Here is a 72,089-nt window from a genome sequence, read left to right on the forward strand (position 1 = left end):
AGTGAACTGAAAATGAACTACGCCGACACGCCGTGCACACAACGTTGATACGCCGTCTCTCTCTTGGACAGCGTAGTAACGGCGTATGGACGTCCGCTCACGCCGCCGGTGCTTTTGTGGAAATGTAAGAGATTTCCTCAGTGATAGAATGAATAAGTTATCTTTAATGGATTTAACAGATGGAATGAATTATTACAACTAGGCCTATAGTCTTTAGTGGATTTATTTGATACAATTAAGCGATGGAATGAATAATTACAACTTGTCTTTAGTAAATAAGTCAAATGTAAATAAACATTTATATAAATAACTAATTTGTAAACCTGACAAATTGCTCTGTTTGTCCTTGGTTAATTTGGGGTTGGTTGTTCATCTGGTCTGGCTCTTTAGTCCACTGGTAAGGTATGTGCCTTGTTGATATGAGGTCCGGGGTTCGCCTCCCAGCCAAGGTTACACTTTGAACCAGTGTTTCTTTCTACCGTAGCTAGTTTTTCCATCACTGAGTGGAATCAAACCAAGGAGGATCTCTCACACTTAAAGACTTGAAGAGACGGGAGACCACTGTTATTAATTAACTCAATAGAACTTTTAATGATTTGCAAGTTCAAGCTGGTTTAAAGTTAAATGTTGTTATCTAAAATGCCTAACAACACCAACGACAGAAACATCTAGCTGCCCTCTGAACACTAGCCACTTTACACAGCGAGTGAGCTGTACATAAGAAATGCATACATTCATTATTTGATCCCTGCGATTAAATCCAACGTGTCATCATAGCTCTGATCCGTAGCTCTAATGCGTTTAGAGCTATGGACCAGAGCTAGTGTCATCATAGACATTATTAGTCACAAGGGGGCGCTCTGTACCATAACGATCTGACGACGAACTGGAAGAAAATGTATTCGTGCGTGGTCCTTCTGCTTGAGCTGAGCAGGAGGCGAGTTTTCTTTCCTAGGATGGCTGGGGAGGTCAGAAGCAGAGAAAGGTGAAAAGGAGGAGGCAGCAGCCATGGCGTCACCCTCAGCGGTGACAATCTACTCTCTGAGTCTGGAGGTGATGGAAGGAACCCATCATCATCATCAGCCACACTCAACGATGGATAAAGTTCCATCATGTGTCTCCAAAGTAAGCTGAATTATAAAATGTGTGAATGGAGTTTCTAGGTGAAAGTGATTTTTTGACATGTCATAATCTGCATTGACCCCTATTGTAAATGTCTCAAATTTGAAAGCATTATATTTCTAAACCTATGAAACATTTCAAAGATTCATTTTCAGGCAAACATGTCGAGTTGGAATGGGGTTTCTAGGTGTAAGAATGTAGGACTAGTAGCATGCCAAAATTTGTGCTATTGCGGCTTTGACTGCAATTCCTGTACCGTTAACAAACTTATGAATAAAGTATTATTCAATCATTCTAGTTGACCAATAGGTTCCCTTGTTCTCACTGTAAGGTTCCCATTCAATAGAAAGTGAATTCAGCTCTTGTAAAACAAAACGACAACATAGCCAAATGAGACATTTATTAAAAGCACGGGGAACATTGTCACATCCTCAAAAGGAACATAAATACAAAAAAATATATATGTACATATCATCATGGCATGCCAGTGACAAAAAGGGGTTGGATACCAGTTAGTCCGGAAGCATGTTCTTCTGGGAGGAGAAAGGAGGGGGGGGGTAACAGGTGTTTTCATAGCAGGGACCTGTTCTTTATCATTAACCTAGAACAAGGCCTAAACCTTTACTGTCCGCGACCCCCCAAAATAATCATATTTGAACTGTTGAGTGAGAAAACAATGTTGCACATTAAGCTAATGATCTGGGGACCCCCCCAAAAAAATAAGTTGGGGAAGCCCCTGGGAGTCCTGACCACCAGTTTGGGAACCACTGACTTAGAAGAACCTTCCATAAACTGAAAATGTCCAGAACCTGTGAAGTTCTGTGATGATTTTCTTTTTACATTAAAACCACAGGCCGGGGGGTGGTATCAACTCTTGTAAATTGAGAAAGAAAATAACTAAATCAAAATAATTCTGAAAGTACAGTGGGTTCCCAGAACTCAAGGTTAGTAATAGTATAGTATGTATCATCACCTCCAGCCGTCGCGTGTGTAAAAACACATCCTCAACCCGTGAAATATGTTTCACAGCACGCCAGGGTTCACTCAGTTTGTGTAGTTCAAAACAGCCATAAGAGAAATACAGACAGTATATGATGATCACCATGTACTTGTTCACGTAGTATTGCTTCGGCTGACCTTTGAGGTACAAAAAGGAGGTGTGCGCTATTATTTAATTTTACAGTGAGCCCCAAAGAGAGGACAGTACAGATATGTACAGTGAAATGATTATACTTATGTTTCAAACTCACTTTGACCCCAAAACATTTCATTTTAGTGTGCACCTCTCTTTGGTGAACTTGGCTGCACTGTAAGGGACTCGGAAATGAATAGAAATGTATACTATTAGGCACTAATTGCATTTATGATAACACTCTAATCTTTACAAAATTATTCTCAAAAATATGCAAAGGATATGGTACAGTTAAGAAAAGCTCATCAATGAAATATGATAAAAGTGCTTAAAATCATTATAATTTGAGCTCAATATCATTACAATAACTTTCTCCTTCAAAATATTCAAGATCAAAGGCTGGCTTCTATCCCCAAGGGCTAAATTAACTATAATTTATTAATCAGTGGTAATGTTTTTTGTTTTGTTTTTACCACAAAATTGGCCTGAATAGGGATGCCAGGGTTAATGTGACAAACAATTCAATTGTTAAATTATATGAAACATAAAATACATTTGCATTTCCCCAAAAGAAAATGCATGTATTTAACTCAGTCTGACCAGATGTAGTGATAAAACATATCCCTCACTGGCGATAAAAAAACAATAATGACCAGCAGAGGGGGATATCAAAATCAAAGACATGGATTTCCCCCCCCCGATACGTCTAGTAACCGAACCGTGATTCTGGTCATCAGATTGATGATAATACTAGCAATGTACGGATTCCGCTCGTCTACTGTTGGCCGTCCTTAATACTGTTTATACAAATGACACCAGTGTTCCACGTCAATCCTTCATGGTTAAAGGGATAGTTCAGATTTTTTGAACTTAAGTTGTATGAAATACTTGTATCAATACTTGTATCTTGATTGCCCGAGTCCTGTGGTGGGAGTTCTGCTCTGGTTTTGGTGAAATATCAAGTAGTTCCGGTCATTTTGTGGGGGGCACTGGGGGCCACGCAGTAAAAGTAAATTAATCCACAAAACTAACGTAATGGTGGGAGTTCTGCTCTGGTTTTGGTCAATATCAAGTAGTTCCGGTCATTTTGTGGGGGGCACTGGGGCCACGCAGTAAAAGTAAATGAATCCACAAAACGAACGTAATCTGTATTGTTGACCTATTTCTAAAATATTAGTGCAACGTCCGTTCTTTTTTTACCCCTCTATCACACAGAACTATGTTTTTTGTGTCCATATCACTACGCCCAAAAAAGGGTTCCATGTGATAGAGGGGTCAAAGTTGAACGAAAGTCGCGCTAATATTTTAGAAATAGGTCAACAATACAAATTACGTTCTTTTTGTGGATTCATTTACTTTTACTGCGTGGCCCCAGTGCCCCCCACAAAATGACCGGAACTACTTAATATTGACCAAAACCAGAGCAGAACTCCCACCATGGGACTCGGGCAATCAATTAATACAGTTGCAACCACTATATTAATGGCAAGTATTTCATACAACTTTCAGTTCAAAAAATCTGAACTATCCCTTTAATACTCATCATGCACGTATCAACCACAAGACATGATGTGACACTTGGGGAATTACAATCTGAGAGTCTGACAAAATGTTGATTAAGGCATTCGACACGGTAAACATCTTGTCTTTTTATCTTAACGTCCCAAAATTATAAAGTCAAACCGTAGCTCTTTTGCCCCACATGTCCTGGCTCAAATTCGGCTTGATTTCTTATTTTATGTACAGACATTTAAAACATAATACGATGAGCGACAGCTGGCAGGGCACCACCTATTGCACACAGGATTGACCTCTTCATCAAGAACCGACACATTCTCGCCCCCGAACTCGTCACACACTCGCGCTTTGGCCAGGACCCCATTGCATCACCAGTGAACCCACCGGGTACAACTTTAACATCACTTTTCAACATTCGGGATAATCTGTGTCAGACGGCGCTTCGTGCTGACCATGTTTTTTTAATTTTTTTTATGTGAAAATAATGATCCGTCCACATTCATACGGGACACAAACGGGGTACCGTTCGCGCCCGCACCGGACGTGAAAGAGGTCTTGACCAAGCGTCTATATATATATGACGACTTACGAGCGAGAAGAACAGGTCACAAAAACATAGTGAGTTCAAACCCTTCACCTCGAAATAGCTACTAATATTTCCCACGTATTCCCATTTCTTTGACACAGAGTTTCAAGTCCTAGCTGGAATCTTCCCCGGGGTGCTCGGGATCAGGGCTGTCCGGGTCGTCGGAGGGCAGATGGACGCGCTGCTCGTCCATGCGCTTGGCCTGCACCCTCTGGATGAGGCTGAAGAAGTCCTCGTCGGGCACCGTGGGCGCGTGAGGACCGGCCTCTGGCGGGGAGCAGCGCTGGTCGTCAATCCGCGAGGACTGTGAGGACAGATGGTAAATGGTAAATGGTGCATTTATATAGCGCCTTTATCCAAGGCGCTTTACAGAGATTGTGCATTACATTCACCCATTCATACACCGATGGCAGCGGAAACCATGCAAGGCACCAACAAGCACATCGGGAGCAATTAGGGGATCAGTGTCTTGCTCAAGGACACTTCGACAGTAACTCTGGGGGAGCCCGGGTTCGAACTGGCAACCTTACGGTTACCATCCAGACACTCTACCCCTGAGCCGCCGCCACCCCATGAGCAGAGAGTGACCGAGTGAGAGAGGTCAAAAAGGCAAACAAATCAGGACTCTGAAAATGGATAAACTGGTCCTCTTATAGAGTCATCTGAGGCACTACTTGAGGACGCAAACACATAGCGACTGTACCTGGTTTTTTGTAGCACCGGGGGAATTATCATTATCATTATGTATTTTTTTTTGTACACTGTGATCTTGTTGTACTCGGGGCATCCTTGCAAAAGAGAGCATGCGCTCAATGGTCTTCCCTGATTAAATAAAAGGTCAATAAAACATGCAGTCAGACATTGTAAAAGTAGTTCAAAGGCTCACAATTCTAGAACTATTAAATTAAATTAATTAAGTTAATTTTTGAATTGTCGAGATGTGGCGCAGGTCTGCTACTACTGCTATATATTTATTGTATTTTAAAAGCGTTTGGAAAAAACGAATGTTGGGATATGTGCCGAAAATAGGGGATGCCAGGTTGAAAGTATAGTTAAGCAAGCTTTTCAGAGAACATTGGTGATTTACCGTCAGAAGAAAAAAAAACACCTTTTTATGAACACTGTTTTCCGTCCATTCCGTCTGAACTACAGACATCTGTTGGATACCTGGACTACCTTTACAATTTACATTATGGATACAATGTTCACAAGAAATTATGGAAGAGCCGGAACGTAACGCATGTTTGTCTTCAATTGCAATTAAAAGGTTTTAATTGCATTTGAGTCTTTTCTTTCAACCCCCTTTTCACCCCAATTCGGTCGTTATACAACCCGTTGAGCGCCTGTTATTTCTGAAGTGTGTTCCCACCTGGCACTTAATGAGCATATTGAAGAAATCGTCGCTGGGTTCCTGGGGGTCACCTTCGCCCACCAGGCTCCCTAGGTTGTTGTGGGTGATCCGCAGGCCTGGCAGGTTGCCAACATTAACCCGTTGGTCGTCAAGGCGTCGACCCTGGGTGCTGGCGATCAAATCAAACAGCTCCTCTGTCTGGGGCGACGTGGTGAGTGCAGGATCTGAGAGACGCATGGCATGGGGAGTCCATTTGAGTCAATCTTTGCACAGACAAGACTGAAAGACCGGGAAGCATTTCTTCCCTCCCTATTCCCTAGTCACCACTTATCCTTTAAAAAAAAAACATTTAAACCATGCACCTTATCCCTGGTGAAAAGTAACTGGGCCCATTTACTCAAGTGCTGTGCTTCCATTTCTTGATGCTTTACACTTTATACTCCACTACACCTCCGAGGCAAAACGTTTTTTTTTACTCCACTACATTCGTTTGACAGCTTTAGTTGTGCAAATTTAGATGACAAATAATTAATCAAATTATCAATTAAATCAAAACATTTTTCTAAAATAAAATCTATTTTCAAATGGCCAAAGTATAAAATAGAGCTTAAGTGGTTCATGATCAATAATTCAAATCCCAAATTTTTACTTTTTGATTTTGATGCCATTAGCATCATTTTGAATCCAGGACTTGTAAAAAAGTATTTTTAAACTGTGGTAATGCTACTTTGACTTAAGTCGTAAATCTTCCACCGCTGCATACGATGGCAGATACAGTACAAGTGATTACAATGTGATCACAGTGTCGAGGTCAAACTCAATGTGATCACAGTGTCGAGGTCAAACTCAATGTGATCACAGTGTCGAGGTCAAACTCAAACGACAGAAGCGGAAAAAAATTGTCCTGAGGTTCAGTTGTTCCTAAACGTCTCTACTAAATGTCAGAAACAAAGATAACACTGTTTCTTATCATTCTGCTTCAAGGCAATAGTTTACCAGTATGGACTATTTCCTTACTGATTATTTAATTGATAACCTTTTCGATTCTTCGCATAATCTAGAAGCAATTATTAATGGATTGATATGATTATTGATTAACCATTAAAGCCCTATTTTATACTTTGTTTTACAACTGTTAACACATTGGATCCCTAGAACAGGTATACTCGTCCTATACATTCATTACGCTGGGTACTCATGACGAGCAGGCTCGTCTTAAGGCGTTTGATATCGCTATAAGATTGCCTCGCTGCGTTTCATTTTTGGAACCGCTCTGGTTGCTATGCACAGTTGCCAGGGCCCCGCCCGCACTGTTGTTGTTTCTCCATAGCCATTAGCTTCTGTTTCAGTCGCGGCCTTTGCACACTCTTTTCTCGGAAACACCACCACTTTTGTCCACCAGATGGCACTCAGTGAACAGTGGTCGCACAAAAAGAGCGAAAAAATGTATATAAAACCTACCTATCATGTCATGTAGTGATGGAATGGAGTCAGCAGCACCGTCTCCGTTTTGGGTCTCATCTAGATTGCAGCGCTGGTCATCCATGCGGCTGCTCTGGAACTTGCTGAGGAGATCAAAGAAGCAGTCTTCATCTGAGGGGTCACGACCCAGTTTCTGAAAAACAAAACAGAATACATGTAGTGGTGGAAAAAAGTACTCAATTGTTTTGCTTAAGTGAAAGTATCAATACGGCAATATGGTACGTAAAAGTCCAAATACTTGAGTAAAAGTACAAAAGTATTGGCATCAAAATGTACTTAAAGTACCAAAAGTAATCAAAGTGCAGAATGCCAGTGCCCATACCCGAGGTGGGGTTGGCGAAAGGGCCTTTCTGTGTGGATTTTCTCCCCGTGTCCCCTAGGGTAGGTACCCTCACAAAAAACATGCAGTAATCCTGGTCTCTATAAACGACCTCCCCCTGCCCAGCCGGGGTGCCTGATGGAGGGGAAAGGAACTGGTTGGAATAACGTGTTCCTTCCACGTGCTACGTCCAATCGGGGAAACTCCCCCCCCCCCCCCCCCCTGTCAGGTGAAAGGAATCGCCTTGACGCTCATGCATTGAAGGAAGCATGAGGTCAGTCCGCTGCTCTCCCCAGGTTGGCAGAGGAAGAGTAGAGCCCAGGATTAGATTAGATAAATTTGACAGTTGACACTTGGTGAAAAAATGGGTTACGTGAGCTTGTAGATTGACTATTTTCACTAGTTTGACATCACACTTCTCTTTTTGGTCTCGAGCCAAAAAGTTTGAGAACCCCTGATCTATGGCATACTGTATGTACAGCGGGGGTGCCCAGACTTTTTTTTACTTGAGAGCTACTTTCAAAATGACCAGCTCAACAAGATCTACCTACCAAAAGAATATGATCTCATTGCTGAAAATAGTTAAAAATGTACTTGAGGGGGCTTTGGAATACTGGCTCTGGCGTTACATAACATGACAAACACACTTGGATGTAACTTTGTAATGCTACTGAATACTGATACGTATTCCAAGTATTGCAAACAAAAGTATTCCATTGTGGCTTTACTGGCTTAACAGGCCATTTTTTATGTAAATCAATCAAGTCACCTTAATTCAAGTGTCAGATGCCAAATTATATATTTTTTTATGTTTGATGTTATGTTTTAGGGACATGTTTTAGGGACATGTCATGTGATCTACCTTCACAGCCTTTGTGATCTAACCTGACTCCGCCAGATGGGGCAGCAGACAGTACACTGGGTTCCCCCCTCCTGCTCCCATCTGGGAACTCTCAGGCAGACTTGATGCTCCGGCCACAAAACGGCCTGGCCAATCAGCGGCAGCTAGAGGCGGGATCAAGGCATACACAGTGCTGCCTTGATCCCAGGAGGGGGGAACCCAGTGTACTCTCTGCTGCCCCATCTGGCGGAGTCAGGTTATTTGTGATCTACTGGTAGATCACAATCTACCTTTTGGGCACCCCTGACGTACAGTATCTCTTGTACGACTCCATATTTGGCCATGGTTCCAGCCCGATTCAACCACCATTCACTTCCTGATGGACGGGCTCTTAGAAGAGTCTAGCCGATGTTGACGTCATCCGTGGCAAAATTGGTATTTCTTTTACCTCTTCTAGAGATGATAACAAATAGAATGGCCAGCTCACACGGGATGGCTTTCTCAGAAAGAACGCTGTGACCTAGATGTTCAAGGTGCTAATGCAGACCATCTCCCATGATTAATATAATACATCATAAAAATAAACTACCCATTTCCAGTCCAGGACAAAGTCCCCAGCAGCGTTGACCTCTAAAAATGTCTTGGGAATATAATAGGAAATTGCCTTTTGTCAGCTTCACGCTGGCACAGTATACTGTACAGGCTTCCATTTTGGCAGGTCAGTTTAGGACTATTCCTACTGTACTTTTACAGTAGTATGCCTGTAGGAGAAAACTATCGCACACCTAGCAATCAGGCGTATGCACAGGTGCGTAGGCCAGTGGACATCAAAGAAAGCAATAAGGTACACCCGCACACTGTGTATCTGCTCGGCACAAGAGTATTGTCTTATTTAATGAAGCAACGTTTCGGTCAGGCATGGTAGTATGCCTGAAATACACCAAAGCTCTGTGGTTCTTGTGGTTTGAGTGTCCGCCCTGAGACTGGGAGGTCGGGGGTTCGATCCCCGGCCGGGTCATACCGAAGACTCTGAAAAATGGGACCCAATGCCTCCCTGCTTGGCACTCAGCATCTAGGGTTAGACTGGGGGTAAGTCCCTGCGACATACTAGCGTCATGTCCAGGGGGTGCACTTATAAAGCTGCCTCACGCTACAGAAACAGAAGATAGGCTCCTGCCCCTATGGATGCTGAATTTTATTATGATGTGTAAAAAAATATATCGTTAATTATTATCATTATTATTTAAAATATCTCCTTTGTTTTTGTTTTTCTAATTATTGTTTAGACTGGGTGCAGAGGTTAGACATGAGGGGCAGTGTTGCCATGTACGCTTATTATAAGCGACGTTGTGCTTGGTTTTCGGTAAAGTCCCTTGTAAATATTGGTAGTTGCTCACACCATTGTGAGCTTGTAGATCGGCTATTTCCAATAATACTAATAATAATCCTCACGTCTTAATGGTGATTCTCACCACTGCTTTTTCATTTTAAGGAGCTCCAGTTGGATAATATCATTGCTGTCGGACAGAAACCTCAATCAATCAATCAAGCTCCCTTGGGCAACGCTGGCCTGTGCAAGCTGTTGATTACACGGAGTTAGGCGATGTGTTTCCGCTTGTGAATGATAATGATCAAAATGTCTAAAGATGACATTAAAAAAAACAATCACGCTCCTTGGTCACAAAGGTTTCAGTAAAATCAGCACAGGACACAGCAGTCCAAGAACATGTGATTCGGTTAAATGAATGACTTCCTTTGCTTAGTAAATTCTCTTAAGCACACTGGTTCTCAACATGGGGTCCGACTCCCACAAGGACACTCTTTGAGATAAATGTTAGAAGACACATTTGAACACCTTTCAGAACGTTTTTACAGGACTTTACAGTGTGAATTGGGGGCCGCAGAGATGAAAATAAAATGGGAGCAAGTTGTGGCCTAATGTATTTAAAAATGGCGGGTCCTTGACATTAAAAATAATCTGTTTTAGCACAACCAGTGCATTAGTCATTTTACACCCTGTACAATGTTTCTCCAACCACAACACAACACAACACAACACAACACAACACAACACAACACAACACAACACCAGGTGAAATCAACAATGCTCCTTGTGTTGTAAAATGTGATGATCTCATATTATCGCGGTCGGACAAAAAAACACAATCCAGGTTAACCCATTTTGGGGCGGGAACCCCTTTTGGTGTTAGCATTATGTTACGCTTTAGCTATTGAAAAATAGCAGATGTACAAGCTCATAGCGCGCCACCGAGTGGCACGCTACAAGCTTGTAGGTCTGCTATTTTTGAAAAATCGAAGAACCACTGACACAGAAACATAGCTTTTTCAGAAAACTGTCAGGATGTAGAAGACGTTTTTAGAATCTGATCTCAGGTCAAAATGGGTTAATGGAAAAACAGAACAGAAGAGGCCTCACAGATCAATAGAGTCTGATGCCATCCTCCATTCTAAAAGCTCTTTGATTATGGCCCCTGGAACAATAATGCTCAGCTCCCTAAAGTGCAACACTAGCAGCTTACAGTATAGTCAACAATACGTCTACTGTGTGTTCCATCATCATCGGCAGAATAAGAATCATTTACCACATTAAATAAAAATTAACCCTACCCTGGGGCGCAGCCTGACACTCTGAAGTCTCCATTTTTTCGCCAGGAGACATTTTTATTTATTTAATGGTAGCGATTCATGGCTGGAGCCAGGCTAACCCTGGCGTGAACATTCTGGCGAAAATAGCAACATGTTGTGGGCTTGAAGATCAGCTATTTTCAGCACAAAAAAAAAATATATATATATATATATATATATATATATTATATATTTTTTTTTAACAAACTGTACATTCACACAGAACGCAGCAAAACACGGATGTTTTTTCACACCAAATAAAGGGTGTCAGCCTGTGTATATTGTAATGCGAAATAGTTGCGTGTGAAAAGACCTCATGTAAATCAGGCCTAACGATGCTCACATTTTGATGCGCTACCAACACTTACTAAAAGTAACTTACTAAAAGTGTATGCTTCTATACAGTATATGGAGTAGCATAATTATTAAGTAGGTCAGCAAAACACAATGTGCTCGCTGCTCGTTTGGTCACATCATCGGGAAGAACGTGTAACCATATGAACGCCAGTGGTCCCTATGTGCTGGTCATAACAGGCAGACAAAATATAGATCTTGTAGATCACAATATTTTCAGCAAAGAGATTTGGTCTAGACTCAGAGGGAAAAAAGGCGCTGCTTTTTTCAGTCTACACCAAATCTCACACCAAAAATAGACAATCTACAAGTTTACAACACGTCGCAAAAATGTGCCATCTTTGGCTAATGTCACCCCCAGAATACGGATGCTGGGGTTCAAGTGGTTAAACAAATTAGGCAGTTTTTCCTCCTTATCAGACCAAAAAAGAAAGGAAAACCAACAAGCCGAGTCTTGACAAACTGACAGACCAATATAATACAAGAGCAAAGCAGGGACCAAAGTTAGGTGGGCAGGCAGCATGCGGGGTCACAAATCCACACACACACACACACACACACACACACACACACACACACACACACACACACACAAGTCATTTTGTATAGCATCACTCCACTCCAGTCACGTTGTTACCGAAGCATGACGCATCTTACCGCCCCGGTTCTGCTCTACTCTATCCTGCTGCTCTCTCTCCGTCCGCTCGGCCCTTCTCATCCGTCTGCTCCACACAAACCCTCTTATCCCCCTCCTCAACTCACCATTTTACACTGCTCTCCTCAGTCCTTCTCTCTAGTGCCCCCTCCCTTCAACGTCCGACAATCTATCCCTCCCCTCTCTCTCTCTCTCACTCACACCCCCCCCTCTCCCTCCCTCTCCTCTCTCTTTATCTTCCCCCCCCCCCCCCCCCCCCCCTCTCTCTCTCTCTCTCTCTCTCTCTCTCTGTGTGTCACTCCTTGCGGGGCCATCATTGTGCCCCAGCTGTAGCCCTGTTCTCCCCAGTGTGGGAAAACAACTCATTATGGGGAGCAGGCGCGTGCGTGGGGGCTGTAAGGGGTGGCGGGGAGAGGATGGGATGGGATGGGGTGGTCCCTCCGATCGAGGTCGCACTGTCAGCGGAGCGATGGCTGAGGGGACAAGCGAGGGGTGACAATGTCCCCGGGTTGAGAGAAGCGTATGTATATACAGCCACAGCTATACATTCATTCATTAGCATGCCACCATTATCAGTATCTATCTTGCACAGACGCCCCACGACAAAACGACACGCTTTAAAATGTAGTATGGACCGTTGTGGGAAAATAAAACTATTCCCATAACAGCACTAAAAGTAGCAAATCTACACGCTTGCGCTTTGTGAGCCACTGTTTTATACTTTTTTGCGTACAATGACATGCCCCATACTTACAACAGCGAACGGTTTTATTACAGTATCAATTCAATTGATTTGTTCGATTAATAGATTATTTTATTACAGCATCAATTAAATTGATTTGTTTGAAACGGGGAAAAAAATCAATGGATTGTCCTTAGCTTGCCCTCTTGAGTACCACTGTGCTGTGAGCAGGTGTCCTCTACCGCTGTATCTCTGTTTGAATCTCTGCTTTCTGCGTCGTCGACTGGAAACCTTGTTATGTCCAAAACCGCTCCCTTTTCATTATAAAAATCACACCCGTGTGAAGTGAGGGGCGCTCTTATCACCGTACATCATCGTGACGCAACATGTCGATTTGCTCAGACACAGATGAAGTAAATTCTCCATTCATTGTCAATGGGAATTTAATCTTTGTGTAGGACGAGAGTCTACATGAATCGATTTTGGGTTAGGGTTAGGGTTAGGGTTTTAGCAGATCTACAAGCTCATAGCGCGCCATCGAGTGGCGCGCTACGAGCTTGTAGGTCTGCTATTTTTGAAAAATCGTGAAAATGCGGCACAAATCTTTGAATATATATTCTTTCAGAAGACTTTTTTTTTATTTCGACATCAGGCCTAAATGGGTTAATTATATTTGTGTAAGACGAAAATCTACACTAATAGCTGGGGGGAAAAAAGTAATAACATATGATCTATGCTTGTAAATCGGCTATTATCACTCTCGTGCGATACTCTTGTAGGACAATGCAGGGCATAAACCTACGGGGGGAAGGAAACACAGAAAGTTGAAATATGGCGATGCCAGGTCCCTCCCCCGACAGCAACGATGCTTATTGTCCAGTTACTCAATTAGGGCACTGGGACAGAACACCTCCGAGAGGAGACAGGGATGAAGAGGGAGAATGGTGTGCGAATCGAATGAAAGAGAGGGAGAGAGAGACAGAGGGAGAGAGAGACAGAGGGAGACACTGAACCCCAAATTGCTCCCGATGTGCTGGTTGGTACCTTGCATGGCTTCCGCTGCAATCGGTGTATGAATGTGTGTGTGAATGGGTGAATGTAATGCACAATCTATGTAAAGCGCCTTGGATAAAGGCGCTATATAAATGCACCATTTAGACAGAGAGAGACAGAGAGAGAGAGAGAGAGAGAGAGAGAGAGAGAGTGGGGGTGGGGGACAGAAAGAGAGAGAGAGAGAGACAGAAAGAGAGAGAGAGAGGAAGAGAGAGAGTGGGGGTGGGGGACAGAAAGAGAGAGAGAGAGACAGAAAGAGAGAGAGAGAGGAAGAGAGACAGAAAGAGAGGGGGAGAGAGACAGAAAGAGAGACAGAGAGAGACAGAAAGAGAGAGAGAGTGTGGGGTGCGGGACAGAAAGAGAGAGAGACAGAAAGAGAGAGAGAGAGAGGGGGGAGAGACAGAAAGAGAGAGAGAGGGATAGGGGAGGGAGACAGAAAGAGAGAGAGAGAGAGAGAGAGAGAGAGAGAGAGAGAGAGAGAGAGAGAGAGAGGAGAGAGAGACAGAAAGAGAGGGGGAGAGAGACAGAGAGAGAGGGGGGGGTTCTGTGAAAGAAAGAGACAGAAAGAGAGGGGGAGAGAGACAGAAAGAGAGAGAGAGGGGGGGGGTCTGTGAAAGAAAGAGACAGAAAGAGAGGGGGAGAGAGAGAGAGGGGAGAGAGACAGAAAGAGAGAGAGGGGGGGGGGGGGTCTGTGAAAGAAAGAAAAGGAAAGACAGTGAATGTGGGAGGGGCAAGCGGTTCTTCCTAAATGACATCAGCGTTGCTATAGGAACCAGCATTCCAGTTTGCACCCACTACCCTTATTACAGACCCTCTTCTCTGTCCACTCCCACACAATGAAATGAAAACAATAAATATACACTGACGACGCATTTATTGTCAGATTTTCCTGATTACTTCATACAAAGATTGAGAGAGAGGTGCGAAGCGTCAACAACTGTTCAAATCAATATTAGAATCTCCAAAGCACTCTCATAGGCGTAAAATAATATTAGTGTATAAACCTTGTACGTCCAGGCGGGTCAATATTTGTAATACAACAGCTATATAGCACTATTCATAATGAAGATTGGCAAGAAAAGAAAGAAGAAAATTGTGAATGTGGATCTATGATGACATCATATTATTTTTGCCATCGACAATGAAAGGAGAAATTAGGTCATATGTCCGTCAAATGACGTAAATTTGTGGCAACACAAACATTAAATGCCATTGACAATGAAGGGAAAATGTACGTCATATGTAGACGAGCAAATCGGCTAACCAATCACATAAATTCAGTTGTTCGTGATTTTATTTCCAGAGTTACAAGGCGTTGGAAATCCTACTTTGAACAGAAGTCTATGGGCCGTGCGCAAAGATCCCGGTGCTGGAGGTGCTTAGCAACCGGACCAATGTTAAAAGCTGGTTTTCGGCCTAGCCGCTTCATACTGTATATGGTGTAAAGGGGGGGGGGGGGGGGGTACGAATATGTTCGTACTTAGCAAAAAAAAAGAGTTAACTTTTAAGCTGCCGCTTGGTGGCAGCATACGCCCACCTAAGGAATGCCACCCGTCCGCTCTAACTCTGCGATCCTTTCCGGGTTATTCAGGGAGATGAGCACAGTGATCAGTCGCGTTAGCTCAGACCCCCATGTGCTCAGCTCAGCGATACAAACTCACAAATGATTTACGATCGTCGGGTGCGCGACGGCTCACCATGGACAGCGCTTGAACCTTTTGAGATACAGCGCTTTGAAAATCGTCAATGGAGCTGGATTTAAAAATCCCATAGCTGGTGGGGACTGGGGACGGAGGCTCTCCATACTAACCGGAGCAATGCTAAAAGGTAAATTGACGGTCGCTGCTTTCATATATGGAGTATACAGTTGTCTACGAACGTATGCGTAGTTAGCACCAGTAGGTACCGATAGCCTAGCTATACGTTTATAAACGTAGATAGCAGCGAAAAAGTTAAAAGGAAATGACCTGGGGGTTTTAAATACTTAGCAATCACTGATTGCATCAGCTGTCCACATGTCTTGCCCTGGCTCTGCAGGTATAAAGCATTCTGGGCGGGAACCCCTTTTGGTGTTTCAACTAAGCATTATGTTATACTTTAGCTATTGAAAAATAGCAGATCTACAAGCTCATAGCCTGTAGGTCTGCTATTTTTGAAAAATCTTGACAATGCGGCACAAATCTTTGAATATATATTCTTTCGGAAGACTTTTTGTTTTTTTTTCGACGTCAGGCCTAAATGGGATAAAGCAGAGTCCTCAGCAGATGCTGTATTTAATGAGATCTCGTCTCCTGGCCACCAGCTCGCTAAGTCCATTAACATCTTATCGACCGACTAAAAAGGGTGTCTAAAATGCATGGAGGGGAATGAGAGGTGGAGGATGAGGATAATGCATTTAGGAGGTGATACACTTTATACTCTGAAGGAACTGGGGTTTAACTTTAAGCGATCGCAAGACACTCAGACATCGCTGGTGTCAGCAGCAAGCCACGTCTCTGATTACCTTTCCAACCATCAGTCTAGATAATGCATTTTATAAACTAATAATAATCTGCTTAAAACAATGTATAATTATGAGCTATCATAAAAAACAAAGGTCCAGTATTATGATACTTGACAGTATAAGTTTATTATAAAATGCTTAAATGTGTGTTATTCAGCTATAGTGTCGATTTTCGTCTTACACAAACGTACGTCATGTGGGCAAGCAAATCGTCTTTTTTTTGTCCCACGCAAGGATTAAATTGGGGAATAGCACTTCGTAGCAGCTTGTTATTCGTTGCTATTCGTGAAACCTTTTGAAAGGTTTTGCAAAACACAATAATATATGCATTTTTTTTAAAGCCAACATTTTTAACTCACTCAACTTCGCTTGATTAAAGCCAACATTTTTAACTCACTCAACTTAACGCTTGATTAATATAACTAATGACTTACTGGCACTGAAGGCGGGACTTGCACAGTGATGTCATCGGCGTCGACAGGAGAGTCCAGCCACTGGCGTTCGTCCGATGACTGGCTGTCGGGATAGCCCTTCCTCTTACCCGGCTGGGACAGCTTGGACCTCCTGGATATGCTGTCCATGTCCTGACCGTCCCCGTTCTACAGGACGAGCAGAGGATGGAATTAACCCATTTTGACCAGATTGATCAGATTCTAAAAATGTCTTCTACATCCTGACAGTTTTCTGAAAAAGCTATGTTTCTATGTCAGTCGTTCTTCGATTTTTCAAAAATAGCAGACCTACAAGCTCGTAGTGCGCCACTCGGTGGCGCGCTATGAGCTTGTAGATCTGCTATTTTTCAATAGCTAAAGCATAACATAATGCTAACACCAAAAGGGGTTCCCGCACAAAATGGGATAAAGTACTCAGCCTTAGTACATGGACAGAGGACTTTAAATCCACTCAGGACGGGAACCCCTTTTGGTGTTTTAACCAAGCATTATGTTATACTTTAGCTATTGGAAAAATAGCAGATCTACAAGCTCCTATTTTTCCACACACACACACACACACACACACACACACACACACACACACACACACACACACACACACACACACACACACACACACACACACACACACACACACACACACACACACACACACACACACACACACACACACACACACACACACACACACACACACACACACACACACACACACAATAAGCTCTGGTTGCAATTACGGTACCTTTAAAAAAATAAAACTCCTTTTATAAAAGAGAAATCACTGTATATTTGCTCAGATCAGTATTTTTCTTTTTAATGCAACGTTTCGTTTCGGACCGAAACGTTGCATTAAAAAGAAAAATACTCATGTACTGAGCAAATATACAGTGTGCGGGTGCATTCTATTCCTTTAATTGATGTCCACTGGCCTACGCACCTGTGCAGACGCCCGATTTATAGGTGTGCGAAAGTTTTTTCCTACAATAAAAGAGAAATCACCTTATCTGATGAGTACTTCCACAGTTCCACGCTGTCCATGCTGTTTCTCTTGGTAAATTTGGGTCTAGCTCCTATTTAAAAAAGAAAAAGGGAGGGGAGGGGAGGTGGGGGGGGACAATATTTGTCACAACTTTCAATGTAAAAGTTTGCAGTATCTCTTCTACACTTCTAGTTCTAGTACACTTCTACACTTTCAGTTTGAAAGCCTCTGGTGAACTGACTCATGTGTATGGCTTTCCCTTGTGTCGTTCCTTTTTTGTGTCGTTGTATTCTTCTGCAACAGAATGCTATATCAATGCTGCTGGTGGTCCGTGGTCCCATGACGTTGGGTAAAGACAGGAGAGCTAACTTAGACAGACAACCGGAGACGCAAGTCTGAATAAGGGACTCTTTGCCTACTCTTCACCCGAGGGAGAATTCTCGAATCTGGGTGTGAATCGGTCCAGGGGATCGAGAGCCGTCGTGCAACAGCCTTATGTGAGGACGTGGACAATGTTTGTTTATCATTGTGTTTTTTCCTTCGTGTGCTGTGTACTTCCATCCATGTGACTAGAGGGGGGGGGGGGGGGGGGGGACAATGTCAGCTTTTTGCTAGCAAAAGAAGGCCAACTTCTTCCCACCACTTTTTCTCACCACTTTGATCACCTCAGGACACGCCGTGACACTGTGGTAAAACAGTGTGGTGCGTGTGTGTGTGTGTGTGCGCGCGTGCGTGGGTGCGTGTGTGCCAGCAGAGCAGGCCTGCGTGTGAAACCGACGATCACATTCGATTGTAGATCTGCCATTTTCATATGGTCTTAAAAGAACGTGATCAATTGGGAATAGTTTGGAAACATTGGCCCTCATTTATCAACCGTGCGTACGCCAAAATATGGGTGTACGCCGAAATTACCGCAATTTTCGGCATTTACCATTTGCGCCAACGTTTGATTTTGAACTTGAGCCAGGACAAAACTCACGTCTGGTCGGGAGCTGTCGTACGCTTTGTCCTCACCTGTTTTTCTGTCGTAGAACAGCGGAGCAGCATTGTCTGAACTGCTGACACGCTGTCACAGGCATCTAAACATATGTTTTCACTCCTAAAATGTTAATATAAAACTGTATGTATATACATGTAAAAAGAAAAAGAAAAAGAGAGATTTCCAACTTTACAAGTAATTGCCTATTTGCAATTGTAGCAGGCTATAGGCGTAAGGGGCTTAATCATTCACCATTTAAATAAGCGCTTTGACAGTTCAGATAAAAGCGAGATCATTTTCGGGGGTCGGGAGGCGTGCGTCGCCAGCCCAGGCCAGCACATACCGGCACACATGCAAACCTTCATCCATATGTTTATGATTCGTTCATCAATGATCAAATCACTCCATAAACGTTGATTATGACTGCCTTGACGACATGGTAGCCTATCTCTCATGCAGGCATCACTGACTCACCCACAGGACTTATCACAGCAGTGCGCAGTCTCACTGATCGCCTTCGCCGTGCACTGCGCACGAATGGGTAAAATTATTATAGGCCTACAAACGTATTCCATTCATGGCGATGCGATGTGTCATGTAGCCTTGAGGTGCGTGCGTGCGTGCGTGGACATGACAGAAAGGCAAGCGAGGTGAGAGGGAAACAGGTGAGAGGGAATTATTTAATTCATGCAGGTGTTCGTTCTTTATTTAAGATACAACACACCAGTTAGTTGGGCTTGCAAGTTGTGTGTGTGTGTGTGTGTGTGTGTGTGTGTATGAGAGAGGGGGGTGAGGCGGGCAGTACGTTTTTCCTGTATCCATGGTTTCCAGGTCGTATTGCAGTTGTTCATGTCGCAAAAACGAGGGCGAGGCTTGATTTCATAGGGCGTGCCAGATAGATTTCAGCCGTCACATTTATAAACGTCCGAACGAAATTAAGGAAGAAACAGCTGTCTGCGATCACTTTGTAAATGCCGACCCGACGTGGGTGTACTACGAATCCTACACTCGAATTTGGGGCAGATTTTACACTCGATTGATAAATGAGGGCCAGAGTGATGAAAATGTTTCCAGATGGTCCAAAAAATACATACTGTATCAATCTGGGGGTTCTTGACATTGGATGATCTTTCCACCAAGGGTTAGGCCTATGTGGATTGTATTAAATCTCTTTCTGAAGAATAATATGTTGTCCTTTTTGTAGCGAGTCACTATTGTGTATTTATAGTCCTAGAGCTTGCGACCAAACTCGCCATTTGAACGTATTCATCCTTGTAAAAACTCCAAAATATCTCCGTTATCACTATTACATGTGTTTATGCTTGCCTGGGCCATTAAAGACATTGTTTAATCATACACGTTTAATCATAACGACCAGATTTGACTGAGAGCCTGCCATCGTGCAAACCTCCAGCTTTTCACCAGAGGAGAAAAACTGAATTTATTTATATTTTTTCCAAAATGAGTTAATAGCATACATAGCATACATACTAGAGCATGTCAATGTAAATATGAAATAAATGTAGCTGTTAGAGTCCACAGAAGTGAATCTTTCAAGCCTATTTTATCAACTCGCTGTTTTCTGCAAGACATTATTACTCTATAAGCCATATCTCCAAAACTGGTGGGTCAAACTGAACAACCAATATGTCAATTTGAAGCTATGATTCCCTGCTTTCATATGACATGAAAAAAAACGAAAATTCAAAAAAGAATCCAATGGCAGTCTCAGTCAAATTTGGCCACATATATCCTTGCTCGTTATTAACAACAAAGACTGGAGCTCTCACCAGCTGTATTGAAATCCAACAGAGCAGGTTGAAGTTTCAAAACTTTTCCAAAGTATTTTACCTCATTTCCACGCCTATAGCAATCATCATGCAATAATGAGGCTCTTACACCAGTGTGCCATCATTGCACCAAGACAGACTCCATCGAACCACAGATCTACAAGCTAACAACCTATCAAGGTGCAATACAGATGTATGTTGTAGATCTAATATTTTTGTCAAGTGATGCCCTGTATGATAGGCCATGCGAATTTTCACGTAATGCTATTTTTTTTGTAATTCAGTGCCACCTGGTGGACACCAGTTTTGTCCCTCGTTGCCACCGAAGCCCATTATAAATAAAAGAAAGAAAATGTAATTATATTGTGCATGTCATGTGCATGTCATCATGTCATCACCTGCACACCAGATTAGAGCAATTAAAAAAAAAGAAAAAGAAAAAGAATATAAAAAAAAAAAGGCACCAATGGCACTCTGGGACATAAAGGGGAGGCGTCCAAAGGCGTCCCGTGGCATGGAATGAGTTGAACAAAATCAATAGCCAGAAACTGTAAATTCTAAACATTTTCCAATACATTTGATTAATCTTCCAACCCTTTTCCAGGCCTGGAATACGTTATTTTTTTCAACGATATTTCCACGAATTTGAGGACCGTGGGAACCCTTCTCTATTACTGTAAATCCCCTTACCCTATTTGCTGTACAAGTACAAGGGCGTGGCGTCATTGTAGCCAAAATAATATTCTGTTGAAGAGGAATATTGTTTCTCATCAAATCACATGGTTGAGTGAGAGCACAGCCAGATCACCAGGTTCCTCTCTAGACCACGACAATAATGACTGCTACTAAATCTGACCAAGCTCATTTAACTGCCAAGAAAAGGCACTTCAATGGTAACTCAATCACAATACAAATCCCACACTACTCCCTTTCAACAACAAGTACACTTATAATCAAATGCATTGTCTCCAGGACAGGATTTGTAGCATCCAATAAATATTTTAGCAGTCAATCTCACGCAAATAATATGGACCCCCACACTGAAAAGAGAGTCGTTAAAGGACAGGTGTGGTATTTCCCCCTCAGTCTGTGCGTGCGTGTGTGCGCGTGTGTGTGTGTGTGTGTGTGTGTGATTGCGTGCGTGCGTGCGTGCGTGCGTGCGTGCGTGCGTGCGTGCGTGCGTGCGTGCGTGCGTGCGCACGTTGCCAGGAGGATGTGATGTGAAGAGAGCGGTGAGGCAGAGACTCTGGACTTATACTGAAGCATAGCTTCTAAACAACTTAAAGAAGAATTCCGCACTAGCGGTTTTTTTGCCTTAAGATGTAGACAGACACATATCCATTCGTCAATGAAAACGAAAAAAAATATATATATATAAAAATCCATGCCAAACGTTCCATACCGATTTATAAAGGTATGGAACCGGCTCTGCGGCGTCTGTATCTCAACGGAACGCAACATGGAGGCAACGGGATGGCAATGAATGCGTGATTGGATTGCATTGGCAAGCTTTCCCGAGATTTCTTGCGAAGCATAGCGGAGGCAAAGCGGAAGAACGGAATTGGGGACGTCGTTCGGTATAGCGGCCAATCAGAGGCGGGACTCCCTCTTTCCCGGCAGCACTTTTGCCTTCCGAGATTCCGCTTGACTTCCTCCTCCCGTTGGAGACGGGTCTCTCCAACGGGAGTGCAGCGACCACCGAGTGGCGCACTACGAGCTTGTAGGTCTGCTATTTTTGAGGATTTAGAAGATTCTTTTTTTAAATTTTGAGGTCCGGCCTAAATGGGTTAATATCTACAGGTATGGTTCTCTCACCTTGAATCTCAAACTCTGACCCGCAGGGAGAAAGGTCACTCTCACTGACCCCCAGAGCGTCCATCAGCTGCTCCACGTTCATCCTGGAGGTCAGCTCCCCGTTCCTGTCCCCAATCTGACACACACACACACACACACACACACACACACACACACACACACACACACACACACACACACACACACACACACACACACACACACACACACACACACACACACACACACACACACACACACACACACACACACACACACACACACACACACACACACACACACACACACACAAATAAAGCAAAATGAAATCTCAAGACTGTAACATTATCTTTTTAAACATTTGAAAACTTGAAAATGGGACATTCCGCATAAAGCGTACTTTCCACGTTTGGTATTTAAAGTACATTTTGATACCGATACTTTTGTACTTTTACTCAAGTCAATTTTGAATTCCAGACTTTCCCTCGTATGTCTACACTACAGTATTGATACTTTTACTCAAGTACAAAATGTGAGTACTTTTTTCCACCACTGTGGCACCCAGCCCTACAGCGTACCATGTGAGTATATCTACATATATCCATGTGTAAATGTACCTCTTTGGAGATGTCCAGATGCTTGCGGGCGTAGTGGAGAGCCTGTTTGTGGTTCCCTAAAGACACGTATGCGTTTCCCAGACTCCAGCAGGCACGGCCCTCACCGACCCTTTGGATAGACGAAAAATACTACGCATAAATACGTGAATGTCTTTAACAAGCAAAGAAAACAAGTTGCAAATAAGTGTGTGTATGTAAAGAAAGAAAAGCAGGTGTGAGCGTGCGTGGGTGGGTGTGAGTGTGCGTGGGTGGGTGGGTGTGAGTGTGCGTGGGTGGGTGGGTGGCTGTGAGCGTGCGTGGGTGTGAGCGTGCGTGGGTGGGTGGGTGTGAGTGGGTGGGTGGGTGTGAGTGTGCGTGGGTGTGAGTGTGCGTGGGTGGGTGGGTGGCTGTGAGCGTGCGTGGGTGGGTGGGTGGGTGGGTGTGAGCGTGCGTGGGCGGGTGGGTGGGTGTGTGCGTGGGTGGGTGTGAGCGTGCGTGGGTGGGTGGGTGTGAGTGTGCGTGCGTGCGTGGGTGTGTGTGTGAGTGTGCGTGGGTGGGTGGGTGTGAGTGTGCGTGCGTGGGTGGGTGTGTGTGTGAGTGTGCGTGGGTGGGTGTGAGCGTAGGTGGGTGATGGGTGGATGCGAGCGTGCGCGTGTGTGTGCGTGCCCACCTGTCGGTGAGCTCCTGAGCGATGAGCAGGTGTTTGAGGTGGTAGTCTATAGCCTTCTCGTACTGCTGGAGCAGCGTGTACGTGTTCCCCAGGCTGTAGCACGCCTGGGCCTCCATCACCTGGTCTCTGAGCTGCCTGGACAACTGCAAGGTTTTCCTACAGGCAAACAAGCAACATGAGGGGAATAACGTCATCCAAGAAAGACGGGAGGAGAGAGGAGAGGATTTGAAATAATTAACCACCAGACACTTTGGAATTGTGGATCAATCAGGAATTGATTTAAAACAATTTAAAACACACTCAGCATACATGGTAGAAAAATACCGTTCTTGGTAAACTCACGGTGTTTGTCACATTAAAAACAACAGACTAAACAAATGAACGGGGAAAAAACTTTAGAAGGTGACAGGAAAATGAAGTAGAAATAAATACATATTCATGTATTCAGTATTATTATTAAAAAAAGGGGGATTTTAATCAATTTCCTTTTGACCACATACTGTAGGTGTACTTCTATCATTCGTCCACTAGATGTCAGAACATCCTCTATTCTCACCTGTAGTATTCTGTGGCCGTGTTGAACTGGCCCAGGAATATCAGAGCGTTACCAAGGTTACTGTACGCTCGCCGCTCCGCTGCTTTGTCACCGAATTCTTTGGCGATGGACAGTCGCTGTGAAATGACACAATATCACTTTCATGAGGCGATTCTACAAATGCCTTCAAAAATCCTAGCGGTTTTCTGAAAAACGTGTTGTCGTTTACCAATGTTGCAACATCAGTGGTGCTCAAACCTTTTCGTGTCAAGGACCCCCAAAATAATATGTATTTGCCCCCCCAACATGTAGAAATATTTAGTTCCAGGGACCGCCAGAAGCGAAGATTTGAGTTAAAACATATTTGCTTTTAAAAAAATAACCCTATACAAAAGACACAAATTTTCACGATTTTTAAAAAATGGCAGATCTACAAGCTCATGGTGTGACCCGAAGTGGCGTGCTATGAGCTTGTATATCTGCTATTTTTTGAACAGCCAAAGTATAAAATAATGGTTAACCCATTTAGGCCTGACATCGAAATAAAAAAAAGTCTTCTGAAAGAATAATATATATATTCAAAGATTTGCGCCACATTTTCACGATTTTTCAAAAATAGCAGACCTACAAGCTCGTAGCGCAGTATAACATAATGCTTAAAACACCAAAAGGGGTTCCCGTACAGAATGGGTAGTGGTTAAAATGTAAAATGGCACAGATGCTTTCCGGGGTGGGTTAACAAAGGGAGCGGTCATGCTCACCGCATCGCTTCATTAACCACGGTGGCCATTTTGCCCTGTTATGTCATACTCAGGCTCGGGGGGGGGGGGGATTTGTTTTTTCCTGTATTGATCTGTTCATCAATATATTGATCAATATATTTCATCCATGTTACGTCAGAACCCTAGTCGCTTTCGAACTCGCTTTAGCGAATGCCCAGTCCTTCTGGTTCCTCGTGCCAAATCTCGTGCCAAATCATCACTTTTTAGACTTAGATAGCATTTGATACAGACTTATAGCATGTTATGTAGACAGCACAATAATTGCATTGTATGTAGTCATAGCACTTCATAGTATATATGTACAGCATAGTATAGTATATATGTATAGTTTATATGTACAGTGTCATTATATAGATATGTTCTAGCTACGTTCTTAGCTTACGCATGTTTCTTGATAAATGCTTTTTATATATGTGATGTATTCCCATGCTTTTTGTTCTTGCTTAATGTAAATCGCTCTGGATTAAGAGCGTCTGCTAAATGCCTAAATTGTAAATTGTAAATTGAACTGAACTGGGAAAGGCTTTCAGCATCGGCGCATCTGGTTCTTGGAACCTCTTGCAACAAGATCTAAAACCAAATACCCTAGCATCTATCCATTTTAGGAATTTACTAAATAGCTGTTCATTGCCTGTATGCAACTGTTTGCTAGTGTCAGCATCGTGTTCTTATGTTATTTTTAATGTGTAATCTCGGAATCACTGTAAGTGAGGGTCTCCCTCAATGATCTCGTCTCTTCTTAATTATTCGATTGATCTAAACAGCAATCTAATCAATGAGGAGATAATCGACAGCTGCGGCCCTAATTACAGGTCGCTTGTCTGTTTCTTTATACATTAACAGTTCTGCTGCATAACCCGCTTTCCACGCTATTTAATCCATGTTTCTGCCCTGCGTAATACGCTAAACCCGCTATTTGTTTTATGCGTTTAACCCATTTTGGGCGGGAACCCCTTTTGGTGTTTTAGCTATTGAAAAATAGCAGATCTACAAGCTCATAGCGCGCCAGGTCTGCTATTTTTGAAAAGTCATGAAAATGTGGCGCACATCTTTGAATATATATTTCAGAGCGAACATTTTTAACTATAATATTGGCTTCTAGCGGGGTCCCTGGAACTACATATTTTGAGATGGGGGTCCATGGCCCAATAGAGATAATTCTGGGGGTCCTTGACATGAAAAAGGTTGAGCACCACTGACATAGAAACATGGGTTTTTCAGATTTTTTAAAAAGATTTAGAAGCCTTTTTTTTAAATGGACCTCAGTCCAAAATGGGTTAATTCGCCGTTTTTTAATAATCAAAAAGAAATAGCGGATTTGACCTGGTGACGAGGTCGTCGCGTTAATAATAATAAACTTTATTTATATAGCAACGTTCATGTCATAAAAGTGCTTTACAGGATTATGATGACAGGTTATGACGACGAAACCGGAAATCGACCCGTGCTCTGGGCTGCAAGGGCTTCTGGGAAAATGAGTTCAATGCAAGTGAACAGTAGTTTCAACTGGACTCCAGCAGCTCTCACTGCCTGTTGTTGTTCCGGATGGCATATTTGTCGGTTCGACAACAAGCCATGGAACTATTTTCATGGACCAAAGGTCGCAAATACTTAGGCGTATGCTCCAAAAGGTAATTAAACAATCCCGGCAGCCTCGGTATATGTCACCTTTTAATCTAAAGCCGTCAAGGTGTTAAACCTTAGAGTATATATGAATAGAGACGGCACCCGAGTTCTCCTCCCATCCACTTGCATTAAGTTGCTCAAAAGCGCATGAGGCGATTTCACTGTGCATTCTGGGTAGGAACAGAGTGCATTCTGGGATGGATTGGGCCCAAACACATGAACGCGCTGCCGCTGACTATCATTGCAGGCATTCAGCGTTCACGTGTCATCGTGAACGTGCACAATGATAGTCAACGGACCAGCGCGTCCATTTCGCCTCAGGGTTTCATCCGGGTGCCGTCTCTATTCATATATACTCTAAGTGTTAAACGTGTACAACTATAAATACTGTAATTACTCACCTGGCGGTGGAACTTGATGGCCTCAACAAAGTTTCCCAGGAGGTAGTGCGTGTTGCCCAGATTACCAAAGGCTCTCCCCTGGGCGGCTCGGTCCCCAAGCTCTTTGACCAAACACAGATTCATTCTACAAACAAGAGGAGCACATTCCTGTTTAGAGTGGTGGTTCCTGGACATTTTCATGTCAAGGACCTCCAAATCCATATGCATTTGATCGCAGATGCCCAATTGGAAAGATTTTTGTGCCAGGGAGCCCCAACAGACAAGACTTATTGACACAAAATGTTAATGATTTAACCCATTTTGGGCGGGAACCCCTTTTGGTGTTTTAAACATTGTTATAATTTAGCTATTGAAAAATAGCAGATCTACAAGCTCATAGCGCGCCACCGAGTGGCGCGCTACAAGCTTGTAGGTCTGCTATTTTTGAAAAATCGAAGAACGACTGACATAGAAACAGCTTTTTCAGAAAACTGTCAGGATGTAGGAGACATTTTTAGAATCTGATCTCAGGTCTCAAATGAAAAAAAGATCTACAAGCTCACAGCGAGTTGTGATGCAACGTGTTGTGAGCTTGTAGATTGGCTATTTTAGAATAGCCGGAATTTGTAATGGTGCTTTAAAGTGTTTTAACTGTTCGCTGGGGAGCCCATTGACTCCTCTCGAGGACCCCCGCCCGGACCCCACTTGGAGAACGAGTGATTTAGATTATGTCGTGACCAACTAGCCAGTGACATTGAAAACCTATTACATTTCTTTGACAAAGACTGCGGTCACTCACTGCAGACAGTCAAAATTCCTGTCACATCATCTGTGGGATGTGCAATTTTCACCGATGCAAATTGTGAAATTATCAGCAACATGTGGACAAAAACCGCTGCAACACTGCGTTACTGTCGAGCACTTAAGCTTTGTGTGCATCTGTGAATCCACAGGGACCCGTGCTTACGCTTTTAATGTCCTTTTGATGGAACAACAATTGCAGTTTAATCACACACTTTGACACAAGCCTGTTCTGAATCATAGCTGGCACTTTCACCTGTACTGTGCCCGTTAATTGCCTTCAGCTGGTAGTGTGTGGGTTTAATAGGCGATAATGGGCCCAGTATGAAGTGTTTATTTAATGTGTGTGCGTGCGCGAGTGTGTGTACGTGTGCGTGCGTGCATACCACTGCTTCTCAACATAGGGTACGAGAACTACCCAATGTTTAACGTACTTCTGCCATGAGCTCATGTATTAAACTTCAAAATAAAAATCTAGTTAAAATCAACACTAACTCGTAGTAGCCGGTAGCCCTTTGCAGCGTGTCTCTGACGTCAGGAGGAAGGTCTCCAGGTTCTTGCGTACAGCCCCATAGCTGTTGCTTGCCCTTGGCATGGAACACGTTCCCAACGTTGTACAATGCTCTCGCCTCTCCCACCTAAAGCCACACAAACATTAGCAAGACACGTGTTAACATCTTCCTGCAATGGGAAAAATCACAAACCACAACTGAACCTCTGCCGACAGTCCACTAGCTGTTCTGTGGCCAGTAGTGGCCAGACAGTAAAAAAAATTGTCAGTCTGGAGTTTAATAATAATTTTTAAAAAAAACAGCATACCGGTAGTCCAGACTCTGGACTATGCTGGTTTTTTATTATTATTAAATGTTAACAAGGCTTGTTGTGTTCTGAAACAAATTAACTGTGTCTGCAACTTTAACGCATTCAGGACGGGAACCCCTTTTGGTGTTTTAAGCATTACGTTATACTTTAGCTGTTGAAAAATAGCAGATCTACAAGCTCATATGAGCTTGTAGATCCTCTATTTTTGAAAAATCTTGAAAATGCGGCGCAAATCTTTGAATATACTATATTCTTTCAGAGCAAACGATTTTAACTCATATATTTGCTCCCTAGAACAGCACATTGTCAGATGGGGTTCCTTTACATGAAATAGTTTGAGAATCACTGACATCAGAAAAGGATTTAGAAGACATTTGTAGAAGCTGGTCCTAAATGGGTTAAGTGGTAGGACGAACATAATCCAATAGCTGCTGGCTCCAAATTGTCACATCGTCGCTGTCCGGTGAGTCTTTGCTGTCATCATTATGTCCAAAAACGATTACTTTTCAGAATTCAAATTCTAGCCAAAAAAAACTAGCCAATCTAAAAGCTAAGATCTTGACAAAGTAAGGCATTTATTTATGAAAGAACATATAAAAAGTTAATATGGAGATATGGAGATTTCTGCCTGACGACAATTATGTTAAGTATGGTAAGTTGTCCCGGTCCGATCACGTGATCGGAAATCAGGGCCGATCACGTCATTTTCAAATGACCGGAATTGGATCAGGAGCAAAAAAACGTGATCGGGACATTCTTGTATCCATATCCATATCATGATATTAGAATGGATATTGTCTGTGATTTTGGATATTGTACTATTGTGACATGCTGTAAGTGTAAATATCGGATCGGGAAAAATCGGTATCGGCTCTAAATCAAATGATCGGAATCAGACCAGGAGCAGAAAAAGGTGATCGGGATTCGGGACATCCCTAATGGTACGGTTATGGTTTAGATTAGAATATGCGTGCGTGTGTGTGTGTCATACCTTGTCACCCTGCTCTTGAGAGATGTCTAGGTGCCTCTCACAGCACACAGCTGCCTCATCAAAGCGCCCCAGCACCTTTAGCGTATTACCGAGGTTACCGCTGGCCTTTCCCTCACCTATTCGGTCTCCTATTGTCCTGAAAGTGAAAGGAAACGGTGCCAAAGTAAGGACACTGAAGCGTCTTAGGTCACTGGCCCTCAAGGTGGGGTCCGGGTGACGACCCCCCGCGGGGCGTCCTTGAGGGGGCTCCAGCCAGGGGATCATATGCGGGAACAGTTTAAACACTTCCAACATGTCCACATTTTTAGAAAACATTTATTTTTATTTTTTTAAGATTTGTTTTTGGCTTTTGTGCGGCAGTTACAGTGAAGACAGACAGGAAAAAGGGAGAGAGAGAAGGGGAGAGACATGCAGCAAAGGTCGTCATGAACGGGACTCGAACATGCGACACGCTGTCAGGCCAGAGCCTATATGTGGCATGCGCCTGGACCACTAGGCCAGCGGGCGCCCCAGAAAACATTGACACGAAGATATTTGGATATCACTTGTCTATGTTAATGATTAATGAATGAATCCTATTTTCTTCTGTTCCATAAAAACAATATGACGATGTTCATTTTACATTATTAATCATGTCAGCTAAAAGGTTGCTTCAGGTACGAGTGATCCTGCTGGGAATGTGATGTAATAAGTTAAATGCTCCTGCTGGCTCTAATCGCTACCCAGCTGGAACACCAAATGCACACCTCTCGGCACAGTCGGCAGGGGAAGGGATTAACGAGCTCGCCAAATATCAAGCCGGTGGTTGGTCAGCGTAAACGGTTTCAAATCCCCCGTCACTTTTTTCTGGGACAGGGCAAACACCGGGGTTGTGGGGGGGGGGGGGGGGGGTGGATAACTCAATACTTTGTCGCACATCTGTGTCACATCTGTGTCACATCTGTGTTGATTTCTAACAGAAAATAAACGCCAAGTTAATACATATGGAACCTCATTATGTTCTGGCTATGCATCTATGATGTAAAGTTTGCGAATGACAATTAAAAAGTAACTAGATGAAAAGCAGCATGTATGTTTTTCACTGAATGCTGTGCAATTTTACACTTTGGTTCTGCCAAGTAGTCCCAATAACAGGCTAATGTTTAATTAAGCAATACTAGACACTTCTTTTGGGCTTGTTATCAGAGACCTGGTTGCTTATTTCCCTCACAGAATCTGGCAACACTGTTTATTCGTCACTCAGTCATACAGGCAGAAGCAGCGGTGGGACAATAACAACGAGGTAATAAATAAAAAGGACTGGATAAGACTAGACTAGATAAAAATAAACTAAAGTTATCAAGTTATTTTTGTGACATCGCCATATGGTTACACACCCGTACGGGGCCATTTGGAACCCACTCAAGGACCTGATGAAGACCGCAAGGTCGAAACGTTAGTCTTTGTATACTTTAGCACCTAATAAAAGGCTCTAAATGTCCGTGCTGCTCCAGTCCCTTCTCCTTCTGCCACTCAAGGACCCTTTTTAGACCCACTAGTGTTTCCAGTAACACGCACAATAGCCGCACCCTGACTCCGTTTGACCAGAATGGAACAGAGCCTTCATTAGTATCATCGGTAACACCTGTGAAGGAAGTAGGGAAAGGGGCCCCAAGTTCTTTCCAAAATGGCGTGTGTGCATACGGAGCCCATTGCGTCGTCCTCACCTGGCCAGCGTGAGGTCATGTTTGTGGTACTCCAGGGCCTTGCCGTACTCCTTCAGGTAGAAGTAGGCGTTGCCCAGTTGGCTGTAGATGGCACTGAGGGTCTTCAGGTCTTCCGTGCCCACCTGGACCGCCGCCTCGAAGAACACTGTTCCGCCTTTGAAGTCCCCCGCTTTACACAGCCTCTCTCCTTCCAAGGCCAACTCTAAGCAAGACGCCTCCATCCTGAGCGCGCGCACACACACACACACACACACACACGCGCACACGTACACGAGCACACACACACACACACACACACACGCACACACAGGGAGACAGAAAGTAGCTTGAATAGGGTTATCGTCTTGACAAGATCACCATAGCAACAGGGTCTGTAGTGTAGCCATGTCAATGTTTCCTTGACAACAGAGTCAGACATCATTCTGACACGACGATGAGCATCTTGAAGTTGCACTTCCAGCTCATTCTACCTTTTTGAGTGGTGCAGCCACTCCTATAGACAGCTATGTGTGTCCCTATGTATGCGTGTCCCTGTATGTATGTACGATTCCGTCCGAGTACGGAAATAGTGTCTGTCGACCACCGAGTGTCACTGTTGCACAGCCTAACACATACACAACACACACTCACACACACACACACACACACACACACACACACACACACACACACACACAGGGGCCAGGGAGGAGGGCTTGTACAGTACAGTACAGTACAGTACAGTACAGTACAGTACAGTACAGTACAGTACAGTACAGTACAGTACAGTACAGTACAGTACAGTACAGTACAGTACAGCACCACTCACTTCAGACTGGTCTGATTTCTTTCTTTTTTTTTTAAATGTATGACTCTGTAGAGGATAGCCTGCCCTCTATAAGAGTGTCTGTCCGTCCGTCCGTAGCTAACTCGGTTTCTTGTTCACACCGCCAGTGAATCAATCATATTTACTTTAAATATTTAACTTTTATTTGATAAAGGGAAGTCAGATCAGGCTGAAACCATGTGTCATACATCATAGATATGTCATATCAGAGAAGGTATTAAGATTGAGATTTAAAAGGAAATAGGTCGACACATTTGTGTCCACCTATTAAAAATATCTATAAAAAGTAGGCTTGCGTTTTGTGTAAAGGTCAAGGAAAATCGAATTGATTAGAATACCTAGTTAACCTGCAGCATATAATGTAATGCATGTTGTAGATATGTTAGTTACTATCCCTGCTTAATAGAAATTGAAAGCATTACGTATATATACAGTATGCCAGAAATAACTTAACAAAAGAGCAAGACTGAGCAGGATCAGACTGCTCTCTGTGTATACTACAGTACTATACACTCTTCCACCCACCTCTAGAATGGCTTGGTTACCATGGCAATGCCTTGATCAGCAAGGCCAAGTTAGGCTGTGCAAACTACGCTACTCTCAGCGTCGTCACTAGTGACTAGTCCCACGTCAAAGTCTCTATACCGTTACGTGTCGGCATTACTTTGTAGCAATAACCTTACAGTTAAAAACATCCGAGGATGAGACACAATAAAGTCCAAGACCCATTTTCATTTGTGTTCCTCATAAACAAATCCAAAGGAATTTGATTTCACAACTTTCTCCCCGGGCAACTCGATCAGCACTAAAACGATCATCTGAAATCATGTTTTCAGCTTAGTGGTAAAGAAACCTGTCTCCAACATTACCTGGGTTTCAGTCTGACTCGTGTTTTCTCCACGTATACCTGTAGCTCCAGTCGCAAAGGCTTAAGCACAGCTTGGGGCCGAGGCCCATGGTGCACTAATCTGCACACTGCCCTTTCTGCCCCAGTCAGGGGGCAAGACCCGGGGTCCATGGGGGGGGGGGGGGGCAAGATCAATATAAAAGATCAATATTAAGTAGTTAAGGAGTTAGTATTAAATCCAGTTTTGTAAAATGACAGTGAATTCCATCCGCATGCCTAATTGCCTGATTAAGGTATAGTGGAGCACTGGTTTAGATAAATGTAAAAAAAGAAAAAAAAAGAAGACAAATTAACTTATCAATTGCCTTTTCACATTCTGGCTAGAAGCTGTGAACAAAGCGTCCCATGACAAGGATTACATCTGCTTTTCACGTCTTCCAAAGAGTTCAAAATCCAAATATTGAACTTCAAAACAGTCAAAGGAGCTTGAAAACCTGAAACTCCCACGCAAGAACATACAGCAATGTTATCCAGGCGTTACGAAAAGCCACATATAAAACCAGAAACCCAACGTTTATGTTTCCAGCACTGAAGTTATAAGTTCAGTTCCTCCAAGTAAACAATTCAGTTGTCAAAATCTGGGAAAATGGCCAGCTCTCGCTGTCTTCAGTAATACTTTAAAAAGTCTCCTCTCTGTGGATCCTCTCCATCCTCCCAAACGTTATTTGAGGTCACGGACACCAGGTCCATATGACTCTGATGAAGACCCGCATAGGTCGAAACGTTAGTCGTTTTTGTATACTAGCACCTAATAAAAGGCTTAAAATGTCTGTGCTGCTCCAGTGTCCTCTCCTTCTGCTATTAAGTGTCCTTGTTCCTGTGGCTTGAGGCGTGTTGGTACTAGACTCCCTTTGTTATTTGAGGTGACAAGGAAAGATTCGGGGGGCGAGGGCGCTGGAAAACGTGCGACAGCAGAATGACACCGGGCGGCACGCACCTCACACACACCAACAAGACAGTGACGGGTGGGGGTGGGGGGAGAGGCATCTGGCCAATCACTAATCCAGAGATCTGAACCTTCTCAGAGGACAGCGAGTGAATATCCCGGACTAATCCATCTGTCTGCTGACTCCGCCACTGACACTAGTCAGACAGGGGCTGACACTATAGGTCTCAAGAGGCACAAGTACAACATGACTTGTACTGTACAAGTCATGTTCTACTTGCCCCGCAGGCCATGAACACTTGCCCCAAAAGTATATGATAGGTCAAATTTGACCGTTCAAGTTAAGACTTGTTTTCTTTTGTTTGTTTGTTTTTTAACTTTCTGTGGCCGTGCGATTAAAAAATGCCATACGGCAATTTCTTATGATAAATACCTACATACTAGCTATGAATATGACTGTATGGGTTCACGACTTGTTATTCTATATCTTTAAGTGTAGCACAACAGTGAACAGCATATTATAGGCAAACACAGTGCTCTTATTTTACATTCCACAGACCAGAAGACAGAGTGCTCTGGCCACGTTCAAGTGTTTAGACAGATACATCTCGTGTTGTGTGTATTTATAGACGGTTGTGTGATGTCCCCTCTCAAACACTTGCCCGGTCAGGCAACCTGAAATCAAACTCCACCTGCCCGAAACTTCTGTTCACCATGCCAGGGGCAGGTGGGCAACCCTTAGTGTCAACGCCTGTAACATTATTATGTTAATACCAAGAAAGGCACACGACCCATAAACCACTTTCTTTCTTTTCTTTCTTTTTTTAACTTACATTTTCATCCCATAATTTTGCAACCCATTTTTTCACCCAGTGTCAATTATCTAATGAAATCCTGGGCGCTACACTTCCTCTGCCAACCTGGGGGGGGCAGCGGACTGACTCATGCTTCCTTCTATGCATGAGGAGTCCAAGCTGCTTCTTTTCACCTGACAGGGGGGAGTTTCTCCGGCCGGACGTAGCGCGTGGAAGGAACACGTTATTCCGACCAGTTCCTTTCCCCTCCATCAGGCGCCCCGGCTGGCCAGGGGGAGGTAGTTTAGAGACCAGGAGGAGGGAACACGCCCCCCAGCGCCCACAGCGTCCCCAGCGGGAATCGAAACCCAGGACTTTCTCTCTGTGAGGCCACAGCACTACCGACTGTGCCACCGGTCCCCCCTCCATAAACCACTTTCAACCAGCTGTCTCCATTTTGGCTGTGTCAATTGTGTCGGCTATGTTCGCTATTTGGCATATACAGTACGATGAAGTATGTAGGGCATAAAGAGGCAAGAAATCCTTTGTAGTTTTCCTGTACAGGTTTAATACAGAAAGGTATAAAACACTTGAATTGATGTTTTCTTTTATATTAAATCACTTGATGATCGAGTATTCCGTTTGATCCACAAATTTTGAAGTCCACAAATTAGATCATAACAACAGAGACATTTGCCGTTTCATGTGACCTAAAACACTCATAAACACTAATTTCAGCTCATTTAACCGTCATGGACTATACTAACCTAGGAAGGTCTTTCAGTATTTGATTGGTATTATTAAAGTCTTGGAGGTTAATAAAAATCTGACTTGTAGGGGACAACCACAATCTAATCACTAGCAATATTATTAATATACAATATAAAACCATACAAATATTGTATTTTTAGTTGTATAGTATAGGCTAGTTTGTCGATTATACTTTTAATGCAGTAATGGTCTTTTTTTTCTCCTTTTTAGGTGTTAAAAATGTCCAATTGTCACTTCACTGTCTACTGTACACAGTGCAGTGTGTTCATGACAGAGAGGCCCCATTTACTGTACAGCTGACATAATAATACTGTAATAGTACTGTTACAGCCAAAAGGCATCCGTGCGATCTAGTCACAGTAAATCTGGAAAGACCTCTCCTCAGTCTCCTGTTATACTCAAAGAACTGTACAACCTGCATGTTGTCTCAACTTGTCTGCAGGCTTCCTGACTAACAACAAACAGGATCAAACAGTATCCGGAATTGGACATGGTTAATTTCTGATGACCTTGCGCAATGCGCATTATTCTGCATCACACCAACTGTACTTAGTTGAAAGTCAATATGTCTTCATCTGCGAATGGATCAGATTCAGGACGCTAGCCTAATCCCTCCCTTGAAGCGGAAAACGTGCTGCAGCTGCCAGTGAATTCAGTTTGGGTTAGAGCTGAGAGTCAACAGCCAAAGCTGTGAGAAATGCTGATGCTCATCAAGAAATTGGCAGACTAAAATGGCGGTTGTCATAGTTGGCCAGATCCACGTGGGAAGACTAGAACTTGGATGAAGGAGACAGATGTGGAAGACATCGGACCAGACATAAATGAGAAGATCATTTTGACAATCGCCTTTATTTTGACGGCAGTAATTACGTTAACCCATTCTGGGCGGGAACCCCTTTTGGTGTTTTAAATACGAACTTGTAGGTCTGCTATTTTTGAAAAATCGTTAAAATGTGCCTCAAATCTTTCAGAAAATTGTCATGATTTAGAAAACTTTTTTTTTTTAATTTCGACGTCAGGCCTGAATGGGTTAATGTTTATCTGAGGCGCAATTGATGGGTTTGCAAGTCTGACACAGCAGCACAATCGCTGCATAAAACCCTACATATTTAGTTGACTAGGGTCACCCCTCCTTTTTCCCTCTATACCAAATCTATTTGCTGAAAATTGCCAATCTATAAGTTCACAACGTGTCGCATTGAGACACGTTGTTCTGCAAATGTTCACCTATTATTATGACATGCCCAGAAAAAGCGTTGAAAGCGTTGAAGTAGTTCAAGAACACAAAAGTTGGCCTAATGAAAAAAGGACAACCCACCACCACAACAAGATCAGTGGCTTGTATTGCATTGTATTTCACACTTGTATAATCAGTGTGTGCACTGTATCCAGTCTGAATGGTTCTCTGAAAACAAGGGTGTATAATCATTATATTCCAGTTAGGTATGACTGTCATTAGTCAAACATGCACATGGTCAAAGGAATATTTTGTAAAACAAACATTCGGCAAAAATAGACACTATTTGAGGTATGACAATAGGGATCAACATACATACACACACAGCTTTTGACGTGGGATTCTCAGTCAGCACTGATGGGAGATGTAATTCATACTAGGGGTGGGTCCCGATTCCCGAACCTCGGGACCAAGCAGGTACCGAACAGAACATGCTTTGGTACCGGGTATCGAACCGAACATGCTTTGGTACCGGGTATCGAACCGAACATGCTTTGGTACCGGGTATCGAACCGAACATGCTTTGGTACCGGGTATCGAACCGAACATGCTTTGGTACCGGGTATCGAACCGAACATGCTTTGGTACCGGGTATCGAACCGAACATGCTTTGGTACCGGGTATCGAACCGAACATGCTTTGGTACCGGGTATCGAACCGAACATGCTTTGGTACCGGGTATCGAACCGAACATGCTTGGGTACCGGGTATCGAACCGAACATGCTTTGGTACCGGGTATTGAACCGAACATGCTTGGGTACCGGGTATCGAACCGAACATGCTTGGGTACCGGGTATCGAACCGAACATGCTTGGGTACCGGGTATCAAACCGAACATGCTTGGGTACCGGGTATCGAACCGAACATGCTTGGGTACCGGGTATCGAACCGAACATGCTTGGGTACCGGCCGGGGTACCCATTCAAATCATTCAATTTCGGTTCCTACAGACGCACGCGCGCAGTCACGCGCTATTTATTAAATATTTATTATTTGGCTTCCCTTTTTATCCTATCCTTGATGTTGTTTACAGTAGATACATAGTATTGCTCAGAGTCTAAGGCATATATTTTGTTATGGTCATTGTCAGTAGTAGTAGTAAAAGTAAGAGGTAAATACAGAATACATCATTAAAAAATAAAACATGCAGCTCAGTATCCACAAATGGCTCAACTGTTAAAGGAGAGGATGTTAGTCTATTCATAAGTCTTAAATTAAAAGCTTAAAAGAATCAAAGATTTTTGTTAAGCATTTGACCTCTTATTTAAGTTATTTTATAGGCTACCATTTTGCAACCGAAATAGGGAACCATTAACGCCATTAGCTTCTTGGGTTATAACAAAAGATCCTATTCTCCATATGCAGACCGTGGCCATCTTACCATATAAGTTAATGGCAAGGTGCTACCTAGGTGAAACTTCCCATTGGCAGCCCATTCATCCAAACAGAAAAGTCCTATCTGATTGTATTACACAACGTCAAACTCACCAACATTGCAGCTGTACGGAAAGCTTGAATTATTCCTTTTCTATCCTCAAAGTGTTTGTTTCATAAAAGTCCACTGTAGACATGTTATTATGAGCTACGTCCACACGTGATTAATACCTTTCCCAGACCATACAACTTATCACCATGTAGTTATACGACAATGTCATGTCACTACTATCGCCTTCCAACATCCTGAAATGTACCGTAAGTACACATCAGACAGGAAACCTCTCTTAGTTTGCATATGACAGCTCAGCTAAAAATCCTGCAGAACATTCCTGGTGATGGTACTATACTGCCAAGAATCAAGTCAAGGTTGTAATGTCCACCATTTCAAGATCATCAACTTTACGGGCAAGGAGGAGAGGCCAGAAACAGTAGAGCGCTGCAACGAATCCCAAAGCTGATTTTGGATCGACTAATAAGATGATAAGTCAAAAAGACACTGTACAATATCATTGCGACCGAAGGTCGAAGTTAACTATGGAATCGTGCGTTTTTTGTCCGTCAGTCACTCAAAATCTCCATACATGGGGAAAGTCCCCATATATTGTGCCCAGGTCTCGTGACATCACTATGACATCATATGGGATGAAAGTAAATCAGGGTTCATAGTAAATGCGACCTGCTGTCACAATTAAGCCCATATATGGAGATCCCTGGTGTCATCAATATATATGGATATTCCATATTCCATATGTTGATCCTTCCCCATCCATCCTTCCTCGATGTCTCCCTTTTGACTGATACCAGTCCATTCAAACTCTAGACGGGCCGCCCCAAAGTTATTTGTGCAGCCGCGCCCGGCAGCCGACGAAAACTAGAGTTCTCAACAGGCCCGAAAATTAAGTCCCGGCCCTACCTGGTCCCTCATCAAACCCTGTACACTCAAGACACTGCCCCCGCTGCCACCCTTAGATCTCCATATATGGAGCTGACCTGTTCTGACATTCCATATGTTGATCTGACCTCATCAAACCCTGTACACTAGTCAAGACAAGCTCCATATATGGCCTCGCCGGACGAGGTCGCTTCTCGCCCTCAGGCGTCTTACTGGTTTTAAGCCTGAGTTATACTTGATGGAATCGCACAGAGACAATAGGAGATTTTAATTTACATTTTTGACAACGGAGCATCATTTAACCCATTTTGGGGCGGGAACCCCTTTTGGTGTTAGCATTATGTTATGCTTTAGCTATTGAAAAATAGCAGATCTACAAGCTCATAGCGCGCCACCGAGTGGAGCGCTACGAGCTTGTAGGTCTGCTATTTTTGAAAAATCGAAGGACGACTGACATAGAAACATAGCTTTTTCAGAAAACTGTCAGGATGTAGAAGACATTTTTAGAATCTGATCTCAGGTCAAAATGGGTTAAGCATTAGGGACCGCCCGCGGTCCCAGACACACTTTCCACAGTGCAGCACACAGTAAGTGTGGCAAAAGTGGTCGTCATAAGCATGATAAAGCATCTTTAGTTGTGTGTGACATCTATGATCTCGATTCACAGCGTTGTGACGAAGGCTGTAACAGAGCAGCTTCTGGTAGCATGACCTGACGAAGATGTAACTGAAACATCGAAACGTTGTCGCTTTTCACTTGCAGCCTGTTAATAAATGAAGGGCCTAAATTGTCTGAGCTGCTCCAGTGCCTCCTTCTCTCATGATACCTGTCCTGCTTCTGAGATGCACCAGACTGGCCTGCCATAGGCTAGAGGCGCGGTTTTGGAACTCCCTTCTGCAGCTTCTGGTAGCGTCAGAAATTAGAAGTCTTCCGCAATCCGGACAAACAATCACAATGTGTGTCATTAAACACTACCACTGAGCTGCAAGAAATTTAAAATAAATGTACCGGTAGTCTAAGGGAAGCCTGGAGACCATACTTGAAGATTTTTAATATGAAGCTGTACAATTCAAACAGCGGAGTCCATTTGTATTGAAGTCTATCAATCAATTTCATTTATGAATAAATATGAGTATGCAATTCTATATCCCATATATTTTCAACTTTGGGAACAGTTCAATTAAAGACGAAAATAAGGAACATAAGTTCTGAATATTAAGCATGAAAGAGAAAATTAGTTAAACTATAGTTAAAGGAGCATTCAGTGATTTGAGTGATTTGGAAAACCACCCAGTCCGCCCCGGTAACAAAATGTGCACATGCACGCTCTACAGTGGGGGGAAGTGCAACAGGCCAACAGTATGTGCATCAAGGCTCGATCATGATTGGAGGAAGGCCCCTCTCATCCTGATTGGATGAAGGCTTTGCCACCCGCCACCAAAACTGAAACTAGGGGTTTTTGACCCCAGGGGCTCACTGAGGACAGGGAGAAACTCCTTATATGGTCAGCACACTATAGTAGGGAGGATTATCCAGAAAAAAAGAAAAAATAAGTGATATTTAGATTAAGTCAAATCACTGAATATACCTTTAACAGAAACATTAGAAACAAACCTAAATAACAAACAAACCTAAATAACACAACAAAAAACAAAGCAATATGGAATTGAAGCGGGACGAAACAAGGTACAAAGGAATTAGTCTCGGCAGCAAGATGTTTTTATTTATTTATTTAGTTTACTTTTATTCTTGCCATCGTTGTGGCTGACCTAAGAATGCCTCAGAGTCTATGTGGTACAGCCTGCCATTCTCTCCTCTGCTTACCACTCTAATTGGTCTGTTTGGGAGACATTCATCCCATAATAGGCTGCCTGTGGTCTAAAGGAGACAGTCTTCCAATACAGTCACCATGGCAGAACAGGGGAAGCACACCCCTATTGGACAGGTTTCAGGAACCAAAGTCACAGTGAAGTTTTCAGTGAGGTCTGACAGTAAGCTGAACTTCACCATGAGCCATAATGTATGCCCTTTCAATGAAAACAGCTTAGTGTGGACTGTGAACACACACAGCTGCCCGTCAGATGAGGAAGATTAGTCATTGTTGTTTTGTAATACCGGTAAATAACTAGTACTTGAGTTGGACAACATACTTGAGATCAAGTAGCATACCGGCCACAGTAACTGACTTTACTGACAATTTAATAAAGTGTGTGCTCTTGTGTATAACTATTTACTGGTGTAAGACTAAATGCCTTGTTTATGGCATCATGAAAATACAAGAAAAGAAAAAGAAAGAAAAACATGAATTCAGTGTGGAAAGTGAAAGGGCCCAACAAAGGAATGTTTTTAACCAAACCATAGCTGTTTGTGGTCCCACTCCACACCACTGGGACAGTGTGAGGTGATGTTGACAACAACAATCCTTTTAAAGCCTTCACACTTTTTTCCACCGTGGTTTGATAAGCTCTAACAGCATAATATGATACACATTTCTAAGCTTTGTTGTGAGCAGAGCTAGTAAACAAATGATATTGTTACATAGCTGCTTTTCTTTTCTTCCTTTAGGCTCAGTCAGAAGGCGTGCCACAAGCGGCCGCACGCACGTCCATTTCCACCAGCACCCAAATGCGTCAGTGCCCTTATTATCTTCTCAGTGCATGATATTAAAGGTCATATAAAATGCGAGCATGAGACTGTAATATCAGCCTTAACTAATCGCCACAGAATTAGCACTGATGTCAAGCGTCAGAAATGAATATGTTACTTCAGGCAACGTCAATCCTGGCCATACTGATTATGGCTGAGAGTGTTGCAACCTCTAGGAATAACCCTCATCAAGTGGTACCTTCATCAAGGTATTTCGTTTCAGTTGTCCTTGATAAGGGAGATTGGGACAGGTGAACAGCAGCATCATTGTAGTTGATTTACATACTTGGGAGAGAGAGTGCCCTTGTACCAGAGAGGATAGAAAATAATCTCAATTCTGACTTGTAATGAATGTATTGTATCCGCATGTATTGTACCGCATGTATTGTACCCGCAAGCCTTACCTAAGGCCTTAACGTCAGAATCACAACTGAATGTTCATTGATTTATCAGAGCTCTCTTGTAAAAACAATTCTCCAAAATAGGCTACCGCCTGCAGTATATATTCTATAATTCTGTTGTTTTGGTCATTTCCATTGTCAGGAGTGGACTACACGTTCTCACCCTGGCGTCCCTATTTTCGATTTTCGTCATTAGACGGAAATTTAAACATTTTCCAACATTTTCAGGAATCGCTGAAATAGCCGATCAACAAGCTCACGATGTGTCGCGACGCAACTCGTTGTAAGCGTTGTAGATCGGCTATTTTCGTGTGACACGAGGAAGTGTAAAATAGGGCTCAAGTGGTGATATCACCCTACAGTATATCCAGCTCATGTACAGCTCTCTGTTGGAGCTCTTCTTTCATTAGGGATTCTGTACTGCTGTTCCCCTTTGGCAGAGTCCTGGTTTAGCCCAGGAACTATGTCCTCAGAGTACTAATCCAGCCCATAATTACAGAGTGCCAAGGCTAGTTGTCAGGGAAACCAAAGAGAAACTCTCTAGGAATGTGTTTTGCCGTGTTGTATGTCTATCTCAATCCAGGCAGAACCTTTGCTCTATTCTCTCTTTCTGTTATATTGCATTTTTTCATTCTCATATCTGCCTGTCCAGTCTGCTCTATGGTAAAGAAAAGATAAAATGGTGCATTTATATACAGTAGTGGCTTTTGACAAAGCGCTTTACGATGTATTATATACATACAGTGACACACACACACACACACACACTCAGTCTCTCACACACGCACACGCACGCACGCACACACGCACGCACGCACGCACGCACGCACGCACGCTCGCTCAGGAGCAGTTATAATGGGGTTCACATTTTCGACACAAAGCCAGGAGGAGCCAGGAATCGAACCTGGAACCTCCTGATTCCAAGGTGGCCACACTACCTCCTGAGCCACTGGCCACAGCTCGCCATCTACCCCCTGAATGCCTCACTTAACCACTTAAAAGCCTTGTTTCAACATTTTCAAAAGATATTAGCCAATGCTAAATAAACAGTGTAAAAAGTGGAACGTTACCAAGTAATAGACATTTTAGGTGAATGTCAACACCACCCAGAATTGGGTCATTACACAATTATATTTTCCCCTGCCTCACAAAATGAGTTGTGAGATTTGAAGACAACACACAATGGTGATTTAGCGTTTTGTCCTAAACCCAGAAGTTCACTGAATCAAAATGTGCTCTTTTGATTTGTAATAAACGCGGTAATAACTAAATAATATTAGACTTTAACAACAGTGGGAGGGGGCGACAGTGGATCAGGAGGTAGAGCGGCCGCTTGGGAGCCTTAACGGTTCCCTGTTCGATCGCGGGCTCCCCCAGAGAGTTAGTGTTGAAGTGTCCTTGAGCAAGACATTGAACCCCTAATTGGTCCCAATGAGCAGTCTTGCATGGTTTCCTCCGCCATCGGTGTATGAATGTGTTGTGTGAATGTAATGCACAATCTCTGTAAAGTGCCTTGGATAAAAGGTGCCACATAAATGCACCATTTGCCAAATTATTGCACCATTTCTCTAGGGTTTTGGTACTAAACTATGTCATCATAGTAAGTTCATCATCATCATTTTCCGACCGCAGTCGAGATCATGGATTTCACAATGCCACGCCAGACTTCCCGGTCCTTCATTGCCACCCCCCAGTTCCTGCTTACTGATGCATGTGTCCCTAGCGATGACATCAGGGAACGACAGTTTTCTACCTCTGGTCTGCTTTGAGGCAGGAAAGGGACTTGGAAGGTTCAGGACATTAAATAGGCTCTACATGGTGAATACTGTCCATCCTTGGAAAGACAAAGAACACAGCCATTGCACTAAGAAGGGTATGGATTGACACTGCGTAGGCTGGAGACTGGAGAGTATAGAGGGCATGCTATACAGTAGGCAGGCCTCTATTGCCATATGATGGAAACAAAGCAAAATACAGTAAGTGTGCGCACGGCTCACGTCACGTCATGTTTGTCCCAGGGGCATGGTGACCTCACAGGGCTTGTGAATGTCAATTCACAACTCAGCAGCCATTAACATTCTCGGCAGCCCCCTCTGTGTACACAGCCTGTCCCTCAAGTGGCGTGAGGGTAGCAAGCAACAACAATGGCAAGACATCGAGAGTGTTTGACGTTGATATTAATGTTTGTCCAAAAGTCTTCTGGATAGGATTTGGTATTGCGGAGTACTGTACACGTCAGGTCACATCAAAGTGCTGGCTGAACGAATGTGTCACATTTTAACAGTAACACACACACACACTGTGTCACTGACTGTCATGTGACATTTATGTAGTGCGGGGTGAAAGGGACAACAAAGTTCCATCACACAAAACAGATATGACTCATCAACTTAAAGCAGTGTTATAAAATAATGATTAGAATTACATTCCTCTTCACATAAATGAGTTAACCCATTCTGGACGGGAACCCCTTTTGGTGTTTTAACTAAGCATTATGTTATACTTTAGCTATTGAAAAATAGCAGATCTACAAGCTCATAGCGCGCTTGTAGATCTGCTATTTTTTTAAATATCGTGAAAATGAGGCACACATCTTTGAATATATATTCTTTCAGAAGACTTTTTTTTTTAATTTCGACGTCAAGCCTAAATGGGTTTTAAGAGCATTGTGCTTAATTTTTGCCAGCCCCAAAAAAGTACATATAATGTACAGTTGCATGATGTACAACTTAGGCAGCAGTACTAAATGGGATGAGTTTCATAAATGCAAGAATGTTATGACCTTTGATTTCCTGTTACATTTATTACACATGGTAATATAATATTACAGTAAGTTAATAACTCATTTGTGTCACTGCCTATTATATACACGTCTGTCAGATCAGAAACCACAGCAGTCAGGAGGTGTATGTGTAGGTCTGTATATATATATATATATCTATTTTCCTCACACGTGTGTTCTTCTGCACTGCATTACATGTGGCGTGTGACATTTCACCCGATATTATATGATGCGTTTTGGTTCTCAAACTTTTTCATGTCAAGGACCCCCAAATTGACACTTTATTAGCCCGCGGGCCCCCCATTTGAAAAAGGTATGCCAGGGACCCCCATAAGAGAAAATTATTTTTACGGCTATAGCAGTGATTGTCAACCATTGTAATTTCAAGGACCCCCCAGTTTGACATGCATTAGGCTACGGACCCCCATTTAATGGCATTTTTTATCTCTGGAACCCCAATTGTTATTGTAAAATCAATGTTAATTTAACTCTGAGAGACCCTAACGGGTCAATTTGGTTCTATTTGTACACTCTGTGTTACAGATCCATTTGGTTCCTAAACTATCCATCATAGCTGGGGACCCCCTGGAACTCCCTCAAGGACCCCTGGGGGTCCCCAGACCCCACTTCGAGAACCACTAGGAGCCTTGCGTCTCTCGTATTCCCGTCCCCAGCTGGGCCAGAGACACATCCCACCCACCCATCACCATGTCCACGTCTTACGTGGCTCCCTCCAGTCTGCACATTCCAGCCACAGACAGACCAGAGTAGACCAGACCAGCAGTCAGTTCAGTTCACCCAGGCTGGGGTCTCAGGGAGCCAAGCAGCAAGCCCAGGAATGAGGGCTTAGAACTGAGGCTTTAGTTTGGGGAAGGAAGGAAGCTGTGCCTGCCTGGGTCTTTCTTTCTTGGGGCTCTACCTCTGGTACAGTACGGGGAGGAGAGCTGGTTTCCTTGGCTGGCTGTCTTGCTCCTCCTCAGTCAGTCAGTCATGCATTGAGCCCGGCAGACACTTACTGTACCTCCCCTCCCCACCCGTCTCTTTCTTCTCTCCTTGACCCAGAGTAGACCCCCTCCCTCCACCGGTAGGTAACAACAGTCAACTCAAGATCAGGCAACAAAGCTTAAATCTGTGCGTCTCCCCGACTCCCCCATAATAGGGTCCTACCTTGAGTGGAGCCTCTTGCTTGCTAGATCCTGGTCCATAGTACCGTTAGCAACGGACTGAGCCATGGAAGGAGCTGCTGCTGCTACTGCAAGTAGCCTACCTGCCTCTTCCTTCCGGCTCGACCCTCCCTTCAAATATCTCCTCCGCTAACTATTCACCACGTCTTTTCTTTTGTATGCCGCTCAGCCATAGAGCTAGCTGCCTCCCTCCCTCTCGCTCTCCTCTCTCTACACACACACACAGTAATGGCAGCTGCTGAGGAAGTGAGGTATTGTGCAAACACAAACCATATAAAAGACAGCCCCTCCCCCGAAGTGACATCAGAGGCTGCTGGGGAGTAAAAGAGTGTGAGTGAGCATGAGCGAGATTTTAGCTGGTGAAACCCATACCCCCTTTCTGAAACCAGCTCCTCGCCACTCGCTCTACACACTTGCCCTCGATATGCGCGTTCACGCGAGGCTGCGCCATATTAAGTGTCGTCCGAAACCAAGCAGCCTTGAGTGGAAGTGGCTTATAAAGCCCTCAAGAGCGAGTCTGTGCCGATCTAGACTCGATTGCCTTGTGCAGCCCTGTTCTCTGTCCGCATGGAAACCGCGACCTACAAATGTACCACCACAAATAAATGATAAATAAACTCCTCCTAAACAATCTTCATCTGATGCAGAATAGACAACACTCCAACTGATGTTCACAAGGGCTCTTTATTTACCCCACCGTGAAAACAACTATAAATTAAAGTTATGAAACCACACAAACAAAACAACTTTTAACACAATGATTTATAAACACCATGGATGTATATGACATGTCATTTTTGACAGTCACGCTGCATTTCCTTTTTCCATATTAATGAAATCCACATGTCACAAACATACACGATACAATGCAATATAACTGTACAAACAAAATAACAGGTAACACAATTGCGTGATGGTAACCATGGCAACGAATGGTGTCTGTTTCCTGTTTCTGCACAAGGAGGGCGAGTGTATTTCCAAACAGTTTTTTATACCCAGCACCCTAATCAAGGGAACTTGATTCAGCTGGAGGGGCACTTTCTGATGAGGGAACCTCCCGAGAGCACTTCAAGTCAAGGGACTGGTTTCAGAAAGGGCCTGGGACTGCAGGAGACCCCAATCAAAGGATACGATTGCAAGAATATAAACTTGCTTTATTTTGTAAAAGTTTACGAACACGTATTAAAATACTCAAATTGAGGATTTGCTGTAGGCCTATATTTTGAGCAAAACATTTAAAAGGCCACCTGATAAGCCCCTCTTTCTTTCTTTCTTTTTCTTTCTTTCTTTCTTTCTTTCTTTCTTTCTTTCAATTCTCATTCTCTTATTAATTAATAGGAGATCTACAAGCTCACTTATAGATTGGATATTTTCAAATAGTCAATGTACTGTATGTGGTTGAACTGATTTTGATGCTATTAACTAGGCTACTTTTGTTGGCGATCCCCTAACTTCCCTAAGGACCCCCTGGGGGTCCCCGGACACCATTTAGAGAGAACCACTGATCTTGGGCACAAGCTAGTCCTAACCATGCAGGGGTGAACAAGCTGGACCGATCAAGGTCAAATGTCTTAGGCCAAGAAAATGCCTCCAGCCCTCCACACATTTATTTTTCACATATTGAGTATATTTTTGTAATATAAACATCAATGGCGGTCGGATCGAGCTGAAACCTTGCCCAATAGGCCTATTCTGGAGCCATGAGTCATAGATAGGCCTATGTCATGTCATAGATGACTGACATCATAGATGACGCGTGAGGTCCAACAACCACATGGGAGCCACAGCGATTTATGAATAGCCTGTGCATGCAATGTCAGCCCACACATTTTGTGTTGTTGCTGTCGGGCAGAAACTACCTCCATATTTCAACTTTTTATGTTTTGTTTGCAGGACTTATATACACGTTATTGAGTTAGAGAGAGATGTATACAACGTCCTGAAAAATAAAATAAAATAAATAAGGTTTACAATATCAATTCACCATCAAGGGAAGAGAAAAGAAAAGCCAACAGTAACAAACCTACGTAGGTTTGTTTAGTGTAGGTGTTCTACTCTGAACCTTTTTCTTCTTTTTTTCCCTCCACCCTTTTTTTCCCATCCTGTGGGTCTGGAACTTGCAGGGACCCATGGGGACCCCCACACGGAGTTGCAGGGGGAGAGGGGAGAGGGGAGTTGCACCATTCAGTTCACACGGGTGTGATTCTTTCTGTCACAGGCACAATACTGCTGCTCTGGCCTGGGCTACCATCTGCAGTATCCAATGTAAACTTTACAGTGCCACCTTGAGGTCAAAATGAGTCATTTTATGTGCCAGAGTAGTGGGTGGAATTTGCAAACCAACTGCCAATTGTAGTGTAATTTTAGGCCATACTATTTTTTCTTCTTCTTCTAGTGGACAGAAATAATGAGAACAAAAACAGTGGGGTTTGGAAAGCTTCCCTACTGGGACCCCTAATGAGTATGCACGAGAACAGGAGTGGTGTTGTTAAAGCAACCTATCATTTATAAAATAGTATAATATAAAAGTGCAGATTCAAGTGCCAGGAAGTTTATGAACCTCTCCCCATCTGATGTATGTCATACAATGAGTGACATCGGACACAAACTTCTCTTATTTACGCCTATGACCTATTTTTGCGATCCTTATCCAACAGAAGGGAACGTTTCGGCAGAAACCCAGAAGCAACACAATAAAAGAGAAAATTAATATTTAGTTGTAGTACTGGTGAAGTACTCGTGTCCAAGGTTGATGGATGTTTCACATCCTGAAAGGTTGGCCTTAATACAGTCTCAGTGGAAAAGATGCGTGCAACTGTAGTATGCATAGTGATATCATTGATAATATCGATGATATCATTGATAGTGATGAGGATGTTCTGTATCAATGCAAATGAAGAATTAACCAGCTTGTACAAATGTGTGTACATGGTTGCTGATCTCAAATGTCCATCTGATTTTGAGGCTTTATTACAGATTTTGTGCAAGATGTACACTCCATGTAACTCAACCCATGGCCACTAGATGGTGGCAAACTTAATCTATGAATGTTTCCTAACCATTTTCTTTTCTACCTTTTTCCCTCATTGGTAAACTCTCCACAACAAAGGAGACCAAACTATTTAAAACCAAACACGAGTTTTCAGGAATGTCATCTATTTTATTTTAAAACAACTCTTGTACAATGGCTGGTTTGTTTACAACTTTAACTACTCAAGTCCTATACTTTGTTATATGGCAAATATTGAAAATAGACGAATAGCTATTTTCACAATTTGACAATTCATGACATTCTTCTTTTTTTTTAGGGGCGCTAGCCCCTCCTATATTCAGCTATTAGTGTCGATTTACGTCTTACACAAACATTAAATTCCCATTAACAATGAATGGAGAATTTACCTCATATGTGGACGAGCAAATCGGCTATTTTTGTCCTACACAAAGATTAAATTCCCATTGACAATGAATGGAGGATTTACGTCATATGTGCCTGAGGAAATTCGTACAGATTCAACAACAGTTTCCCATTTCCTTATGGGTCGCAAGTAAATATCTGTTTTTTTCAGGGCGCTAGCCCCTCCTATATACATATTTTGTCCCCACATGTCTCAAAATTTGCCATTGACAATGAAAGGGGACTTGAGGTCAAATGTTCGCTAGATCTTGTCCCCACACGTCTCAAGATTTGCCATTGACAATGAACGGAGAAATTAGGTCAAAATTCCGCTAAATATGGGGTAAATGAAACATCAAAACATTAAAAGCCATTGACATTGAAGGGAAAATGTCATTGTCAATATATGTAAACGAGCTAATCGGCTAACTAATGAGAGGCAACAGGCATTCTGATTGGCCAGTATTAGATGATGCATGATGATGTATGATGATAAGAGCACACCTCACTTCACGCAGGTGTGATTTTTAAAATAGATTTTACAAAAATTTAAGTAGTGAAATATATATATATATATATATATATATTTTTTTTTAATGCACTTTTTTGAGTATTCCAGTACTTAAACCCAACTGCAAATTTGACTGAGGAACTTTCACTTGTAACATTTGGTCATACTTTGAATCAAGTACTGGAGTTGAGTGCTTTGTCCACCACTGGTTCCATGCACGTACAGATCGATCCAGACTTGGACAGCACATTCTGATAGGAATTCACATAAAAAAAAAAGAAAACATACTTTGCAGATTTCTAAAACTAGAAGAAAAGAAAATCAGCCTTTAATTATAGGTCTTTGGACCTAAGAGAACTAAGGCCACAAGGCTCTTTGATGCCTCCATTTCTTGTCAGAGATGTCATGGTTCCTGAACACCATCATGGAACCGTTCTTCAACAGGTATCCAACGGGTTCTTGATGTCCGCTGGCAACTTGTGGGATTAGTAGATGGGGAAATGCACTGGTTACCGGGGATGCCCCCAGGCAGCGCACTTTGTCCATGCCACTAAGCTTTCAGATCTCTGATTCATAGCTGCAAGGTCTTAGCTGAGGAAATAACCTCCACTGTTCTCTACTACTCTCTGTACACCACTATACCGACTGACCTTTGCATTTTCTTGTCTTTATTGTAAAAAAATTGGAAGCACATTGTGCGCTTGCATGTCGATGGAAATGTGCTATATAAATAAATGTGACTTGACTATAAGATGTCTCCTAGCTAATGGTCCGGTCTACTGCTCTGCTCATTTGCACAAACCGAGCCAACCGTCTTTTTTTTATATTTTATTATTCAACTGAAGAAACTGCACTACCGGTATATGGGGATCCTGCTCAGACACCATTTTTAAAGGTGATTATTATGACTTTTCTTTGTGACTCTCAAAAAGGTCTAAATGGAGAGGCATTTTTATGGAAGCATTCAAACATGCCATTTTCAGCTATTTCCTTTTCTTTTTTTTGCGGTGCTTACCACTCCACCGTGTGGCTTGGTGTGTATGTCTATTCGGTCCCCTGTTGTGACATCATGATAAAAGGCCTCTTTACATAGTGTCTGACGGCGTCATGTGTTTGGTGACAATAGCTTGGTTCAGTGAACTCAGCTTTTCTGTCCATTTGTCCAAAGCCGCGTAGCGTTCCTGTCTCTTCTTATGGTCCAGTATTATTAGCTGGTGAAGCTGGTCAATGCGGCCCTGGATTGTATTTGCCAGTATGCACTGCACCAGCAAACCCTCCACATCGCCTACATCAATGTTCAGCTCCTTGGAGATAAAGGGGATGTGTATTCTTGTGTACGGTTTTAATAGCTTTATGAGTACTTGAGTTCTGATGTTACGCAGGAGTTCCTCGATGTGCTCTCTGATGAAAGTGTCCTCCATTATTTTACTGCGATTTAAGATTTTCTCAAATCCAGCAATGTCGTTATTCTGATAGGCGCCTAACAGATTTGTCATCACTAGGATCTCAGTGTCATTTTTATAGGGTTTGGCCTCCTGAGAGTCAAAGGGGTTGATTCCTGACTTCATCAGCATGTTGGCAAGGACCAGGTACTTCAGGCACGTGGTTCTCCTTGGGCTCCCAGACTCATCGTAGTTTTTGAAGGCTTCGAAGAAGTCCGTGTGAGCCTTCTCAAACTCGCCCTCCCTCAGGTGCATCTTCCCCCCACATTCTCTGATGACTCCCATGATGAGCGGATGAGGGATGGCCGACTTGATGTGAAGAGAGAGCTTGTACAGGGCCTTCAGTTTCTTGTTGTCCTTCTGCGCGGTGTACATCTGGATCTCCAGGGCGTATATCTCCAGGAGCTGTGTGCCTTTCTTCAGGTCATCCTTTCCGCCGTCCGTATGACATGACTGGTGCAGTTGTTGGACTACCTTCTGTAGTTTTCCATACTCCTCGCTCTCCAAGTACAGTTTCCCCAGCTTTGAGTTCATCTTAAACCACAACCTGTCACTCCTCGCATCCTTCAAAGCCTCGAGAGTAGTTTCATAGAACTCCTGTAGCAGGTCCATCTGTTTGGAGGTGGAGATGTAGTCCAGAATGGAGTTGATGGACTTCTCCGAGTAGTTGCTGGTGACGGCACCGCTGATGTATGTCAGCAGTCGCTTGTATCTGTTCATCATTTCGGGAAAGTTGTTCAGCTTGAAGTTTATTTTGACCATCTGTTTGAGTGCTTTGAATCCCCATTCTCCTTTCTCTCCCTCTAGTTCCAGCACCTTTTCAAAGCTGCCGAGTGCTGCCTTGGGGTCATCCTCCTTGAGACCTTTGGAGTTGTAATACTGGTTCTCCAGGCCTACGTTGGGTCCAGATGCGCTGTCGTCCGATTCCAGATCGTAGTCTTCTTCATCGTCGCACATGAAATCATCCTCCATATCAGACATCTTGATGGTTTTCCTTGCTTATACTAAATGAGAGCTAAACTGAAGGCTATATTGAATCACAAAGCTAGTTAGTGCTGGAGTGACTCAGAAACCAAGCGACCTGTTGCTATATACATATATATACCACCGCAGTGACGTATGACGTCACTGGATTGTCATGCGATTGTCACGCGTTCCACGCCCGTTAAAGCTGCAAAAATGGCAAAACGTATTGTCTGCACAGACATCAACTTATATTATTTCATTTATATTTATTTTCTTATCCTTATAGTTATCCTTATAGTTTGTTTTTCCCAAATATGGAAATAACTAATGTCATAATACTGATGTCATATAGTACCTATAGATGGTCATATACGGTAGGTGACTAACATGTCATAGATGACTGACATCATAGACTGGCTACTGCACTAGTTTGGCCTTTAGGTGATTAATGATGATGATCAAGGGAAAAAAACACAAATAGTGTTTTATTAATTTAAAAATAGATTGTCATGTTAGCTGCTATTACATGGCCACCGTTCCTTAGAGAGTGGAAAGAATATCCCCTCCCAGATACAGCTACAGTAATCAGATTCAAAATCACCATCATGTAATTCAAATTGTGCACTACCCATTCTAAGAGTTCTTGGACACAGCCCCACACACACACACACACACACATCATCATAGGTAAGGTTATTGAGAAGCCCATCTCCAGTTTCTTGGAGTGGTACAGCTCTGTGTGAAAATGTACACTCAAAGATTACCGTTTGTGCCTATGCTTCATTCATTATGGTGGTTATACTGTTTTATAGAGAGATGACTTCCGCACACCTGGTCGGTAATTTGGAGCAGGTGCGATGATGACGAGGCATATACAATGTGGAAAGGAGGGACACCCGCACACCGCCACTTGCTGGGTTCAGAGCATTTATTTAAGAAGCAACGTTTCGGTCTTGCGACCTTCCTCAGGCTTATACTGTTTTAAAACACTCACAGAATAACATGTGCTTTATTTGCCTGGCATGACATGACATGACTACTATCACTGTATAGTGCATATCTTTTTTGTACTATTGTTTTTTGCTCTGGCCGCAGGTACCATTGCATGGTCATGCAAATCGTATGGAATTAATTGCTACGGATAGCAGGAAGTAAAAAAAAGTGTTGAATTGTAAAATCTCTGAACCTTGTTGGTTATAAATTTGCTATGGCTAATTAATGCCCTAGTTTCACATTAGTGATCACTGATCATTTAAAACCAGACTACGATATTTCCCCATCAATAGGACTTAATAATATGCTGCGAGTATACATGAGTAGGGGGGAAAAAAGAATAAAAAGAAAGAACAAGAAAAAAAACAGATGTGAGCAGTTTGCACTTTGCACCTGCCTAACATGCATATTGAGGTCATCTTCTGACCCCTAAAGTTATAGACGGATGACAAGTCCTGCAATATGCCAACTTGTTCATGTCACGTCCATGTCTCAGTCCTGCATGTTTCTGTCCTTGCTCCCTCATTTCTTTGGCTCTTCATCCTTTTTGCCATCTGGCTTATCTGCCTTGTTTCCTGGCTGCGCCACGAGCGAGCTGATGGCGTTACGGATGGCCTCGTCGTTGGGGTCCACGCCGGGCAGGTTCTCCATGACACTCTGAAGGAACTCTGGATCCTGCATCACGTCATTGTCATCCTGCTCCCTGGTAGATTCCGCGGTAGTGTCCATGGGGGCCCCCGTGTCCATGTCCCCAAATTCCCCTCCCGAAAGGGACATCTGCAGGGCATAGGCTATCTGCTCCTCCTCTGTCATGCTGCCGAAGTCGGGCTCCGAGCCGCCTGGTTGAGACGCAGACATCCGAGACAGGGCCTCCTCTGATTCGCTTGCATTGGGTGTGGGCATGCCTACCTCGGCAGCAGAGGCAGCAGCTGCTCTTTGCTCCTCCATCGACACCCGTAGGGCCAGGGCCAGCTCTGGGTCGTTGCTGGGGTCCACGCCGAACTCGAACTCACTGGCACCCAGGCCCATCATTGAACCTCCCTCGCCGTCCAGGATGTGTGACGAGACCAGGGCATCGGCGAGGTTGGACCCGGGAGGGACAGTGGCCAAGTGGGAGCCTGTCCCTTCGTTGCCATTCAGAGTGTTCATGAAGGCAGTAAGCTTTTCCGTGTTCAGTTCCTCTTCTCCGAAACTGATGATATCCACATTGACCTTCTCCTTTTTCAAGCGCTTTGCCAATTTGACAAGGTCTTTCTCGTTATCCTCCACAGGACTCCCCACGAAGGCGATGATTCTCATCTTGTGGTTCTTCCCTTGTCTGTGCTTCAGGGCGAGATGAGCCACTCTGATGGCTGTGCAAAAGGAGATCTTGCCACGGGGCTGGACGGCATGCAGTTTGGACTGGAAGCGACCGGTATCCGGATTGTTCTGTAGTGTCATCAGGACCTCGCAGTTGTTTGCCATTGTGAGGAGGCCCACGTTGTTCTCTGGGTTGCTCCGAGTTTTGGACTTGCAGACGATGACCACGGCATCCTGCTGAGCCTGTAGCCTCATCGGCAGAAAGTCTCCATTTCTCATGTATTCACTGTTGTCCACACAGAACATAGTACTTTCAAGCACCATTTTGAAAACCTTGATGCTAGACTGAGATACCACCTGTGCACTATATATATTATACTGCCACGGTGACGTATGACTCATATACATCACATCAGTGCAGCCGCGTCATGAATATCACGGCCCGTTGTGGGGGAGGACCAGAATAAAGAGTCAACATGGAACAGTCCAATGACCCAGTGGCTTATTCTCGTATGACACGTTAATGATTTCATAGTGACGACATCATCAGTGTGGAACTCCATATTTGGGCAAAACTGATCTGTAGATCGGCAGCGGGCAGTGGACCTGAGATAATTATGATGTATTAAATACAAATCACACCGGTGTGAAGTGAGGGGCGCTCTTATCATTATACATCATCATACATCATCATATTTGACGGACATGACCTAATTTCTCCTTTCATTGTCAATGGCAAATATGAGACGTGTGGGGACAAAAGCTGTATATAGGAAAAATAACAAAATTCTTCGCTCTGGATGTCAGCTTTTATTTCTGAGGAGCGCTTTCGCCGCTAGCCCCTCCAACGCCCGGCAGACACGATGTAACGTGGCAGCCAAGTCTATGGACTTTTAATGTTTGCTTTAAGCAGTGACGTCGTGTCAAACAGACTTGCCTTATTAGAAGAGGGCACCTGAGGAACATAGGATCATTACAAATACATACAATGGTCTACTCTAAACTAATGGTTTTACCTCAAAACAATCCAGTGCCTATACCTTGCTCAAACAAGAGCCAAGCAGGAATGAATGAATGAGCATCAGGCTTTATAGGGGAGGGGGTAATCAGTGACTACTTACAATTACACCTGAGTAATTGGAGCGTGGACAGAACTCTGTGCGGAGACAGGTCTCCCTGCATGTTACATTTAAATATTAGCCTGTTTAAGGGGGATGTACCGGTAATCGATTACCTTTGACTAGTTTCCAGAGGAACACATACTTATATGTTGTTTGTATTTTATTTCATTCACAGGGTGTCAATTTTAATTATGAATACGAGTCTTTCCCCACTACACTGCAGCTTCTTCCAGCTGCGAAATTGTCCTTTAATCATGGTAAACCAGTGGCTAGTAACATAATAACCACTAGGTGGTGCATGTGTGCTCAGGTCCCAATATTGCTTCAGGAACTGCTGCAATTAGATATTCTTGGCATGGTTGGCAGAGCACTGAGCAGCATATTCCCTGGCCAGGAGAGGCATGGTGCTATCATGGATCATGAGGCAGTAGACTAGAGGAAAGCTCACTTGACAAAGTATGCTGTAGTACCAAAAGAGGTTTCCCTATAAGTATGTGCCAAAGAAACATTTAGTGCTATTTAGCACCATTTTTTATTTAGTGTGACTTAATATGAGTATGAGGAATGAACCAGCTCAGTGGCCTTGTGGTTAGAGTGTCCTGACACTGGGAGGTCAGGGCGGGGTTCCATCCCCGGACGGGTCATATCCTACCAAAGAAAATAATTTGGACCCAGTGACTCCCTGGCTTGGCAATGAGCATCAAGGGTCAAATTGGGGGTAAGTCCCTGAGGGTGTACGTGTACAATACATCAAGCTGCCTCACGCTAAACAGGAGATAGGCTCCTGCCCTATGGGCCTCATGGCTCTGCAAGGCTTACTTACTTAATGTATGAGAAATTGCATACCTTTTATAAAAGAAAAACTTAAACCAACATGGGGATTCTTGAGAAACTATAGATTCAACCAACCTACTAAAGTAAAACACAAAGTTTGGACAGATAGATGTACAGTCTCTGTTGCTTTCTTGGCTTTATATCACTGGAAAGCCTTTTTATTTCCATTTTAAATGGTTCGGAATATGCATTTGTGGGATGAGCAGCAGAGCTGAATAAGCACAGTAACCTGCATTTGGCAGTGAAGATTTGGCATAGATTTCATGGGCACAACCCACATACTCAGCTGTATACTATGCTGCTCATCCCACAAAATGCATGTTCCTACAAATGTTGCACAAATTAAAAGGAAGATAAACAGCCTTTTCAACAATATAAAAGTTATTGCCAAGAAGTATTGTTACAGCATAAGCTATCATATTGCTTTCTGTTCAGTTTATTTAATAATTTCTATAATACAGAAATAATTACAGTTACTTTTGCTCCATGAACTCATATAACTGTATCACCTTTTCTCTTTTCACACACACACACACACACACACACACACACACACACACACACACACACACACACACACACACACACACACACACACACACACACACACACACACACACACACACACACACACACACATTTAGATTTTGTCAAAATATTAAAATAACAAAATATTTAAGACCTGATTTGAAATATCTAAGAATTAAGGTTTATCGATGTTCACATTAAAAAGGAACGCTCACAACTTGAGAGGATTGTTTACATTTACAAGAATAGAGCTTTTAGAGAGCAAGGTAATGTTGACCCAACATTTAGTATCATGCGGTAAATGATAACACATTTACTAGAAGGTCACACACACACCTGCACACCTGCACGGATGCTCGCACGCACACACACGCGCACACACACACACACACACATACACACACACACACACACACACACACACACACACACACACACACACACACACACACACACACACACACCTCTGAATATGTGAACACCACATCACAACAACAATCTTTGGTTTGTTCTTTTTAAAGGCGATTTTTATCAATTATCTCAAAGCACATAACTTAAAGGTAGTGTAAGGTGACATTCACACCAGAAAGCTTTGCTGCGATTAAAACGAATCCTGCTGCGCATTGTCAGAAAGTGCACTTCGTTTGGCAGGTGTGAAGGCTCATTCGAATCCTAATGCGTATCAAAGAACCGCATTCTACTCCGAGCAAAAACGGGGGTTTCGCTTCGCTTCCAATCGCACTTGATTACGATTCGGTGCAGGTGTGAATGCAATCCGCAGTAAATAAAGGAAATGAAGCAAACAATGTGGCGGGTGAGGAGCTGAACACAGTTGGAGACGGAGAAGGCATATTTTACGCAGCACAAACCACAAAGTTTATTAGACAGACAGGGAATATTTATACTGCCATCATAGAAACGAGACATCTTCATAAGATATGAAGATGCGCGACACAGGAACGTGGCATGATGATGCGCAAGGTTGACCTCACGATGTACAGGGCTAGCCTTACTGTCGGCATGCCAGGCGGACCTTATGGGTGCCACCTAACAGAATGCCTCACATATCAAGACAGTACAATGCAGACAGAGAAACATCTCGCTATCAAGCACAATGTAAGCTGCACTGTAACTCATGAAGTACACTGTATCTCAAGTTCAGTACACAGACTTACTTAGCTGTACGTGGCATGAATCATAACAGGGGTGCCTGCTGGCCTAGTGGTCCAGGCACATGCGGCATGCCACATATATGCTCTGGCCTGACAGTGTGTCGCGTGTTCGAGTCCCGTTCATGACGACCTTTGCTGCATGTCTCTCCCGTTCTCTCTCTTTCCTGTCAGTCTTCACTTTATACTATCAATAAAGGCAGAAAAGCCAAAAACAAATCTAAAAAAAAAACCCAACAGACTGCATTACATGGGGAACTAGATCATAGAAATATGAATTGAATTGTAATTATTAATTCATTTGAATTCAGACTTGCAAAATGTGTCATCCACATTTGATAAAAGATCAATTACGAAATGGGTGGGCAAATTCTTGTTTGAATTTTTGACTAGCTGTACTTGTCTACTTCACATTTTTGTATGATAACAATCGCAGACTAGCAGCTTAGTGGTCGTTATCATGCATTGAGTACATGCACCCCTATATTGCCACATGCAAATTGTGACAACAAATATGATCAACTTTTGAACCTTACTTTGTGCAGAGACCAATGAAACCACTTTTCTGCATAATTCAAATATGGGGAATTGATTGGAATGGTTATTTTACTTCCACAAAACTTCCATATATGCTTAAATGGGCTTTTAATGCAGTATTTTGCACACACATCTAAGAAATTTAAAATAAGGCTTGCAAATATCCCCATTTTGGAAGTGTGTGCTAAGAACCAACATGTTCCTAATGGCTATAGAAAACTGCTCACCATTCTAAGCTTTAATATGAGTGGTAACATGTGTTTGTACGTTTTGTAACTCTAGAGATACAATCAGAAACACTATTATAGTGTGATAACACGAGCCAGGGCCATAGCTATAGAATCAAATCGGTGGGCAAAGCTGGTGTGATTTTTTTGACTTGTTGTGCATCTCTACTTCACAGTTTGGCATGATAACCATTGCAGACACATAGCTTAGTGGTCGTTATCATGCATTGAATATGTGGCCCCCTATATTACCACACACATTCTTACAAAAATATATGATAAACGTTTGAGCCATTATTGTGTAGAGACCTATAATCACACCTTTCTGCATAATTCAAGTATGGGTAATTGACTGGAATAGTCATTTTACTTATTCAATACTGAAGAAGTTCCTCATGCAGAAGACCCCAACACGTTGTAGTGTCTGGCCCTTAGACCTATTGACAGTCATGCCGAAGCAGGGTCTCACTGGAAACTGGTGGGGCAGAGTGAATGGATAGATGATGTTGGTTGGACACAGGGTGATGCGTGGCCGTGGACTGAGAGTGCATCCCGCATTGACACCAACCACAGATCTTGCAGCTTTAGGCGTGCATCTCGTGCTTTGTCTGACTCAGCTCTCTATGCACGTTGTTGTGCGTCACGCATCCGGTTGCAGTATAGGCTCGGGTACCTTTGGGCATATTGGCATGTAAAAAAGGTGATCTGTAACTGCCATCTATTAGCCAATTCATCGTTCTGTTGAGCTGGTCAAGTCATGGTGATGTCAGCGGTATCACCTTTTATGCCCATCCTTGTCAGGCATGCCCAAATATGGGGTCTATGCAGATGTCAGAAGTCGGTGGGACGAACCCGTATTTAGGCATGCCCAAATATGGAGTTGCAGAGGCAGAGGCCTTGTGATGTCAGCTGTGGCCCGGGCAGAGGCCTTTTGTGGCAGTTCTGGACAATCATGGGTCCGACCAACTCAACACCGGGCACTGCACTCCCTGTGGGGGTGTAGAACGCGTGTGTCGAATTTGAAGTAGGTGGGGCGAACGGTTTTGGTGTTACATGTATTACAGACGTACAGCTGTACAGACACAGAGACTTTGCATTTATAGTTAGATGATACATTGGCTACTATATGGACATTGAATATTCCCTCATTTAAAATCTTTGATTTTGACATGTTAACAAAATGAAATATTTTCCTATATAATGCCTAATTTGCATATTTAAATATACAATTTCAGAAAACTTGTAATACAATAAATCATTGTTTTCATGTAATTAATCAACTATAGGCCGTGTTGGGACCCCAGAAAAAGTGCCTAGAAAATGAATTTCGTTCCCGCGTCATGGGCACTACTCATTCAATGCATTTTTTCAAATCAACCTGGGGACCACTATTGTGTTGGGTGGGGATATGGGCTAAGATTAGTGCTTTTGTAACTTAACACTTGCTATGCATCCCATGTGTATACAACATCCCACTGTTTCTCAACCGTTGACTACTACTGGTAAAATGTCCTAATAATAATGACTCAACCAGACAATCCGGTGCACTTCCCCTTTCTTGAGATTCTAACTCCCTTTTTCTGTTGAATTTCTTGAACTCCAACTTGTCAGTAAATGACTACATGGATGGACTCATCATAGGTCACCAGGTCATTCAGTGCACTTCCCCTTTCTTGAGATTCTAACTCCCTTTTTCTGTTGAATTTCTTGAACTCCAACTTGTCAGTAAATGACACGGATGGACTCATCATAGGTCACCAGGTCATTCAGTTCACGGTTTCTCAACTAGTGGAAAGAACATTTAAAAAAATCAACAAATCCTACATTACTAAATGCATGGTCAGGGACCACATGCAATACCTCCACGGACCACCAGTGGTCCACGGACCACCTGTTGAAAACCCATGGTCTATGTACGTGTGTATGCACGTACAGAGATTTTGTGCATTAATTATTTAATACTCCTATCTGTATCAATATGAATGTGTATATTAGAGTGTTCTAGATGTAATCATACATCAGAGCATTTCAATGTGGCCTACTAGGGAAGTTTCATGGTGATCACTAGTTCTTAAGTTTTTTCATCCTATTCACATGTATATAGGTGAAAATAACAAAATGTGTGATAAATATGAAAAAGCTGCTCCTGTGGAAGTGTTATCATATATTAATTTACTTATATTGACCTTCTAAACAATTTAATATAGGTATGGTTTTGCCCACTCATTTCGTAATGAAAACTTGTCTGGCTCATGGACTAGTAAGGTTGACCCAACATTTAGTAACATGCGGGAAATGATAACACATTTACTGGAACGCACACACACACACACACACACACACACACACACACACACACACACACACACACACACACACACACACACACACACACACACACACACACACACACACACACACACACACACACACACACACACACACACACACACACACACACACACACACACACACACACACACACACACACACACACACACACACACACACACACACACACACACACACACACACACACACACACACACACACACACACACACACACACACACACACACACACACACACACACACACACACACACACACACACACACACACACACCTCTGAATAAACCTTTGGTTTGTTCTTTTTAATCCCCATAAGGAGAACAGGTATAATTTACCAAAATAAAGGGGATTTTTAATCAATTATCTCAAAGCACATAACTTAAAGGTAGTGTAAGTGATTTTCTTTGGTTAAAATAAGTGTTAAAAAGCTGCATATTGTGATAGTACTCATTGCTATATAGTGTTTGTTGCAGTAACAGGAGTCTCCACTCTCCATGTCTCTCCAGCTTTTTATTAAACAGAAAATGCATTTTCAGAAACCAAAACTGGGATGCCAATTGTATCCAATTTGGACAGAGAATGCAGTCAGGATACAGATTAAACAAGTGGGATTGCAAGTGATGACACAAAGACATGAGCAGACACAATTGGAACTGGAACACCCGTGTGAACTGAGTGGTGCAACTCCCCTCCCCCCAACCAAAAACTATCACTTACACTACCTTTAAAATGAAACAATTAAGGTTAAACAATCATTGAATTAATTGTTCATGAATAAACTGTACATGAAGAAAAATACTTATTTCTTCACATATGTAGGCCTGTTTTTCACCACCTGTGCGCAACCTAACACACACACAAACACACACGCACATATTAACTGTATATATGATGATTTTGGGTGTGCCAGTACAGTACAGTGACAGTACAGTACAGTAGAGGGTACAGTAGAGGGACCCCCACACGGTAACTCTGTCATTTCTCAACCGTTTCGGACGTGGGGCGGCTCGCCGGAATCGGCCCGGCCCCCTGAGCGCGTTCCTGGGGGTCTGAATGTTCCGGGGACCCCCCGGGGATTCCCCGGGGACCCCCACATGGTAACTCTCTCATTTCTCTACCGTTTCGGACGTGGGGCGGCTCGCCGGAACCGGGCCGGCACCCTGGCCGTGGTCATGTGGGTCTGGAACTTCCGGGGACCCCCCAGGGATCCCCACACGGAGTTGCACCACTCACTTCACACGGGTGTGATTTTGTTTACTTACAGTAAGTGAATGTATCAATACCACAATCTACAAATGAGCTCGGGTAGATCGGCTATTTTCAAAAAGCCTTAAGTATTTATAAGGCTAAAAGTGGTTAATGCATGTATTGTAATACTAATCAAAATCTAAATTATTGTAGAGGAGTGAAAGTACAATATTTGCCTCTGAGATGTTATACAATGGAGTAGACGTAAAAGTATAGAATTTTGTAAATACTCCAGTAAAGTAAACAATACGTAAAAATTGTATACTTTCCACCACTGGATCCCAGAATATCATCTTAGTCATTACATTATGATAAAGTGAACATAGGGAAACAATCCATGTCTGTTTAAGGGACATAGAATGGGCAAATGTTTATGAAAATAATACAAATGCACCTTAAAACATAGTAGATGGAGAAAAAGAAGCTTTAACGTGTGTGTGTGTGTGTGTGTGTGTGTGTGTGTGTGTGTGTGTGTGTGTGTGTGTGTGTGTGTGTGTGTGTGTGTGTGTGTGTGTGTGTGTGTGTGCGCGCGGCCGTGAGCGGATGTGCACGTGTGAAAGGGTGTGGGTGAAATGAGTATGTGAACGCCACAGCTGCTAACTTGCTAAGTAATACACTATGACCAATCACATCATGCCAACTGTGCAGACGCCCTCTGATATAAAGATATAAAGACAGTCTGCGAGACACAGACAGCAACAGAGACAGAGACCCGTCAACACTTCAATCCAGGCTCCACTGAGAGAGAGACAACCTGCAGGCTGACATCATGTTCCTGATTCCTCATCTCCTATGCTTCCTGGGCCTGCTGGCACTAGGCACCAGCCAATTTGTACGGGAACTGACCCCACGGGGCAGTCCCTTGACTGAGGTACAGAATTCATCATATTCTGTGGTGTTAATGAATTTAACCCATTTTGACCTGGGAACGATTCTGCAAATGTCTTCTAAATCCTGACTGTTTTCTTGAAAAAGCTATGTTTTTCTATGTCAAAATAGCAGATCTACAAGCTCGTAGCGTGCCACTCGGTGGCGCGCTATGAGCTTGTAGATCTGCTATTTTCAATAGCTAAAGCATTACATAATGCAACACCAAAAGGGGTTCCCTTCCAAAATGGGTTAAGTACATTTTTGTAGGTATTTGTAGTTTTGTACTTTACTTGAGTGTTTCCAATTGCCAGTACTTTTACTTCTACTCCACTACATCTCGGAGGCAAATATTGTAGGTACTTTTACTCCACTACATTTATTTGAAAACTTTAGTTATACTCGTTACTTTGTAGATTTTGATTATTATTACATAACATACATTAACCACTTCAGCACTATAATTTAATACATTTCAGCCATTTGAAAACAGCTGATCTACAATCTCAAGGTTGCCATTTTCAGATTGCTGGATTTCTTTATATTAACCCTTCAGGAATAATATGATCAGTGATGGAAAAAGTACTCACATATTTATTTAAGTAATGAAAAAGTATCAATACTGCAATGTAGAAATACTCTCTTACAAGTAAAAGTCCGGAATTAAAAATGTACTTGGAGTAAAAGTACAAAAGTATTGGCATCAACATGCAAGAGAGTAATTCTACATTGCAGTAGGCCTATTGATACTTTTACATTACTTAAATAAAACATTTCGAAATGTTGAAGCAATCAACCTGACGGTTACTATAACCAGTGCTGTGGTCTCTATTGTTTCTTATACAGAATGCACTAGACACCGTGGACGCTGCTGCTGCTGCTGCTGCCTCGGCTGAGGTGATGAGGCTACAGCGTGAATCCTGTCCAGTGTTCTGGTCCAGCTTCAACGGTCACTGCTACAAGTACGTCTCTGCATACATGTTCTGGGGCGAAGCAGAGCGGAACTGCGTGTCTCAGGGTGCCAACCTGGTGTCCGTCCACAGCACTGCTGAGCACAACTTTGTCCGATCCATGATCAAGAACTTTGACCCAAGAGAGGGACCCACCTGGATTGGGCTGAGTGACATTCACTGGGAGGGTAGTTGGTTGTGGTCTGATGGCTCCAAATTAAGCTTAACCATGTGGTATGCCGGCGAGCCAAACAATAAGGGTGGTGAACACTGTGTGTACATGTGGTTAGCAAATAAATGGAATGATGTGATATGTAGTAATGCTATACCTTCTGTTTGTAAATATCGTACAGTCTGATCCCAATGACTGGATTGTCTGTTTCGAGTAGCCTACTGACTTGTACTGGCTCTCCATAATAAAGATATACATATGATTGTGCTTTACTACTTTACTGATGCAAATATGTATCTCTATTCAAATAAATTCTTCAACAGCATGGCATTTCTGTCTATCTTCGTCGGTTCCATGATCTCAGAATTATGTAATTGTATAGATGTAGTTCTTTTTTTCTTTTCTTCTTTTCACTGTTCATGTGCAGTTTATACTTGACTAGTGTTTCGAGCGTGTATTGAAGGAGTAGGCAACCTTAGGCACGGGTCGGTGCCAACATTGGCAGAAGCGAGGGTGATCACTGGAAGAATTTTTCTTTTTAAAATTAAATATTAAAAAAACATTTAGTAGGTTAAATGAAGTCCCCTCTCATCTGTATGCAAATTACATTTTGCACATAATTCTACATTCATTCAAACTCTGAGCTCTGACCGAGGAGAGAGAGTCTGGGAGATGGTGAGTTATTGAGTCTATTCTAATGATCATTACATGATTGATTGATTGATTGATTGATTGAAATATGTATTAACAGTTTGCAGAATTACAGTACATTTCAAGCACAAACTCAATACAAAGACTGTTAACTGTGAGTGGACAACCCAATTAAGCATTACACTTGTTTACAAGAGGGTCCACCATGTTCAATTCATCAAAACATCCTGATGTGAAAGAGAAACATATATCAGCATAAGAAGAAAACAATAAAGGTTATGTATACAGGCTGGTATGTCTGGATATTTGATCATTTTGTTCTTTTCTTTTGTAACATTCATGGGGAGAATTTCACCAACTATACCTGGTATAGCCTTAAAGGGACATTTCACAGCTGGAAGAAACTCCAGTCACTCAATGTTAATAAGACACTTTGAAATACTAAAATATCTAAAAACACATATTACCCAGGTCCCATATAAAAACCCCAGGAAAGTGTTTCTTGTCTCCCAAACATCATTACATTAAGATCTGGTTGCAAACGGGGTGAAGTGGCCCTTTAAGTAAACGTATCAATACTGCAATGTAGGGCGCCTGCTGGCCTAGCGGTCCAGGCGCATGCCACATGGGCTCTGGCCTGATAGCGTGTCACGCGTTCGAGTCCCGTTCATGACGACCTTTATGCTGCAGGTCTCTCCCCTTCTCTCTCTCCCTCTTTCCTGTCGGTCTTCACTTTCTTGATAGGCCTATACTATCAATAAAGGCAGAAAAGCAAAAAAGAAAGTAGACTGCAGACTGCATTCTATGGGGAACTAGATCCGTAATTATGAATTCATTTGAATTCAGACTTGCAAAATGTGTCATCCACACTTGATAAAAGATCACTTGCTCATGGTTTTATAGAAAGATCTATTTGAGGATTCTTTCCTCAATCTGGGAACCCTGGCGGCCAAAAAAGACAAGCGTCATGTTTTCCGTAGCTCGAATCTGTTCTTGAGAGATTCATATTTCTTATGCTGTCATTGCATTAATCAATATGAGTGAACATCCGTGTTCATTCTGTGACTGCCAAATTGCTCATAATAGAGCTGCCAGCCGGTGCTCGTGGTTTACTAAATGTGGGTTAGGCAGCTCAATTAGGAAAGTAATGTAGATGAGCAACAGTGTTGTTTTTGACAGCTAATTTAGATTTTAGTTTTAGTCTTGAATAGTTTTCATTTAGTTTTAGTCACATTTTAGTCACCTGAAATGTTTTAGTGTTAAGGTGGCCTTACACTAGCCGATTTTTTTCAATCTGAAATCTGATAGCACCACACACACTACAGGATAATCGGAGCGGGGCAGAGCAAATATCAAACATTCTTGATGTTGATCGGGCCGATCCCGATCGCGCTTTGAGCGGCCCCGAGCAGATCGATTGAGTCGGGCACCCCCCGAGCGTCAAAAAATGCCCGATTATCGGCTAGTGTAAGGCCACCTTAAGTCTAGTTTTAGTCGAGTAAATATCATAAGATTTATTCGACTAAAGGTGGCCTTACACTAGCCGATAATCGGGCATTTTTTGACGCTCGGGGGGTGCCCGACTCAATCGATCTGCTCGGGGCCGCTCAAAGCGCGATCGGGATCGGCCCGATCAACATCAAGAATGTTTGATATTTGCTCTGCCCCGCTCCGATTATCCTGTAGTGTGTGGTGCTATCAGATTTCATATTGAAAAAAATCGGCTAGTGTAAGGCCACCTAAACTCTACAGTTGATTTAGTCAAATAAAATGTATTCTGGCGGTAGATCGGCTGTAGAGATCGATTGTAGAGCTTGTGGATTGGCTATTTTCAGCATGCAACCGAGTGTAAAATTACTTGTGTTTTTACTGCCTGGATCTCTTGTTCACTATAGTCCCTTCCTAACATTTTAGTCTAGTTTTTATCAGTTGACGAAATTGTCAGTATTTAGTCATAGTTTTAGTCATCATGGCTTAGTTTTAATTTAGTTTTTATGTAGTTTTCGTCAGTGAAAAAAGGTAGTCGAAGGACATTTTTCGTCATAGTTTTAGTCGACAAAATCAACACTGCAGAGCAAGCCGGTGGGCCAAACGTTTAGGGTTAAGAGTAGTAGTCATAATCGCATTCGCATTTGAGTTGAAAGCATGTTTTGTCATATTTTATAATATTCTTCCAATAGAAACCACTTATATTAATGAGATATATTCCATTTTCCAGACTTGTTGTTTCATAAGCACATAGAGACACCCATTTCATCACTCTTAAATTCTGTTGTCTTCTGAAATAAACCAACAACATACCGTTGCCGCTTTGATTCATTCTTTTATTTTATTTTTTCCCATTCATTTATTTGTTTTCTCCTTTAATCCACAGACCATATCATTGGGACCTTCTCCATTACTATTAGGAGCAGTTTATCATGCCTAATCGCGCACTGAAAATAGCAGATCTACAAGCTCACAATGCGTCGCATCCACAACGCATTGTGAGCTTATAGATCCCCCGTTTGTTGCTGGGTGACACCATCGTACGACAAATTATAAATCAGGCTTTGCAGGCAGCAAACTGCTGAGGCAAAATGAGATTGCCATAAGCTGATTTTAGATTTATAAACTTAGATGTTTGGGGGTACTTTGTTTGCCTGTGCTTTTCAGAAAAACAAAACCATCTGTCTTTTCCACATATACAGTTATTCTGTTGTCTCTGGAGTCGAGACAGAACTTTATGATAGTGTGTTCTCTGACGAGGCAAGTATTTTAGTCAGTGTTCTATTCATTTGATATACTGGTATTTGCAAAACCGCTAAACATTTTATATTGGTCTTGCTCATGTTTTATTCATGTGTGACATTATGTATATCTTTGAATGTATGCCAAGTGTCAGTGTCTTCTGCATGCCATATGGCATATAGGAATAAAGAACGCCACCTTCTGTGATAAAATGCCCCCTCACCATATTGGAGGTTAGTGTGGCTCTATGATACATATTGATATTTATCTTCTATAGGTATAAACTATCATGCCCTGTTTTGTGTTTAGAAGCAAATGGGCAGGGATATTCTGCCTTTTGTTTGTTTGTTTGTTTGTTTGTTTGTCCTGCAGTAGTCTCAGTATACTATTTATACAGTATTCCACAACAAATATATAAATCACATAGAAATGACCTGTGATTTATATTCATAATTATGTTCCAAACATGGCTAGACTGATAAATAATACCAGCGTATGGTGTAACTCATTATAGGAATATATGACATATGTATGGATTAATCCTGATTAACAACACTTGACCTCTCATGCAAAGAAACACGAAGATTACATTTTAATGCTAAATCTTTGACCTCATCTATTGTATAATTGATATATTTTTCCGGTGGTCTTCATACAGTCCTTTGACCATCTTGACTTTTCAACTGCAACTTGATTTTAACCACTTCTTAAGCCCCATTCAAACATTTCAAAAGTAACATATCTACATGAAGCTCACAATGCACATTGCATCACGACCCGCTGCTAATTTGATCCCATTTGTACATTCTCTGGGTTACAGACCTGTATAAGGGTCCATTTGGTTCTAAACTTACTATATCAATTATTTAGCTGGGGATCCCTGGAATTGCCGTTTGGCTCTCAGCAGACCTGAACTATGCCAGGGGATTTTAGTTTGAGAATTAACGAATTCAGACCCAGCTAGAAAGGAAACATCAATTACCATGATGCTAAATCAGAGCAGATCTTCACCCAGACCATCGCTTAGTTGGGACCGTTGAGAATATATTATAGGGAGAGAGTCTGAGAGATGGAAAAGCAAAAGGATGAGCCTTTTAAATCAGTGGTTCCCAAAGTGGGGTCCGGGGACCCCCAGGGGTCCTCGAGGGAGCTCCAGGGGGTTCCCAGCTGAATGATAGTTGGGAACCAAATGGACCGGTTAGCGTCCATTTGATTCCATTTGTACACTCTCAGAGTTAAATTAACATTGATTTTACAATATAAATTGGGGTCCCAGAGATAGAAATGCCATTAAATGGGGGTCCGTAGCCTAATGCATGTCAGGTCCTTGAAATTAAACAGTTTGAGAATCACTGCTAGAGCGGTCGAAATCTTCTCTTATGGGGGTCCCTGGCATATCTTTTCAAATGGGGGTCCACAGGCTGATTAGTGTCAATTTGGGGGTCCTTGACATGAAAAGGTTTGGTTTAAATCTATCCCATTTTTGCTGGAGCTGAGGTCAGAATCAGAATACCCTGTTTTAGAGTCTAAAGCAACGTTGTTCAACATTTAACATGCAGTAGGCCATATAGGCGCATCGAACACACTGTCAAAACATTTTGGGCGGGAACCCCTTTTGGTGTTAGCATTATGTTATGCTTTAGCGCACCACTGAGTGGCGCGCTACGAGCTTGTAGGTCTGCTATTTTTGAAAAATCGTGAAAATGAGGCACAAATCTTTGAACGACTGACATAGAAACATAGCTTTTTCAGAAAACTGTCAGGATGTAGAAGACATTTTTAGAATCTGGTCTAAATGGGTTAAAGGTATATTCAGTGATTTCACTTAATTCAAATATCACTTATTTTTTCTTATTTTTTGGATAATCCTCCCTACTATAAAGTGTGCTGACCATATAAGGAGTTCCTCCCTGTCCCCAGTTAACCCCTGGGATCAAAAAACCCTAGTTTCGGTTAGGGCTTTGGGTGGCAAAGCCTTCATCCAATCAGGATGAGAGGGGCCTTCCTCCAATCATGATCGAGTGGGGCGGGCCTTGGTGCACGGGCTGTTGGTCTGTTGCACTTCCCCCCACTGTAGTGCGTGCATGTGCACATTTTGTTACCGGGGCTGACTGGGTGGTTTTCCAAATCACCCAAATCACTGAATGCTCCTTTAAGTCAAAGTCAAAATAGTCAAAGGACTCTAAATCCCATGCACTGAAACAAATGAACGATAGGCCTACAATAGATGAGGTCAAAGATTTAGCATTAAAATGTAATTTTCATTTATCTTCACGAGAGGTCAAGTGTTGTTAATCAGGATTAATCTAATACATATGTCATAATGAGTTACACCACGGGTGGTATTAGTTAGAAAGCAGTTCATTTACCATGTTGTGAATACATGTGCAAAATAATGAAGAGCTGCTGAGAGCAGGACAAATAAACAAACACATATTTTACAATTTTACAAAGAGAGCAAATCAAAACCACATAACTCTAAACATAGCATAGTGGGGTGTAATAGTTTATATATCTATGATTATTCAGAGGACATTTTATAACGGACATATTTTGAAAAGGGAAATATGGACCCCAGGGATTTAAAATTAAAATTAAAATCATGAAATAGTTATCATATTATCAACATAAATATCAAACATATCAGTCTACCTTTCCCCAAAAGGAAATGCAGACAATTCAGCCTGAAAAGAATCCGGCCATACAAATACATGAGAAGGGATATCAAAAGCATTTTAACCCTGTTCCAGCCTTTACAAATGCATACATATAGACAACTCTATTTAACATGTTTCTGAGTTTCATAATAGTGTTTTATTGTGTGCTTATATCAGATGTCCTTTCTTAGAAGCACTGTGCATTTTGTCTGACTACCACAGGGGGGCAGTGTTGTTTTGTCATGAGCTGCATTGTTCGAAATCCGCACAACACAAGTAAACATTTTCAATACGTTTTATATGATATTTTATGATTATGATGCTTATTATTGCAGGAAATTGGAAAATTGGAGTACAACTGTGTCAATGATAGGCCAGTGGGAAATAGGCAATCAGATGTCATTGTCAAAGAGTAATTAGGCAGTTTTTTATATCCTCAATTAACTTCAGCACTCAGTTGGTGAAGATTCAAGGTTAACTTGTGACTGAAGATGTCCCCATGGCATATGGCCATTTTAATATATTTAATAAATGAGGCTACAACGTTCACTATAGGGAAGTGATTATTCAGCTGCGTTTGTCTTTATTTGTTTGTTTACACAATTACCCGTATCTATTCTATAATTAGGCCTATGTGTTTGTGTGTATTTTCAGACATTTAACCTAACCACTTACCACTCTCAATACTTAATACCCTCAACCACCCTCAATACTTAATGAACTTGACCTTTGACTGTGCTCTTTTTACCCTCAAGTCACCTTTGCCGCAGATAGCCTATACCAGTCGTACTCAAAGTGGGGTCTGGGGACCCCCAGGGGTCCTTGAGGGAGTTCCAGGGGGTCCCCAGCTAAATGATGCCTTGGACCCTTAATATGGGTCTGTAACTCAGAGAGTGTAAATGGAACTTGTGTACTCTGAGTTAAACATTTGTACACTCTCAGTTAAATTAACTTTGATTTTACAATATAAATTGGGGTCCCAGAGATAGAAATGCCATTAAATGGGGGTCTGTAGAATTTGATGACATTTAGCCTCTCAGACCCAAAACGAAATAATATTTTGTTATCACTGTATTGATGTGGTATACCATCAGGAGAGATAAGAGGGAAATGTAACAATTCTTCTACCTTCTCTAATCGTGTAAACTTCTTGTAAATTAAGTAATATGCAGATGTACAGATGAACAATTATTTAACTCTTGAGAGTGTCCAATGAAACCACATGGACCCTATTGTAAACAAGTGTAATGCTTAATTGGGTCGTCCACTCACAGTTAACAGTCTTTGTATTGAGTTTGTGCTTTAAATGTACTGTAATTCTGCAAACTGTTAATAAATATTTCAATAAAAAAAAACATGGACCTGCAAAGGGTGCATTTTGTTTCATTTTACACTCAAGAGTTAAAGATCAACAAGTATCCATTTGGTTACCAACTCTCCAACATTTAGCTGCACATGGGGACCACCTGGAACCCCGTCAAGGACCACTGGTGGTCTCCGGACCACTGGTTGAGAACCACTGCTGTAT

The 72,089-nt window shown here is 42.7% G+C and overlaps 3 protein-coding genes across 3 annotated transcripts; all 3 read right to left on the reverse strand.

Annotated features, from left to right (window-relative positions):
- Positions 1–1,507: 1,507 nt before the first annotated feature.
- Positions 1,508–46,154, reverse strand: gpsm1b (G protein signaling modulator 1b). Its single transcript, XM_079524568.1, has 14 exons — positions 45,898–46,154; positions 31,151–31,372; positions 29,445–29,580; positions 28,127–28,269; positions 26,852–26,975; positions 24,064–24,179; positions 23,508–23,663; positions 22,859–22,967; positions 22,263–22,377; positions 17,699–17,769; positions 16,679–16,843; positions 7,171–7,324; positions 5,728–5,933; positions 1,508–4,662 (listed from the first exon to the last, which is right to left on the reverse strand). The coding sequence occupies exons 1-14, from the start codon at positions 45,960–45,962 to the stop codon at positions 4,471–4,473; spliced, it is 1,974 nt and encodes a 657-aa protein (XP_079380694.1). The 5' UTR covers positions 45,963–46,154; the 3' UTR covers positions 1,508–4,470.
- Positions 46,155–50,904: 4,750 nt separating this feature from the next.
- LOC306939360 (COP9 signalosome complex subunit 2-like) lies at positions 50,905–52,242 on the reverse strand (the record flags this gene model as incomplete). Its single annotated transcript, XM_079523947.1, has 1 exon — positions 50,905–52,242. The coding sequence occupies one exon, from the start codon at positions 52,240–52,242 to the stop codon at positions 50,905–50,907; it is 1,338 nt and encodes a 445-aa protein (XP_079380073.1).
- A 1,500-nt stretch (positions 52,243–53,742) lies between these two features.
- Positions 53,743–54,843, reverse strand: LOC306939624 (26S proteasome non-ATPase regulatory subunit 4-like; the record flags this gene model as incomplete). The annotated part of the gene is made up of 1 exon (XM_079524256.1): positions 53,743–54,843. The coding sequence occupies one exon, from the start codon at positions 54,841–54,843 to the stop codon at positions 53,743–53,745; it is 1,101 nt and encodes a 366-aa protein (XP_079380382.1).
- Between the last annotated feature and the right edge of the window lie 17,246 nt (positions 54,844–72,089).

The sequence above is a fragment of the Electrona antarctica genome (genome assembly GCF_951216825.1).
Source record: "Electrona antarctica genome assembly, chromosome: 16".
NCBI lineage: Eukaryota > Metazoa > Chordata > Actinopteri > Myctophiformes > Myctophidae > Electrona > Electrona antarctica.

Excerpts from the sequence above, each read along its gene's own strand:
- gpsm1b (XM_079524568.1), bottom strand. The coding sequence starts at position 45,962 with ATGGCTCAGTCCGTTGCTAACGGTACTATGGACCAGGATCTAGCAAGC. Across the intron at positions 31,373-45,897 it reads AGCAAGAGGCTCCACTCAAG|GATGGAGGCGTCTTGCTTAG; the intron begins GTAGGACCCTAT and ends GCGCGCGCTCAG. Across the intron at positions 7,325-16,678 it reads AAGTCCCGCCTTCAGTGCCA|AAACTGGGTCGTGACCCCTC; the intron begins GTAAGTCATTAG and ends TTTGTTTTTCAG.